We start from the raw sequence: 69,386 nt of genomic DNA, 5'->3' as shown, positions 1-69,386 counted from the left end.
GGGTGGATATTTGCATGCCTATATCTTCCTCCACATTATAAACCCAAAGTTCCAATCCCAAAATCATTTCATCAATTCGAATATTTCTAACAGCAATCTTTCTTAATTACTCATCATCATCACTCTTCAATTCTCGCATTCTCTCAATCCATCACCAATGGAACCACAAACACAGCAACCAACCGAGGATGGAGGAAGCAACAAAGCAGCCGGGAGTAGTGCTAACATGCTTTATAAGCGGAGTAGGTGGACTCCCACTACAGATCAGATAAGAATCCTCAAGGAGCTTTTCTACAATAAGGGAGTTAGGTCCCCAACTGTAGAGCAGGTTGAGAGGATCTATCTCCAGCTGAAATGGTACGGCAAGATCGAGTTCAAGAACGTCTATTTTTGGTTCGTGAACCAAAGGGCTCGGGAGAAGCAGAAGAAGAAGTCCACTTCGGATGTTCATGTGCCCATGCAAAGATCAGGGCTTGTTGGTGATGACAATGTTGCCAATTCATCTGCACCTGCTTCTGCTTCTTCTGCTGGTGTGATGATTGCTGTTAACGGGCAGATGGGGAACTATGGTGGTTATGGATCTATGAACATGGAGATTGAAACCCTTCCTCTGTTCCCCATGCATGGTGAGGACATCTTTGGCAACATGAAGACTACTTCCAATGGAGGTGGCGGTCACGGTGGTGGCTCTCACATTTCCCTTGAGCTCAGCCTTTCCTGCGAGGGCAAAGCTGGAAAAAGTTTCCGGAGCCGCTGACTCGGCTTAGTAGCTTTGTAGGAACACTTAGAATTGTCCCCCTAAGAGTTGTATTTTTTTATTTTTATTATTATTTTTTTTTAATAAGTAGTTGAATTCAATAAGACAAGGTGAATCAATGTTTAGACATGCGGCCCAAGTATAGTCGCCTAGACACAAATTTTCTTTCAAATCCTTTGGGCAACCTTACTGAAATGGCCAGGTGGGGGAGGGCGAACAAGAGAGGCAGAATCCATTTTGGCATGAGCTACTCCCACATAATGGTTTAGGCCCATTTGCATGCACTTCTGGATTCAAGAACCTGTCATGAACGTTGTCCCCTTTCTAGACACCATTTCACATAGGCTATACTTACTAAGATGAGAAATGTCATAAGTGTGAAGACAGTTCAACAAGTGTTAATAAAAGCCGCCCTTAACCTTAAGAGACCTGAACTAGGCATCAATAAGGAGTTTAGGCCAATATTAACAAAAGAGACTTCACCTATTCCGTTATGATTCACAACCCCTTACCAAATTCAACTTTTTTTTTTTTTTTTATTCTTTTTTTTTTTTTATAAATGACGAAAATAAAAGTGAAAACTGAAAATTGACAGGAAATTAAAAACAAAGAAAGAAGTTAGCAGCACTATGTTTAGCTAACCTCCAGAAGGCCACGGGGGAGGCCATCTATGCTTCACTCCAAGCTCAGATGCGTAAAAATTTATAGCATGAAAACCCCCCTTGTGAGAGCTTGTAGGAAAAGAACAAAGATACTTTGCGTCGAAGAATTGGAAGCAATTTGGCTCGTAGGAGGAGTAATCTTGCCCCCCAAGTATCTTTGTTGGCATAGAATTAGCCACAGATTGGCCATTATAGACGACCACTTGTTGGTTTGAATTCTCATGATCAAGAGCCTCAAAAACAACAATTTGGTCGCCTAGATCATATTTAATCACCGCTTGGCTATTAGAATTTTTAAGAAATTCCTTTTGGTGATCAACAGAATGAACATGGGCTCCATCTTGCCCCCCATGCATCTGATCAGTAGCCACATATTTGGCTTGATCATTGGAGAAGTCAAGTACATGTTCAGAGACAACTTTATTGTCAGAAGAACAATCTTGTGGACCATCTTCTCCATAAACAGCCTCAATTTGTTGGTCCCAATCGCGAAACCTCTGCTTTGTTTTTGCGATCAAACTGGCCATGTCCCTGGCTCGCTTTTCTTTATGCCTCTCGATGTTAGCCATGATGATCGCGAGCTGTTCCTCAATGCTTGCCCCCTCTGGGATGGGAATAGGCATAAAGTCATCATTACTGGCAGTATCCCCAGTGGTAATATTGACCATCTATTCACTTTAGGAATTTCTTTTGGTAAAGATTTTCCCCTGGCATCTCAATGATGGTGAACAAATGCAAAAAGACTCTAGTGTTGTCCCACTGGGCGTGCCAAAATGTTTGGCTCCAATTTTGTTGCAGCTGGTCAACAGTCTCTTTTCTGCGCGGGCGTGCCAGCACCGTTCGGGTGCGGTCGTTGGGGGTGTCCCTTAACCTGACTTCTTTTGAGCGATTGTAGACGAGGAGAGCACCAACCTCGTCGTGGGATTCTTTATGCCTCGTGGTGAGGACTTTTGCTGAGCTTCTTCTTGTTAACACAATCGATACTCGATGTTGTAGATCGAGCAGAGCGAGAACCACTGGGAAGTGTTGAGATCTTGCTAAAGCGTGACTTTAGCTTGGCTGGGTTGCTAGGGCGTTACCCTTGCTTGGCTGGTTCCGTAACCGTTGTGGTCGTGGTACTACAATCGGCTCCCGAGGAGACTAGGACCGAAGTACGTTGACAGAGGGTTTGGTGGCACTGAAAGTCGGCTTCTGAGAAGACTAGGACTAGGAGTGTGATCACCGGTAAGAGAAAGAGAAGGAGAGGAGCTGCTCTTAGAGAGGTTTGCTCTAGAGAGACTTAGATCATCTTAGAGATGTATTGTTGTGTGAATTGTGTTCTTGTCTAGAGTGAATTGTAACCTCTATTTATAGGCTACCATGCCAAGGTGTTTAGCATTAAACAAATGATGGTGGAGCATTAATTAGAGATAAGAAATGATGAATTTTGGAGATAAGGAAGCATAATTGAAGATCAAGCATGATGAATTTCGGAGATAAGGAGATAAGAAGGCATAATTTGAGATAAGGAATGATGAATTTCGGAGATAAGGAAGCACTTTCTGCTCCTTTATTCCTTCAATTTTATCTCCATCAAGCACTCAGTTTTTGACCGTGACTTCTTCATAAGAAATGTTCCACTATGAGTGTAGATCACCCTGATAAAATTTCAGAGCTTTTCATATAGTGGTTGGTCAAAAAACGCTGCTGGACCTCTTACAGGTCCAGTTTCCAGGCCTTTCTAGACAAGGAAATTCCTTCAATCTTATCTCCATTAATCACTCATTTTCTGACCGTGACTTCTTCATAAGAAATGTTCCACTATGAGTGTAGATCACCCTGATAAATTTTCAGAGCTTTTCATATAGTGGTTGGGCCGAAAACGCTGCTGGACCTCTTACAGGTCCAGTTTCCAAGCCTTTCTAGACAAGGAAATTGGACTGATTGTTTGAAGGCCTTCCACTCACTTTTAGCTCTGTCACTCTTCATAAGAAATGATCCTTGGGATTTCTAGATTTAATCTGGAAGGTTTCAGCTCATTTCGATTTCATTTGGTTAGTCTGCCGCCCCTCTTTCCTTGTTTAGCTCGGTTTCTCCTAGCCGAAGTAGGAAAATGTGCTAAAGTTGACTTTTCATGTTTCCATGCTTCCATGCTTCCATAGTAGGCTTTATTTAGCCTCTAAATATATATTTCGAACTTGTCGACAATAAATAGCTTGAGCCACTGACATTGGCTCAATTTCTCCAAGACGTGCCTTGTCAGGTCAAAACGCTCATTTTGGGTCCAAACATTGCCCCCCAGACCTCGAAGTAAAAGGTCTTCGTCTTGACTGAAGAGGTCTTGAATCAGCACTACTCTTATAATGTTGTCGCTCCAAAACCACTTGTATTGGCTTGACTGTTTCCATATAGGCCTCTAAATAGGCCATAAAGCTTGAATGCCGTAATCTGAAATGCCTCTGTCATGAACTGACGCTTCCTTTGCCAACTTTATTGCCCCCCATGGATCTAGCGAAACTTGGGCAGGTTGTAGGCAATCAAAACTTTAGCGTGCCCCCCATGCGAAGGAGACTGCTTTTGATCGCGAATGAGGATCCTTCTCTTCCTTGGTGGTAGCTTCGCTATGTGTATAGCAACAAGTATCTGCCTTGTTTGCTGGCTCTCTGTTGATTTTCTCAAATGTAGGTGTTGGAGCCGCTTTCCTGGCTAGATGAAGGCCTATAGTACTTGGCGAAATAAGATGCAAAATAGCAAACTGTTTGCTTTCATTTAATCCTTCGCGAGTCTTATGCCAAAGAGGATGATTGGATCATGGCTATCGTCATCATGACGTGTGACCAAGTGAAACCACCATATTTTGCTGCAACTTTAGCATCTAAACCCGCATCGGTTTTAATCATGTTTTATTTAAAAAACATCAGGCCACTATGCTGGCCCTGCGGTGGTAGGAAAAGGTGGAATATCTTCATTGTCGCCTTAGATGTGATTCTCAAGATGGAATAATGACTCATTAATTATCAACTAGGGCCACTCACTGGCCCAGCTAATAAATTAATCTCCAAACATATTTGAGCTATAAATCAAGGCGTATTGGAGAAGTATCTTCACTGTCGCCTTAGATGCGATTCTCAAGATGGAATAATGACTCATTAATTATCAACTAGGGCCACTTACTGGCCCAGCTAATAAATTAATCTCCAAACATATTTGAGCTATAAATCAAGGCGTATTGGAGAAGTGTTCCTCACAACCCAGAAATGGCATCCAAGAAACCATTTGTTATCGATCAGGCAGATGAAATCACTGAGAAAGTCGCATTCACCTGGCGGACTAACATGAGTGTTCGATGTAGAAGTCAGACCGGAGAGGAGAAAAGTCGACTGATGGGCTTTGGTGGCGGCGATAGTCAAGCGAGTCTGGGTCCCACACCTCGCGATCGTTTGCCAAATGATGCTATGGCTTATTATGCGCTTCCCATCCGCCGTCCCATCCCGGCTCTTCTCCGGTTTCCAGCCGATCTTGGAGGTTGGGGCCAGAAACATCATAGAGTCAAAATTGGTTTCTGGCCCTCAATCCAACCTCCTGATGTAGTCTGGTACAATGAGGTTCGTGCCCGAGATTTGGCTCGCTGGCGCGCAGTAGGCATTGCGGATGCTATTGACTTGTGTCTTCAAATTCCCGGCGGCCTTAATCGCGCTCCTCTCGCCGCGGCATTTTGCTTATGGAACACCGCCAGCAACACTTTTGATTTCCGCTTTGGGCAGATGAGTATTTCCTTATTGGATATTCTCGCTATCACGGGCCTACCCATCCACGCGGCACCGTATGTTCAAGGCCAATTTGATGACGAGAAATTCCCGCTGCAGATGACTCAGACTGGTCGCAGCATTCATAGCAGATCTTTCCCGTCTTGGCGAAATTACTACCGCGGACATCATGACGAAACCGGGGGAATTGCCTTCCTCGAGTGGTGGCTCTGTAAGTTTATTTTCTGTACTTCTGCTGGTAAACCAACTGGCACTTGGTCCTCTTTGGCCACTGCTCTTTATAATGGCACAGTCGTTGGCCTTGGTCAACCGGTTCTGGGTTCGCTTTATCGAGCCCTTTATCAAGTCGCTATGCATCCATTCGAAGTCCAATCCTCAGGCCCCTTCTGGATTCTGGATTTCTGGCTCCAGACTTATTTCCCCTATTTTCGCCGACCAGACGTGACAACAGTGCCTCCAAATGACGTTCTGTTGGGCCGGTGGCTCTGCCGCGAGGGAAGGTATGAATCTCCGGCATTTTCCGAGTGTTTCTCGTTTTTGTATCTTCTGGATGAGATGCCGGATGTGAAGTTGGTGGTAAATAGAAGATTCCCCGCGATATTGGCAAATGGGTTTCTTCCTCGCCCGGGTCATCGCGAAGAAGCTATGATGATGTTTCGCCGCACTATTTCTTGCTCTGACATTCAATTGGCCACGGATGAACTAAGTTACGAACTTTATGCACCCAATCACTTTGCTCGTCAATTTGGGTTGGCCCAGTTGGTACCCTGGCCTCTGGTTGATTCTGCCAATTACTACACCTCTTGGCGGAGATCAGCTCCGCCTGGGTCTGCCCCCTTTCAGAGTCAGTTTACTTTGATAGTGATTCCCCCTTGGGTCAGAGCGCTATACCCCCTCAACGATGTTGATGATGACTATGCTGATTGGTGGAAACAAGTGTCAGTGAACTGTTGGGGCATGAATAACTATGACCTTTTCGCCATCCTTTTCCGCGACTTGGAACATCCCTTTGCCGTAGACAGCGACATCCTTGAACAATATTATGCTGGCGAGGCTCCGCCTCCTGTTCCTGCTCCTCCGCAACATCAACTTGTTCCGCCCCCGCAGCCGCAAAGGCCCTCGCGGCAAGCACAACCGGGAATACAGATTCGTGAACATGGGGCATCAGTAAGTTTCCAACTTTTCTCACCATTTCTTTTCCTTGGCTTGAGTATCAATCCTTATTGCTAAGTACATTTGTTTTATTTTTAGCGTACCACCCGGAGCAGGGCAGCCTCTACTCAGGCCGGGAAACAGAAGGCAGTAGCCGAGGAGCCTCCTGAGGGGGAGTCCTCTGATGATGACGATGTGAGCCTTGCTGAGGTAAACTGCCCCAGACTAATTCTGACTTTGCACCTTTGGCTTTCCAGACCCCTTCTATTTTCTCAGTTGTGATTCCTCTTCTGTGCAGGTAATTGCTGCTCATACTTGCAAACGCGGTCGCGCCCAAATCGCTGAAGAGGACTTTGAAGACGACGAGCCTCTGTCAATGCGGCTGGTAAGCTCTGGCCGTGTTTTATTTTATTTAAATTTTAGAATCTGGGCAGGGTCTTCATTATGTATCTTTTGACAGGTCCGTCAGAGGACCACTGATCCCTCTCGCCTGAGCGAGGCTGGATCCTCAGTCGCTGTAGAAAAGCCAACTCTCTCGCTAGTTCAAGCATCAACTAACCCCGTGGCGCCTCTTCCGTCTCCCACATCTATAGAGCATCTGCAAGGTCCTACCATTCTAATAACGATCTCTGATGACGACTCCTCGGAGCATGAAAGTGTGGAAAGCCACTCTGAGGATTCTGCCGCTTATGAGGAACTGATGACGACAGAGATTCTCGCGGCACTAGAGGTCCAAGAGGTGAATGAGGTGAGGCCTCTTCCTCTTGAAGACCAAGTACCAGATATTGACCCGACAGCTCGAGAGGTAAGCCACTGTTGGCCAATGCTTTCCATTTCCCTTTAGATCCAACCCCGCTCTCTGACATTTCTGAACCTGACCAGGATTCTGTTTGTACCGAGGAGGTGGCTGCAAACGCTGCTGGTCTTATCGGCGGGACAGTCGCCCCAGAGATGGAAAATGATACTGACGGTGGTGGTGCCCCCCAAGTCTCGCGAACAAATGAGACAACCGTCGAAGCTGAGGGCTCTGTGCTTGAATCTGCTCCACTTGCCCATGGTGAGCCGCGAGTTGAGTTTCCAGATTCTCCCGCGGCTGAAGGGACAGACCAACCTATTGAAGATGAAGAAACTGAGGAAGCTGTCCACCCTTTTGCATTGGTGGTTCGTGATTCTGTGGCGCCTCCGCCGCCTCCTCCTCCCACCAGATTCGAGAGACTGATGAGGGTGTTGGAGATAACTCCTCCTTCTGTTGTGGATGAGGCTAAGATGGTGCTTCACAAGCATCTGGGTCCTCAGGTATTGGAGACAGACATCCTCCCGCGAGTCTTGGAAGCCCTAAGGTATCTTTGCCAGGAGAAGGCATTGACCCTACAGCAATTTAGTGCCATTGACGATCTGCTGAATGAACTTGGTGAGGCCCGCCAACGTCAACCGGCCGCGAACGCCCAGGCTCACGACACTCGAGAGGCTTTGAATAGCCTCTCTCGAGAAATGGACATCTCTCGCGGTATTTTAAATGAGCGAACCATCCGCCTGCGGGAACTACAAATCCAAAGGTCCGACTTCAAACTTCGGATCGAGGACCTCCATACCGGTTTAGCCTTTGTTGAAAATGCAATTGCTACAGAAGAAGCCCAACTCGATGAACCTCTGGCTGCTTCTGAAGAAATGGGCCGCAACCTGGCCCGTCTCAGAGAACGGGCCACTCAAGCCGAAGCTAGTGCTATTGTGGCGAACCTCCGCGTGGAGGAACTTTGCTTGAAATTGAGCTTTGCGGGCCAATCTCTGTAGGCCTCCTCGAAAACCGTTCGGTCTCCTCACATGCTGTTAATCCCTTCTTTTCCGAGATTTAAGGCATTAATCACTCGTTGAAAAACAACGGTCGTGAAAAAATAATCTCGTGAAAAGAACAGTTACCTCCTCGAAAACCGTTCGATTTCCCCACATGCTATTAATCCTCTAATAATAGCTAACTCCTCAAAAACCACTCCTCACATGCTGCTTAGTCCCTTTTTTCCCGAGATTTGGAATCACTAATCTCGATTTACTGACATCGGTTTTGAAATTGAGCTTCATCCAAGGGTGGGGATTTGCCTGAAGTCCCTATAAATAGTTGTATTTCAGGAAGGGAATACTCACAACAACTTTTCTGAAATATTCGAGAAATGGCCTTTCAATCCTTGCTTCTTTTTCTCCTTCTTCACAAATCTTCCCCTCATGAAATGACCTTTAGCCTCTAAATTTTTAGGCTTTATGGCGTAATCTTAAGCCTGGGTTAGGCCTTATGGCGTAATCTTAGGCAACCCCTTATTTCTCCTTCTGGAGTTCTGCAACAAAAATGCCAGGCTTCAGATTGGTTTAGAAACGCGAGGGGGCTCCGAGTGTGGGATCCACGATCATGCGAGATCATCTTTGTCATAATCCTACACACGGAGCGAAACGGAGAAAGGGAGGACGGCCACTCTGAGGTTCGTCTTTCCTCCTCTGTTTCCTTCCTTCTGGACCCGGCCCGTGTTGTGCCCTCCAGATGGAAGGGGCTTTGGTTCTCACCTCCTTCTCCCCCTTTCTCTTCTTGATAGAATCTTGGAGGGATGAGAAGGGCTGGATTCTTTGAAGGAATGGGTTCAAGCCACAGAATGGCTGTTCCTATACTTCACGTCCAACTAATGGTGGTTACCAAGGCTAGAGGGGGTGCAGAGACTCAAGCTGATATTCGGTTCCTTCACTCTCTGCCCCTCCAGGAGATAATGGCGCGGCTCAACCCGGCGTTGGATTCCATAGCTGCTTCCAATTGAGGGGGCTTGGAGGCTCCATTTTCTTTCACTGGAGTCTCCCCTTCTCATGGATAATGGCGTTGGCCAAGCCTATGTTGTATTCCTTTGCCGCTTCCATGTAAAGGGGCGCGGCTCAACCCGACGTTGGATTCCATAGCTGCTTCCACTTGAGAAAAGATTCAGAAGATAATCCGAAGATTCCTGTTTTGTATTCTAGCCACTTTTGGCTTTGTAATGAATGTACTGCTTTTGGCCGCAAAGCCACTTTATGAATACAATAATATTTTCTTATCCTGATATCCAAATATTCGTGAGAAGCCAATAATTGTGTCTCGCAAGGCCCCAAATATAGGCCCCTATAGTTGTATATTGAAAATAATATGAACTTTTTAAAATATGCTCCGCGTCAAAAAGAGACTTGCGGCGAGGGTTTTGAGAAAATATGTATCTTTTGGATCCACTTGCTGGCTCCCAACTCAAAACTCTTAGCGCCAATAACTCATTTTCCGAGATTTAAGGCATTAATCACTCATTGAAAAACAACAGTCGTGAAAAATAATCTCGTGAAAAGAACAGTTACCTCCTCGAAAACCGTTCGGTTTCCCCACATGCTATTAATCCTTTAATAATAGCTAACTCCTCAAAAACCACTCCTCACATGCTGCTAGTCCCTTTTTTCCCGAGATTTGGAATCACTAATCTCGATTTACTGACATCGATTTGACTCCTCTTTGATCGTCCATCCAAGGGTGGATATTTGCATGCCTATATCTTCCTCCACATTATAAACCCAAAGTTCCAATCCCAAAATCATTTCATCAATTCGAATATTTCTAACAGCAATCTTTCTTAATTACTCATCATCATCACTCTTCAATTCTCGCATTCTCTCAATCCATCACCAATGGAACCACAAACACAGCAACCAACCGAGGATGGAGGAAGCAACAAAGCAGCCGGGAGTAGTGCTAACATGCTTTATAAGCGGAGTAGGTGGACTCCCACTACAGATCAGATAAGAATCCTCAAGGAGCTTTTCTACAATAAGGGAGTTAGGTCCCCAACTGTAGAGCAGGTTGAGAGGATCTATCTCCAGCTGAAATGGTACGGCAAGATCGAGTTCAAGAACGTCTATTTTTGGTTCGTGAACCAAAGGGCTCGGGAGAAGCAGAAGAAGAAGTCCACTTCGGATGTTCATGTGCCCATGCAAAGATCAGGGCTTGTTGGTGATGACAATGTTGCCAATTCATCTGCACCTGCTTCTGCTTCTTCTGCTGGTGTGATGATTGCTGTTAACGGGCAGATGGGGAACTATGGTGGTTATGGATCTATGAACATGGAGATTGAAACCCTTCCTCTGTTCCCCATGCATGGTGAGGACATCTTTGGCAACATGAAGACTACTTCCAATGGAGGTGGCGGTCACGGTGGTGGCTCTCACATTTCCCTTGAGCTCAGCCTTTCCTGCGAGGGCAAAGCTGGAAAAAGTTTCCGGAGCCGCTGACTCGGCTTAGTAGCTTTGTAGGAACACTTAGAATTGTCCCCCTAAGAGTTGTATTTTTTTATTTTTATTATTATTTTTTTTTAATAAGTAGTTGAATTCAATAAGACAAGGTGAATCAATGTTTAGACATGCGGCCCAAGTATAGTCGCCTAGACACAAATTTTCTTTCAAATCCTTTGGGCAACCTTACTGAAATGGCCAGGTGGGGGAGGGCGAACAAGAGAGGCAGAATCCATTTTGGCATGAGCTACTCCCACATAATGGTTTAGGCCCATTTGCATGCACTTCTGGATTCAAGAACCTGTCATGAACGTTGTCCCCTTTCTAGACACCATTTCACATAGGCTATACTTACTAAGATGAGAAATGTCATAAGTGTGAAGACAGTTCAACAAGTGTTAATAAAAGCCGCCCTTAACCTTAAGAGACCTGAACTAGGCATCAATAAGGAGTTTAGGCCAATATTAACAAAAGAGACTTCACCTATTCCGTTATGATTCACAACCCCTTACCAAATTCAACTTTTTTTTTTTTTTTTATTCTTTTTTTTTTTTTATAAATGACGAAAATAAAAGTGAAAACTGAAAATTGACAGGAAATTAAAAACAAAGAAAGAAGTTAGCAGCACTATGTTTAGCTAACCTCCAGAAGGCCACGGGGGAGGCCATCTATGCTTCACTCCAAGCTCAGATGCGTAAAAATTTATAGCATGAAAACCCCCCTTGTGAGAGCTTGTAGGAAAAGAACAAAGATACTTTGCGTCGAAGAATTGGAAGCAATTTGGCTCGTAGGAGGAGTAATCTTGCCCCCCAAGTATCTTTGTTGGCATAGAATTAGCCACAGATTGGCCATTATAGACGACCACTTGTTGGTTTGAATTCTCATGATCAAGAGCCTCAAAAACAACAATTTGGTCGCCTAGATCATATTTAATCACCGCTTGGCTATTAGAATTTTTAAGAAATTCCTTTTGGTGATCAACAGAATGAACATGGGCTCCATCTTGCCCCCCATGCATCTGATCAGTAGCCACATATTTGGCTTGATCATTGGAGAAGTCAAGTACATGTTCAGAGACAACTTTATTGTCAGAAGAACAATCTTGTGGACCATCTTCTCCATAAACAGCCTCAATTTGTTGGTCCCAATCGCGAAACCTCTGCTTTGTTTTTGCGATCAAACTGGCCATGTCCCTGGCTCGCTTTTCTTTATGCCTCTCGATGTTAGCCATGATGATCGCGAGCTGTTCCTCAATGCTTGCCCCCTCTGGGATGGGAATAGGCATAAAGTCATCATTACTGGCAGTATCCCCAGTGGTAATATTGACCATCTATTCACTTTAGGAATTTCTTTTGGTAAAGATTTTCCCCTGGCATCTCAATGATGGTGAACAAATGCAAAAAGACTCTAGTGTTGTCCCACTGGGCGTGCCAAAATGTTTGGCTCCAATTTTGTTGCAGCTGGTCAACAGTCTCTTTTCTGCGCGGGCGTGCCAGCACCGTTCGGGTGCGGTCGTTGGGGGTGTCCCTTAACCTGACTTCTTTTGAGCGATTGTAGACGAGGAGAGCACCAACCTCGTCGTGGGATTCTTTATGCCTCGTGGTGAGGACTTTTGCTGAGCTTCTTCTTGTTAACACAATCGATACTCGATGTTGTAGATCGAGCAGAGCGAGAACCACTGGGAAGTGTTGAGATCTTGCTAAAGCGTGACTTTAGCTTGGCTGGGTTGCTAGGGCGTTACCCTTGCTTGGCTGGTTCCGTAACCGTTGTGGTCGTGGTACTACAATCGGCTCCCGAGGAGACTAGGACCGAAGTACGTTGACAGAGGGTTTGGTGGCACTGAAAGTCGGCTTCTGAGAAGACTAGGACTAGGAGTGTGATCACCGGTAAGAGAAAGAGAAGGAGAGGAGCTGCTCTTAGAGAGGTTTGCTCTAGAGAGACTTAGATCATCTTAGAGATGTATTGTTGTGTGAATTGTGTTCTTGTCTAGAGTGAATTGTAACCTCTATTTATAGGCTACCATGCCAAGGTGTTTAGCATTAAACAAATGATGGTGGAGCATTAATTAGAGATAAGAAATGATGAATTTTGGAGATAAGGAAGCATAATTGAAGATCAAGCATGATGAATTTCGGAGATAAGGAGATAAGAAGGCATAATTTGAGATAAGGAATGATGAATTTCGGAGATAAGGAAGCACTTTCTGCTCCTTTATTCCTTCAATTTTATCTCCATCAAGCACTCAGTTTTTGACCGTGACTTCTTCATAAGAAATGTTCCACTATGAGTGTAGATCACCCTGATAAAATTTCAGAGCTTTTCATATAGTGGTTGGTCAAAAAACGCTGCTGGACCTCTTACAGGTCCAGTTTCCAGGCCTTTCTAGACAAGGAAATTCCTTCAATCTTATCTCCATTAATCACTCATTTTCTGACCGTGACTTCTTCATAAGAAATGTTCCACTATGAGTGTAGAGCACCCTGATAAATTTTCAGAGCTTTTCATATAGTGGTTGGGCCGAAAACGCTGCTGGACCTCTTACAGGTCCAGTTTCCAAGCCTTTCTAGACAAGGAAATTGGACTGATTGTTTGAAGGCCTTCCACTCACTTTTAGCTCTGTCACTCTTCATAAGAAATGATCCTTGGGCTTTCTAGATTTAATCTGGAAGGTTTCAGCTCATTTCGATTTCATTTGGTTAGTCTGCCGCCCCTCTTTCCTTGTTTAGCTCGGTTTCTCCTAGACGAAGTAGGAAAATGTGCTAAAGTTGACTTTTCATGTTTCCATGCTTCCATGCTTCCATAGTAGGCTTTATTTAGCCTCTAAATATATATTTCGAACTTGTCGACAATATATAGCTTGAGCCACTGACATTGGCTCAATTTCTCCAAGACGTGCATTGTCAGGTCAAAACGCTCATTTTGGGTCCAAACAATTATTATTTTTTTATTATTTTTTTTTTTGTGTGAGAATGACGTCTTAAGTTATTTTCGATATTATTTTGTAATAGTATTTTAGATTTTTAGAATTTTTAGGTAACCATTGTTTTAAGCTAGGTTATTTATAATGCGAGTTGCAAGTTTTCTCGTTGCACATTCTATTTACAAGGGTCACTATTAGAGTTCAGACCTTGCTTTTTTTCTACATGACTAATAGCGTGTTATTCAATGCAATTTTTTTTTCCAAGTCCAGACTCGAATTTTCAACCTGCAATTCTCTTTCCAAGTCTAGTACTTTGGAGTATGCGGAAGACTTAAAACACTTGACTCTGTTCCATTTCTACTTGAACAATGTATGGTTCATCTTTTTTGTTTAATTGAATGCATTTTTTTTTTGGCTGGAAATAAATCGAAATACAGACCCACAAGGTGAACGTTACATCTTATGACACATATATAGCCATCCTTGACATACCGGAGAGTAATTCTTTACATGGTTATTCCAGATCAGTTAAGGCTAAAAAAGCATCCCATTAAGTTACAAAGGTAATAACAATGTAATTATATCAAGTTTCACATCGATACCTTAGTTGAAGATGATGGACAATCCCTACTATCAAATTATCATCTAATTTTGAATTTCATCTCCACAAGTTTCTCAATACAAATTCGGCGTTGTGATGGTGTCGATAATAAACTACTCTTCTCTCAGTTCCATGACTTATCCAATTCCAAAACTTTTGTGAATTGTACGAACCGAGGGTCTATTAATTATTTTGTATCCAAGGTTCTAAACATATGAATTAATTAAGGTTTGAAATGATTAATGTGCACAGTGAGCCCGTATAGTGACCAAAAGCCCAAAACTTTAACCAAAATTGAAATTCAATTATTCAAATTGTAGAGCTCATATCTCCTTTTTCATCATCGATCATTAGAGTCGCCGAAATATGCAGAAAACCCGCCGGAAACACCAAAACTTAATTTTCTATTCTTTGTAATTTTGCTGATGTGGAAGCTTGGTTAGGCAACCAGAGTCCATAGTTAGATTCGAGCTGTCAAGGTGGTTCAGACTCTACCAGCTCGACGCCCCAACGTTGCCGAACGCTGGAGATCACGGTCGGTTCATTATCGCTAGCAAAGAGATCACAGGTCGAGAGCCCCAGACCAAGCTGTGTGGAGTTGACAATTACGACAGTTACAACCCAAGTCAGCCAAAATTAAAAGCACAATTATAAGTTATTTTGCGATATTATTTCGCAATAGTATTTTAGATTTTTAGGTAAAACAACCACTGTTTTTTTTCCCTCTCCTCCCATGGTACCTGTATAACGGCTAGAGTTTCAAATTCGAAATACGCAGCCCACACCAAATTCAATTTCCCCTTTTCCCTTAAAAGCCCTGAGAGCAAAACATGAGTGTGAAAAAGAGCGAAAAGTTTTCCCACTCCCAAACCGACCCGACCTTTCGATTCCAATCCCCAATCCCCAATCACCATTTCTAGGGTTTCAAGTCACTCTCAGACTCGCCCCAATCACCAACCCCCTTGGATCGAAACCTTAGGGTTTCAATTTCTCTCATTCCTTCTTCCAATTCCAATTTCAAGAACCGGCAAGAATGGATCCGCTTCCGCAAGAAGTCGACGATTACATCAGAGAGTCGATTGACCACACCCTCGGCCTCCCCGTGTCCACGCAGACTCTCGAGTTGAAGCTCCGGTGCTCGGAAGCCGCGAGGCGACGGCTGCGCGACCAGTACACGGTTCTACTCGCCAAATTGAAGGAGAAGGATCAGGCTCTGGAGCGATCTAGGGTTCGTGTGTTCGCATTCGTTTTGAATTTTTGGTTTTTTTGGCTTGGATTGGTTGGGGTTTCTTATGTGTTTTTGGTTTCAGGCGGAGGCTTGTATGAACGCTCAGGCTTTGAGGAAGTTTGTGGAGGAGAATCAGAGACTAGCGGCGGAGTGTGCGCATCTGGTGAGTCAGTGCAACAAGTTGGAGAAGGAGTGCTCGCTCTATGATCATGACCGAGAGGCTTTGATGGATTTCGGGAACGAGGCGGACCAGAGGGCCAAGGAGGCTGAGTTTCGGGTCGAAGAGTTGGAGGATGAACTGGGAGAATTGAGGGAAGAACTGAAGTATTACAAGAATGAATACGAGAGGCTTTCGGTAATTCTTTCTAACTATCTTTTATTTGTGTAGTTGTTAGCTTTTCATGGATTGAATGAAATTGGACTTGTTTGATTTGATTCTTTGGTAATTAGCTGTGAGAGTCATTAATTGTGCAAGGTTATTCGAGAACTGAACTGCTGTTGTTATAATTCATTGTTGAATTAGAACAATCTAAATAGTTTGGATAGTTGTGCTTCATAATCTTTTATGTGCGGCAACTCATGTTCCATTGGAAGACAGGAGGAATTGTTTGATTGCTGCTTTTGCTGAACTTGTCTGATATTCCGATTGTAAGGTTAAAGTTATAACTCCACTAAAAACACACCCGGTGCTCTATTCTTGTTTTCTTGGCCAATTTCTTTCAAGCATTTGGAATACTTATTACAATACATTGTATGTAAACTTGGTTTGATCTTGATGAGAATAATAGTGTTTAGGGCAAAGTATGAGCCCAATCAACTGAAGCCATCAAGTCATACCAAAATATTAGTTTTCTTCAATGTAAGGGACGTGTCTAGCCATGAATTAGAAGCTCTCATGTTCTTTTGTTGCTATTGCAAAAGTTCAATGTGCATGTTTTTGTTCAACGTAATCAGTTATTGCCTTATTGGTACCCTCTTTATCTCAATCCTTTGTAAAAACTTAACCTGTTGTCAATTATTCAAGAGAGTAAATGTGAAGCCAGTTTGGGGTATCTGCTGAACACTGTGTATAGGATTCAGAGTTTGACAACTTGCATTATCACTCAAACTTGAGTTTACTCCCTTCCATCTCAGTAGAGTGCTGCTAGATGTGGAATTTGGGAAAGCTTATTAATATAACTGTGTGTATAAGATTGGCACTTTAACTGTATATATTTGGGACCAGGATTCTAATATAACTGTGTATAAGATTAGCACTTTAACTGTATATATTTGGGACCACGATTCTGATATAACTGTGTATAAGATTAGCACTTTAACCTAACTTTAAGCTTTAGTCCCTTCCATTTCAGATTCAGTGCTGGTACTGTATATATTTGGAACCAGGATTCTAGAAAGATATATCATTCTATTATTCTATCTCATTCTGAACAAAATTTTAGCATTTATGGAAAACTTGACCTAGTTTCTCATGAATTTTATTTTCCGATTTTTTAAAACATGAAGTCAGAAGTTGATTTGATTGTCTTAATGCATGTTTTGTTGTTGTTTTTAGGAAAAATTTGAATCTAATGTAAGTCACTGAGTCCATCGTATGCCACTCATTGGTTGTATAATGATTAATGAGAGATTATGTGGAATGTATATGAAGAATATGAATTGTTATCCCACTGAACGTATTAGTGACAGTTAGCAATGTCTGCATATGGGCAGTTGATTATCAGCTACAATTTACGTGACATAATATACCTGCAAATCTGGTTAAGCTATTTAGGTATTGTGTTACTAAGGTCATGTGGAACTTATTATTACTTTATCAATCAAATAAGATTGGATTTTGTAATTGCAAAACAGGCTTAAATATCAGTAAGAATCACTTCTTAGGCAGATGTTGTATTTCGTGTTGATGATGATATAGAAAAATAGGTTTTATGAGTCAGAGTCTCTTTTACTGTGATTTTACGAAGGCTGATGAATATTTCTATGTTGAAGGTTGATTCATCTGCTGAAGGCTCACCTGTTGAAGAGAAACTAATGGAATCTGTTTTAGCAACATTGACCAAAGATGAGACTGGGGCGGCATGTGCATTTTTGGAGGCCAATAGCGGAAATGAGTCATGTCAAAGGTTGCTAAACATGTGGAATGGGTGAGTTTGTTTACCACTGTGCATTGTTCCTCTTTGAGTTGTTTTTTTGGCAGAGTATTGTTTTACTGCTGACATTTTGAATTGCCCAGTCTACTTTCATCTGCTGCTGATATATGGGTGTCAATTTCTATTTTCTGAAGTCAGAGAATGCTTAAAATTACTTTTTGTTTACGTGGCAGCTTGAGGCCGTCATCTCAAAAAGTTCTATCGCTAGTTGCTGAGTTGAAAACACTTCAAAAGAATAATGAAACACTTGAGAAGGATAAAGAACATCTAAGGATCAATCTTCTTTCTGCTGAAGAGGAGGTGAGAAGAGCAGAACGTTTTCTAATATTGATTCTTCCACTTCCATGTCAGACCTGATATAGTGTAATGAACTAATGATATCCCATATATATTATGATGAATGCAGGTCAAATTGCTTTTCGAAGAAAACAAAGTGTTAGATGAAGCTAACAAAAAATTACTAAAGCAGTACCGCAAGGAAAGAAACAGTTCTGATGGAAAGCATACTGATGTATCAACAAAGGTGAGAGAAAGGGAGAAGAATAGCTTTGATTGCATGTTTTACTATGCTCTTATACTTTCCTTGGCATTTCATGCCCATGAAATTGTAGTAGGATCTAATTTTATGCATTCTCACCTTTTGCAGTCAAACAAGCGAAAATCTAGCTCTAAGGTGATGAGCAGCAGCCCGATTCAGGGGAAGATCGATTTCAGTGACCAAGAATCAGCAAGACAACCTCTCTCACCCTTGCGTTGTAACTCCCCTAACTCAAGACTGCATAAAAAGCAATAGGAAAACTTCCGAAATAGTCTGATGTATATCTCACCTCTCATTTGTACCTTTTTATGTACCCATCATATGGGTTGGTTGGCATAAGATTGTAGATTTTCAAATGACTAACAAAATTGTTTGTAACTTGTAAGAATCATTTGCCAATTGTTTTTAGTGAATGGCTGGAATGCATAGATTTACAGTATTATGAACGAGTACATTTTCTGTTGTCACAATAAGAAATGGAAATGTCGTGAATTAACATTTGCATTACATGGTTACAATGCTATATGAAAACAAAGGCTTTAAAAGGTTTTGTATTGACAAAAATTTAAAGGAAAACGATAGGTTTGATGGAGATGATTGAAATTGCTGGTTGATTGAAATTGTGTACAAATATAACTGATAGTTAAGCGTTGAATTTACCTAAACCGGTGCCTGATGTTGGCTTTCTCATTACCATACTCTAGGTTACAGAGGATTCAAGATTCACATAGCTTATATAGTTATATCAGCATTCAGCTTTCATCATCTGTAATATTCTGTATGTATGGATAATAATTGGATATATAGAAATTTCATCTTCTTTTTTTGTCATTTATCATGATCTCCAAGTGTATCCAATATTTCTAAGCATCAGAAAATGGTAGAAACCTCTGTCCTAGAGTTTTACTAGTAGTATACTCATAAATGGCGCAGCATTTGCTTTATTGCAATTCAGTAGTAGCGGATGGTAATATGAAGTTTCTTGGTAGTGGGCACTAGTAGTCATAAAAGTACAATGTTGTTTTCTAATTCATGCCTTATTCGATACCTTGACCACCTGAGACTTTATAGAATTCAGGTATGTGAAGTTAGAACTACTAAAGGAAGGAAACTTGAGCAGAAAACAATAAATCTGGATTACTTTAGTTGCAAGATGTGATCTTGAATTGGCCAGAAGTAGAAATTTCTTTTCAGTTGAGGTTCACTTTGAACATGATTCATAATTTTTTGTGTTACAGTGTAGTGCAGTAACTAGTAATTAATTACTGTGTTCAGAATGAAAAATAAATCTACAAAGATCTCCCTAGCTAAAACTAAAATATACAAGTAGTAGTCCAGCCAATTCATTGAACTTGGCTGCCAAAAGAAGTTGCCTCGAGGGGAGGAAGAAGTTAGAGTTGAGGAATGCCTGTGGTCAATTATCCAAATACTGATGCTGACCTCAGAATACTCACAGTGCTTTAGGCTGATCTTGATCAAATCCATAAAATTCGTCAGACTGCAAGTAGGGAGTATCGAGTGGAATATCATAACCACAAACCATCAGATCAAAACCACCAGAGAGCTGCTGCTCGTGAACAAGAGAGGGAGAAGGCAGCAGTTTCTGCTCATCTTGTTGGTGTTGTTGTTCCTCGCAACTATTGTTAGGTTCTACTTGTTGTTGCGGCACTAGTAGTGAAGAATCCGAAAGTTGTTCCTCATACCATTGATCAAGAGAAGCCATAAACTCATCACTACTGAAAATGTCATGATAATCATCATCAACCAAGCCAGTTGGAGAGAACAATAGGTTCTCATCCATAGAGTAATCATGATCATCACATTGTGGGGGCAGTTGCTGTGTACTACTAAATGAGGCACTTCCCTTTTGTTGCTCACACGTGTTGTTTTGAACTTGAACTCTCTTTGTCTTTCTGTGATTCTCGTCCTCATTAGTCTCATAAGAACTCTTCTTCCTCTTTTTTCTTCCTCCAGCTCCTTTATCATTGACTTTGAGTCGGCACAAAGCCAGATCGGGTGCTTGGTTGATGGTGTACTCATCCATCAACCAAGCAGCATGGTGTTCAAAGCCCTTGTCTTTGTTGTTCTCGTATCTAAACTTCCTTAGTTTCCCATAAGGCTCTTCAATTCCACTGACATAGACAGGTTTAGCAGCTTCTGTCTCGCTCCATGTGCCCCCATGGCAGCCAATTCTGCGAGAACAGCGGGAACCCAACTTCTTGACCCGGGAGAAGAAATAGATATAATCTTGATGTGGAAATTTGGAAGGCTCATAAATTCTCCAAATATCCCATGGTGGTAAACCTGTGGTGCCATATATTTCAATCTCAGGGAATGTTTGTTTTCCTCCAATTGGGGTTGGGGATTTGATTCTGTTGTAGAGATAGGTTCCCACTAAATCAGAATCAGTGGGGTGGAAGGTCTTCACAACACCGACATCAAGGTCTTCTAGGCTCATCATGAAACAAGAAATTGCCATTTTAATTGAATTAATGTAGAGTAGGAAACTTGCTCGAGACGAGAAGGAGAGTCTTTTTTTTTTTGGGAATGAGAAGGAGAGTCTGGGGGACTGATGAATTAATGTAGGGTAGGAAACTCGCTCGAGATGAGAAGGGAAGTCTTTTTTTTTAGGAATGAGGAGGAGTGTCTGGGGGACTGACTATATATAGATAGAGGAGAGGATTCGGCACTCCCTTGCAGATTAGGATTTAGGAATGTTAATTTTCGAAACTGCCCCTGAGGAGAATATTTGCTCTTCTCCGTGTTGGATTAGGATTTAGGAAATTGCCCTTGACCAATTAACGCACAGCCATGGAACCACTCTGGAGAAGCCGCTCTCCACTCACAGAAGCCCCTCCAACTCGCTTCCATCAGTTCTTAACTCTTAAGTCTTATTAAAAGACCAATTTTTATCCTTTCAAAAAAAAAAAAAGACCAATTTTTATTATTTTTTTTTGAAATTATTTCTATTTTTATTTTAAAACCCTAAAATTGTTTCATTCTCTCTCTCTTTTATTTATTTGATTCAAAGTAAAAAAGAGAATGTTCCAGTCTCTCCATACAGCCACCGTCCGCGGTGGCGACGACGAAAACATAGCCACAAAGACGGGGCTTCACGACGACTTGGAGCACTTCCAAACTGACAAGGTATATATGGCCAATATGGGTTACTTAAATTTTGATGGATTCTGGGGTTACTTGTGGAGTTTACGCATCAATTGAGCTTCAATTCTAGGATTTGAATGGTTGGAATTTCTGGTATTGATTGACTTGTACTTCTCATTGAACCATTATATGCATAGCTTAAAGTTTTGATCTTTAGTATAAAGCTTGAGATTGGGAATCAGGAGTCAGTGGGCCTGAATTAAAAGGAAACTATTTTGGCTGAAAACTGAAAAAAATGGAGACCAGTTCATCACATAATGTATCCATAATTATAGTGTTAGCTTTAGGGAAAAGCCAAAAGCTGGAGGTTTTTTATTAGCTTGATATTGCATTATTAGCAAGATTCTGGGTAATTGTTATGTTAAACTTGAACTCTGCTGATTGAGGAATCAAAAGATGAGAGATTGGACCTCATTCTAAGATACTGAGTCGACGTACTCAAGCTTCAACCTTTTTTCAGTAATAATCAAAAGTTAATTTGTAATCAGTTCAGTGAAAAATGATTTTGAGACTTTCGAACTGGGTACTTGGGTTAGGCTCATATTTAGTTCCGGCCGTGTGATTTGTAGATTCTTATACAATAAAGTCATCAGTCAGTGGAAACTAAACTGAACAGACTTAAGTTTTAGCTTTAGGATAGCAGCAAATTCTGTAGTAATGCCTATGTAATGAGTGATTTTGATTAGCTTAATATGCGATTCTGCTCAAGAGGCTGGTTGTTATCCATAACATCAGACTGAATGCTCTTGATTGGGGAATGGAAAATTGATGTTCCCTAGGGGCTCAAAACAAATAGTGATTCCGGCTTTCTACCTATACGAGTGTTGTTGTTTTATGAACAATCAAATTTTGGAATAACTGTGGTGTGTGGACAGTGATTGGTGGCAACCTTAAAAATGAATCATTTGATTGCTATGAATTATGGCAATTGTGATAACTGTGGAGTGTGGACAGTAGATAGCGGCACTGTGTTGCTATAAATATTACTTCTGTTGTGTAGTCTGATTTTGGCGATCAGTCACCTTTACTTTTGGTTACCATTCTGTTTCTAAGAAAGCTTCACAGAATATTAATAGACCTAGTGTAATGAATGAAGCATCGATCACACAAAAGCGCAGGAACTTAAGTTTTTCTGATGTGATGCAACATTTTCTTTTTGGTCTTTTTTGCTGTATTGATTGGTGTTTTTGTGATTGTGTTGGTTAGGCTTGCCATGTATAACAAGACCAGAAACAGGGGATTGGCGTTTGTGACTATGGCTTCACCAGAGGAGGCTCGTGTGGCTCTCAATAGTCTCGAATCGACTGTAAGCATAATGGGTTCTCTTATCTTCTGTGATACTTGTAGAATTCACATTACGTTCGAATCAGTCAGTGAGGAAGAAGACTATGCTAACTGGGAAAGCAATTTAGTTTATAATTTTTTGCCATGTGAGACATGGTGATTATGCTAGAGGAAAGTATACAAGCTACTGAAATGCCAAGTAATCACTGTCATGATAACTTTTTGTGGGTTAATTGTCTCAGTTTTAAGTTTAAGAATCAATGTGAAACAGGGGTAAAAAGTTTCAGGAGGCGTTATCGGAATCACTTGGAGGTTATTTGTGTTGGCTCTTGCGTTTGTGAAATGTGCTAGCTATAGAAAAAAGACGTTTTTCAAGGGAATCCAATTTTTTTTTCCACCATATCTTGCGTAACCAAGTACATAATTTGTTATCTCGCTTCTTTGCCATCTTGTTTAGTAAAATATTCTCCTTTTGTGGAATGTGTTATAGGAATTGGACGGTCGTATAATAAAGATGGCTTATGCCAAGCCAGAAAAGAAGAAGATTCCCCCTCCTATGCCATCCAAACACATAACATTTAATTTGTATGTGGAAAATTTGTCATACGAAGTAGGGGCTAAAGATCTCAGGGAGTTTTTTACTTCAGACGGTACTGGTATTGTTAATGCAGAAGGGGTATTTGAAGGTAATCCTAGAAGGTCCGCTGGATATGCATTTGTGAGCTTCAAGTCCAAGAAAGAGGCTGAGGCTGCCCTTGCTACTTTCCATGGGAAGGTAATTTTTCTGCTAAAAAAATGTGCTGAATCATTTGACTTTCTGTTTTTGATGATCAGGGAATACCTTACAAATTTTTAGAATTATGAATTGCACTGCGTATTGGATCTGTGGATGGCTATTTTGAAGGAAAGAAATCACTCAAAAGTTTTTGTTTTGCAGTTGTTTACCGGAAGAAAAATTCGTGTGGCACGTAGTAAACAATTTGTTAAAGTACCAACAGTTAAAGAACCAGCAGTAGAGAGTTCAGAGTCGGGTGATAATGCTACTGAACTGAGTTCTACTTCAGAGCAAGTGATAGCAGATGACAGTGATAAGAAGTGAGCTTTGGGGGAATGGAGCATCTGCATTTTCTTCACATCGTGTTTTTTAAGGTATTATCCTCTCTTTGAATTGTGTCCCGCTGGTGTGAAAATGATGTAGCTAGTTATGGTTTGTGCCGGTTTTAGCTTTGCAATATACTTTTTTTAATCAATATTCACTAATGCTAGGTCTTTGGTTGAAATGGAGTGTTCCTATTTTTTAATTTTCAATTTTTTTGGTTGCAAGAATACACATTATACTAAAGTTCCTAATTTATGCAGTAACTGCTGAATTACTTAAACTACCTTGGATTTAGATAAGCATTGTAAATTGACTGAAAAATGAATATGTAAACAAGTAGTTCCATAAATGCAGATTGCTGTGCAGACAAGAAATGCATGGTTGACTGATATAGTGATATCCCAAAAAGAAAAAAAACAAAGAACAAAGAACAAAGAACAAAGATTGTATTGTAAACCTTTTCCTTATGGTGACTGGCAGTGATTTCTATTCATAGCCTACCTCTCATTTTTCTCACATTTATGCCAATCCATGCATTATTAAGCCTATCATGTTAGAATCTCTCTCCGCTTTGAGTTCCAAACTATGAACCATTCCAACAGGAAAGCCATGTGATGATGGCCCTGGTTAATGATTTAAAATAGTAGAGTCAAGAACTAGGGGTCTGGAGGAATTTTGCTTTCCTGCATAGTTGAAAATTTTTCTGTCCTGCATTTTCCTCTATTATTCTGCGGTAGATGTCAGAACTCAGAAAAACAAATCCCATACACTAAATCTTTCTTCACCTTTTCAAATATTTTTTCTTACAATGCATTCTGGTAAGTCCTTTCTTGTGTTAACCACTTGGTTTGACATAAGTTTACCAGGTTGTTTTTCTTGTTTAACTAATTGTAAACGAGCCTAAGAAAAGAAGGGTGGACAATAAATTTCAGAACTTTGTAGAAATACCTTATTTGTTTACTTGCAAGGCATGATATATGCAAGCACCTGTTTGCTAAATCAAGCATTTATATAGGTAATTCTTTATGACTTTGTAGAAATACCTTATTTGTTTACTTACAAGGCATGATATATGCAAACACCTGTTGGATTGGTTGGGGTTTCTTATGGTTTTTTGGTTTCAGGCCGAGGCTTGTATGAACGCTCAGGCTTTGAGGAAGTTTGTGGAGGAGAATCAGAGACTCGCGGCGGAGTGTGCGCATCTGGTGAGTCAGTGCAACAAGTTGGAGAAGGAGTGCTCGCTCTATGATCATGACTGAGAGGCTTTGATGGATTTCGGGAACGAGGCGGACCAGAGGACCAAGGAGGCTGAGTTTCGGGTCGTAGAGTTGGAGGATGAACTGGGAGAATTGAGGGAAGAATTGAAGTTTTACAAGAATGAATACGAGAGGCTTTCGGTAATTCTTTCTAACTATCTTTTATTTGTGTAGTTGTTAGCTTTTCATGGATTGAATGAAATTGGACTTGTTTGATTTGATTCTTTGGTAATTAGCTGTGAGAGTCATTAATTGTGCAAGGTTATTCGAGAACTGAACTGCTGTTGTTATAATTCATTGTTGAATTAGAACAATCTAAATAGTTTGGATAGTTGTGCTTCATAATCTTTTATGTGCGGCAACTCATGTTCCATTGGAAGACAGGAGGAATTGTTTGATTGCTGCTTTTGCTGAACTTGTCTGATATTCCGATTGTAAGGTTAAAGTTATAACTCCACTAAAAACACACCCGGTGCTCTATTCTTGTTTTCTTGGCCAATTTCTTTCAAGCATTTGGAATACTTATTACAATACATTGTATGTAAACTTGGTTTGATCTTGATGAGAATAATAGTGTTTAGGGCAAAGTATGAGCCCAATCAACTGAAGCCATCAAGTCATACCAAAATATTAGTTTTCTTCAATGTAAGGGACGTGTCTAGCCATGAATTAGAAGCTCTCATGTTCTTTTGTTGCTATTGCAAAAGTTCAATGTGCATGTTTTTGTTCAACGTAATCAGTTATTGCCTTATTGGTACCCTCTTTATCTCAATCCTTTGTAAAAACTTAACCTGTTGTCAATTATTCAAGAGAGTAAATGTGAAGCCAGTTTGGGGTATCTGCTGAACACTGTGTATAGGATTCAGAGTTTGACAACTTGCATTATCACTCAAACTTGAGTTTACTCCCTTCCATCTCAGTAGAGTGCTGCTAGATGTGGAATTTGGGAAAGCTTATTAATATAACAGTGTGTATAAGATTGGCACTTTAACCTAACTTTAAGCTTTAGTCCCTTCCATTTCAGATTCAGTGCTGCTACTGTATATATTCGGGACCAGGATTCTAATATAACTGTGTATAAGATTAGCACTTTAACCTAACTTTAAGCTTTAGTCCCTTCCATTTCAGATTCAGTGCTGATACTGTATATATCATTCTATTATTCTATCTCATTCTGAACAAAATTTTTGCATTTATGGAAAACTTGACCTAGTTTCTCATGAATTTTATTTTCCGATTCAGGGGAAGGTCGATTTCAGTGACCAAGAATCAGCAAGACAACCTCTCTCACCCTTGCGTTGTAACTCCCCTAACTCAAGACTGCATAAAAAGCAATAGGAAAACTTCCGAAATAGTCTGATGTATATGTCACCTCTCATTTGTACCTTTTTATGTACCCATCATATGGGTTGGTTGGCATAAGATTGCAGATTTTCAAATGACTAACAAAATTGTTTGTAACTTGTAAGAATCATTTGCCAATTGTTTTTAGTGAATGGCTGGAATGCATAGATTTACAGTATTATGAACGAGTACATTTTCTGTTGTCACACTAAGAAATGGGAATGTCGTGAATTAACATTTGCATTACATGGTTACAATGGTATATGAAAACAAAGGCTTTAAAAGGTTTTGTATTGACAAAAATTTAAAGGAAAACGATAGGTTTGATGGAGATGATTGAAATTGCTGGTTGATAATATGAAAACAATAGGTTTGATGATGCTGACGATACATTTTGACCAATTTAATACAGAAATGGTTGCGAAGGTGTTCATATGTTTTTTCAACCGATTGTTATTGTTCATTTCAAAACTCTACGAGAACAAGCCTCGCAGGTGGACAGTAATCTTGAGCCTCCGATGATCTATGTTTCAAGTCCTTGAACTCTAGAAACGCATTTTTATGTCTCTGGACCAGTGTTGAGAGTAGTTCAGAATTCAGTTCACCCCCATAAATGTAGTTGTGAAAGAAATTCACTTTTAGTTCACCAGACTTGCCACCGCACCATATATAACAGGAAATAATTGAGGGGAATTATATATGAACGGATGAATGACCACATATAAAATTATGAACAGATTATATGCTATTGGTAACGTTCGAGATTATATTGCTGTCTGCTTCAATTCCCTAATTATCAAATTAGCTGAATACAATTGTACTCTGGTGTGTGACTATGATGATACAAACAGCTTATTTCTGTTCTCCAACAAGGAACAGATACACTTCATACGTTGGCTTTCTCATTATCACACTCTAGGTTACAGAGGATTCAAGATTCACATGGTTTTTGTCCTGGTTATCTTATATAGTTATATCAGCATTCAGCTTTCATCATCTGTAATATTCTGTATTTATGGATAATAATTGGATATATAGCAATTTCATCTTCTTTTGTCTTTTATCATGATCTCTAAGTGTATTCAATATTTCTAAGCATCAGAATATGGTAGAAACCTCTGTCCTAGAGTTTTACTTGTAGTATACTCATAAATGGCCCAGCATTTGTTTTATTGCAATTCAGTCGTAGCAGATAGTAATATGAAGTTTATTGGTAGTAGGCACTAGTAGTTGTAAGAGGACAACGTTGCTTTCTAATTCATGCCTTATTCGATACCTCGACCACCTGAGACTATAGAATTCAGGTATATAAAGTTGAAACTACTACTGGAAGAAAATATAAGCAGAAAACAATAATCTGGATTACTTTAGTTGCAAGATGTGATCTTGAATTGGCCAGAAGTAGATCTTTCGTTTCAGTTGAGATTCACTTTGAACATGATTCATAATTTTTTGTGTTACTGAAAATGCTGCAGTACATGTACACACTACATTACAAAGATCAAATGTAACAGCCAACTAAAGAGTGAAAAGCAAATGCAAAGTATTTGACTTCCTTGAAGAGAAATTAGATTAGAGTGTAGTATAGTAACTAGTAATTAATTACTGTGTTCAGAATGAAAAATAAATCTACAAAGATCTCCCTAGCTAAAACTAAAATATACAAGTAGTAGTCCAGCCAATTCATTGAACTTGGCTGCCAAAAGAATTTGCCTCGAGGGGAGGAAGAAGTTAGAGTTGAGGAATGCATGTGGTCAATTATCCAAATACTGATGCTGACCTCAGAATACTCACAGTGCTTTAGGCTGATCTTGATCAAATCCATAAAATTCGTCAGACTGCAAGTAGGGAGTATCGAGTGAAATATCATAACCACAAACCATCAGATGAAAACCACCAGAGAGCTGCTGCTCGTGAACAAGAGAGGGAGAAGGCAACAGTTTCTGCTCATCTTGTTGGTGTTGTTGTTCCTCGCAACTGTTGTTAGGTTCTACTTGTTGTTGCGGTAGTACTAGTAGTGAAGAATCCGAAAGTTGTTCCTCATACCATTGATCAAGAGAAGCCAAAAACTCATCACTATTGAAAATGTCATGATAATCATCAACCAAGCCAGTTGGAGAGAACAGTAGGTTCTCATCCATACAGTAATCATGATCATCACATTGTGGGGGCCGTTGCTGTGTACTACTAAATGAGGCAATTCCCATTTGTTGCTCACACGTGTTGTTTTGAACTTGAACTCTCTTTGTCTTTCTGTGATTCTCGTCCTCATTAGTCTCATCAGAACTCTTCTTCCTCTTTTTTCTTCCTCCAGCTCCTTTATCATTGACTTTGAGTCGGCACAAAGCCAGATCGGGTGCTTGGTTGATGGTGTACTCATCCATCAACCAAGCAGCATGGTGTTCAAAGCCCTTGTCTTTGTTGTTCTCGTATCTAAACTTCCTTAGTTTCCCATAAGGCTCTTCAATTCCACTGACATAGACAGGTTTAGCAGCTTCCGTCTCGCTCCATGTGCCCCCATGGCAGCCAATTCTGCGAGAACAGCGGGAACCCAACTTCTTGACCCGGGAGAAGAAATAGATATAATCTTGATGTGGAAATTTGGAAGGCTCATAAATTCTCCAAATATCCCATGGTGGTAAACCTGTGGTGCCATATATTTCAATCTCCGGGAATGTTTGTTTTCCTCCAATTGGGGTTGGGGATTTGATTCTGTTGTAGAGATAGGTTCCCACTAAATCAGAATCAGTGGGGTGGAAGGTCTTCACAACATGATATGCTTATATTTTCCAATATTTTTGTGCTTCTTAATCTTGGTTTTTATGTTTAGTTCTCCTTATTTATGGTTCATTTACTTAGTTTAGTGTGTTTATAGGTATGAAGAGCAAGGATGAGAAAAAGAAGGAAAACGAGAGGAAAAGGATTGAAGGTGCTTTGCAATCCTAAAAACTGAAGCAGCCTCTGCAGAATGGCTAACTTTGAGGATTAAACTGTACTGATCCAGAGACAACCAGAAGACGAGCCTTATATGCACGGAAAGCCCTGAATGTCTAGTTTCTGGAGAATTTTACGGTTCGTGATTTCGATATTCCTAGAGAGAGATATGGCCGTTTAAGTACAAGCAGTTCAGTCGATACGCGGATCTGCGACGTGTTTCCAAGAGCTCGAGTTTTCAAGGCCTGAATGACTTAGCAAAATTCTGAGAAGATTGATCTAGCATTATGGACCGTTTGAGAGCCCACACATATGTTTCCTTGGAATTTTAGGGTGCCACATCACCTTTCTTTTGTGCTAAGTTATTAAGGAGTTCCAGAGGCCTAAAGCAAGAAGGAAAAGTTGCACCTTATAAAAGGAGAATGTGTCAAGATAAAGGAACCACCATTCAATATCAGATTTTCATCAAAGAAAGCTGCTGCCATCACGTGTTCACCTTCCATCTCCATTCAACAAGTTCTTTTATGTTTTTAAGATTTTCTATTATGTTTTCTTTGAACATGAATAGCTAAACTCCTTTTCTAGGGCTAGGATGAGGCCCTAGCATGATTGTTTACATGTTTTGATATTCAATTGATGGATTAATAGTTTCTTTTTGATAAATTATTAATCTCTGCTTGAATTGTGCTTATGTTAAAGTTCTATTGATTCGCGACCTTTAGGGCTTTGCATCTAGTTATCAGAAGATGAATTTGAGGCGTACCTGCAATATAATTCAAATTAGCTTCATGAGATAAAGAATTGTGAATTACATTATTGTCGTACCTGAAGTAATGGTTTGCATGATTCCCTCGTTTTCTAGAACGTAATGAGTCCTATATGTTAAATTTATGCCGTACCTGGATAGACTGCATGCTAGGACATACGACCTCTGCCGTACCTGGAGAGAATCATACACTTAAGGAAAACTATGGTCTAAGTGTCGTACCTGAACTTAGATACGGGAATTGTTATCTAAAAGAAACGAAAGAATCCATTGGTTGGTTCAAAACGTAGATAAGATTGCTTGTGGTTGATTCCGACACCCTAGGCTCATCATCATCATATTCTTACTTTCAATCATTATAGACTCTTTTCAATTTCAGTTTATTTAGATTCACTTTTTAAGTTTTTATTTTCAAGTTATTTTCCCATTATCATAAACTCTTTCAAAACCGTGAAAATCATAAGTTTGAGTCATTGTGTGTGTCTTAGTTGATTTGTGCTTATTGTTTTGTGTGTTTTTCGTTTAATTAACGTAGGTTTTTCATATTGTGAAGTGAACTAATATCCTCGTGGGAACGACAACCCCTTTTCTTCCATTACTATACTACATCCACCCTGTATACTTGCAGGAATTCCATCACAACACCGACATCAAGGTCTTCTAGGCTCATGAAACAAGAATTTGCCATTTTAATTGAATTAATGTAGAGTAGGAAACTTGCTCGAGATGAGAAGGAGAGTCTTTTTTTTTTGGGAATGAGAAGGAGAGTTTTTTTTTTTGGGAATGAGAAGGAGAGTCTGGGGGACTGATGAATTAATGTAGGGTAGGAAAGAGAAGGGGAGTCTTGTTTTTTTAGGAATGAGGAGGAGAGTCTGGGGGACTGACTATATATAGATAGAGGATTCGGCACTCCCTTGCAGATTAGGATTTAGGAATGTTAATTTTCGAAACTGCCCCTGAGGAGAATATTTGCTCTTCTCCGTGTTGGATTAGGATTTAGGAAATTGGCCCTCTCTTTCTTGACCAATTAACGCACAGCCATGGAGCCACTCTGGAGAAGCCGCTCTCCACTCACAGAAGCCCCTCCAAGTTCCAACTCGCTTCCATCTCTCTTTGTTCTTAACTCTTAAGTCTTATTAAAAGACCAATTTTTATCCTTTCAAAAAAAAAAAAAAAAAACCAATTTTTATTATTTTTTTTTGAAATTATTTCTATTTTTATTTTAAAACCCTAAAATTGTTTGCTTGCATAGACTGTTGAAAGTTTGAAACTTTCGAAATGTGAGATCATGGTTAGCAGAAAGTGTATCTCTTACTTGAAGCAGGGTCGAACCACCTCTGTTCTTAGTGTCTTATGATCTTTGCTCTGAGAAAGTTTAGGCTAAATGAAGAAACTTGGATACTAATTTGTCAAATATATACAGGTCTTTGTATTAGTTGAATTGTCGAGTGGCCTAACTTTTGTATATGGTGTGTGGTGAGGCAAGGTGTGCCATGAGAGTGCATTGAAGGGTATCAGTTGTGAATGTATTGAAGACGTAATCCTGAAATGTTGTTGCTTTGTTTCAGGGGGGTGAACTCGACTTATGAAATTCAGTCTGATGATGATTACCAAGTGGGTCAGGGAAGGGCATTTGCAAGTGGTCGAAGAAAAACTAAGATTCTCTGTACAATTGGTCCTTCCACAAGCTCACGTGAAATGATATGGAAACTTGCAGAAACTGGGATGAATGTAGTGCGTTTGAAAATGTCTCATGGGGACCATACGTCGCACCAGAAAACTATTGATCTTGTCAAAGAATACAACTCTCTATTCAAAGACAAGGTTATAGCCATAATACTGGAAACCAAGGTACATTCACATTACATTTTTCTCTCGTTCTTTACCTGCTCATATCGTAATGAGCTTGTAGTTAGGAGCTCGGGGTCTTTAGTATATCATCTTTATTCTTCTACCTCTATTTTGGTTCTTATACAAATTTTGAGGTTATAGTTGTTATATGATTTTTTGTTCTTCATGTAGGGTCCTGAGGTTAGGAGTGGAGATGTACCACAACCAATTCTGCTTACAGAGGGACAAGAGCTTAACTTTACAATTAGAAGAGGAGTTAGCACCAAAGATACCGTTAGTGTAAACTATGATGACTTTGTGAATGATGTGGAGGTTTGAGACATAGTTCTGGTTGATGGTAAGTAGTATCTTGTGGGTGCTAAATTGGTAGATGAGTTAATTTGGTTTGCATGTCATCCAAGTTGATATGGTCTTGTTGTAAGCATGTAGCTGACGTTTTAGAAATATGGAAAGTTAAATGTTGACTCTTTTGAGTAATTTCGTACAAGAGATTGAATGCCCTTGTTTTGTGCATGCGGTTTGGTGGATTCTAGAACTCTGTCATTGGGATGAGATTGAAGAATGTATTGATTTATTTCTGTGATCAACTTTGATGGTTAAGAATAAGCCAGACTATAGAGTTAGACTAGTTCTTTTAGTGTGCTGGTGTTTGTTAACCTAAAGTAGCTGGGACATTGTTTAGGCAAATAAGTACCTGATCTATTCCAGATTGTGAGTCTGACATCATAGCATGCCGTTATCTAACAAGAGAATAAATCTGTACTTACGTGTATATATATATGTCTTATACTTGATGTACTGAGTTCGTTATTTTACCAGAAAATTACCCAAAACCAACTCTGATTTTTTCTATATGTTAAGAACCATTTTATCCAATTTTGATGAAGTGCTTTTTCCCACAAACCAATTTGCTCCTCCACCTCCTGCTTATGAGCAACAACGTCCAATTTCACTGGCACCTGACCGAGTACATGAAAATCAAATGGACCCGAGGATTTTGGAGATGCAGGATTCTTTTGAGGCCATCCGCGCAAGGCAATCCTCATTCAGGGCTTTTAAGATCCGGTTACTGAATCGGCCTCGAGTCCATTGAAGTTTGGGTCATTACCTGCAGGATCCGTCACTCTTACAGTAGCTAATGGTTCGTCATCAACGTTGTCGGCGTCATCGAGAGGTATACCGATTTCTGAAAAACCCAACTTAAAACTTAGTCCTCATGAAGTTACTTTGGGCTTGAATAAGAATTTTACGACTGCTTTTGTTAATGGAAATCATAGTGAGCACACTACTACAGCGGTGATGACCGAAGAACTTGTGTTAAATGTTGATAAAAATATTGCTAGAGGTTTTACTGGAGTGAAATTTTCTGATAGTTACGGTAGTGATGTTGCCACCAGTATAATGTGGAGGAATGATGCTCAAACACATTGCTTTCAACATACTAGCTTTAGAGATGGTTCTTCTGCAGGGTATGGGGAACTGGTATCCCATAATCATAATTCAGTTGGAAATATAAGAGTCGATTTCCATGAGAGAGAGGAAAAAGAACTTGAAGATGCCTATGGTGAAGATGATAATGAGGATGAAGGGGAAAATGACAGTACAGAGAGTTATGTTGACGGTGAAAGTTATAGTGATGATTTTCAGAGCGTTGATGGGCAAATTGTGACAGATTCAGATGAAGAAGTGATTACTGATGATGAAGGAAGCAGACTATGCATTAAAAAAGAGGCATTGCTGGAAACTATGTACCAGTCCAAGGACCCCAAGAGCTTTGACGAGGCGGAGATGTTGGAGAATCTGTTCAATTGTTTGTGTGGTTTGTTGATGCCATTGGAGAACAGGGACATTAATGCTGGAATCAAGGAAGAAACAAGTAGAAGAGATGTTGGTGATAGTTCCCTCGGTGCTGTTTCTTTGGAACCATTGAAACTCACTAAGTTTGCAAAACAAGTCGCTGAGCAGCTATTTGGCAGAGCTGATATACTGGAACTAATTGCAGTGTATGAAATTTGTATCAGTGCATCTGTCCTAGTTGAAACTCATGATCAATTATTCTCATATTACAAATCAAGCCTCATGAAGCATCTTAGGGAATTGGCTCACATCTTTGACATTAAGGGTCAAATGGAGATGACAAATAAACTTTGTGAGAAATTGCTAAAGCAGAAGGATCAGCATCGTGACATTGCCAGCATAGCTATGAAGGCTATGGTTGCTGAAGTTTCTACTAAATCACTTGCACAGTCTATTCTTGGGTCTATTTTACCGCAGTTGATAAAAGGAAGTACTGCCCGGGGAATGAACACAGAGATAAAATGTGAATGTCCTGATATCTTATGTTATGCCCTTCATAAGTTTGGCAATATTATGGCAACCGACCATGAGCTGTTGTTGGGTGCTCTCTTGTCTCAGTTGAGCTCCAATCAGAAAAACGTGGGGAAGAAAAGTGTGTCATGCATCGCATCACTTGCTTCAAGCTTGTAATATGATTTGTTGGCAAAAGCTACTGTTAGAGTTGTTCAGCACTTGAGCAATAAAGGCACAAAATATAAAATGACTCAAACCTCTTTGTCTCAGGTATTCACTACTTTGAATTTCAATTATCAAGATGTTAGAAGAGCTTTTGAGAGTTTCTTGTCTGCTATGATTAAGATCTATAACCATAGTCTCTTGAACTCTAAAGTTGAAGAAGAAAATTGGCCTCGTGATGATAGGATTGAGAAAATGAATGGGGATGTCGATAAATTGTTTGAGAACTGGTCAACTGGAGAAACTACTCTTGATAGTTTTCTAGTTGCTGCTGGGTTGGCTTATGATACTGATTTAATTGATATGGCACCGCTTGGTAGTTCTGAAATGGTTAATAGGGGGTTAAATAATAGACAGATTTTTACTTCCTTGTCATTGATGGAAATATTACTGTCCCGGGTGTTTAGAGTGGAAACTGATGAGAAAAATCAAGTATCTGTACGTCGATGGCTTATTTGTTGCTTATTACTCTGTGATTGCAAAAAGAAAGTTCCTACACTGGCTGGTAATCTGTACAGCTGGTTGAATGGTGATATTCTTTGTTTACTTCTTGAGAACAAATCGGAGAAAATGAGTTTGTTGTTTGCTGAAAAGTTTGAGAAGATGGAAGGTAATGCTAGAATGATGTTCGATGACATTTGGGGAAGATGGAAATCTATAGTAATTGCTGCAATTAAGTACTGTACCGAAGATGATTCTATGTTCAAGGACAACCAAGGAACACCGGAGCTGCCTGATGGCCTTGTTTATTTTACAACGACTCTTGTTGAGCTGTTAGTGGATAATTGTCAGCTTTTAAGATCTACTACATTTGTGCAGAAGTGTTTCTCTCGTGGTTGGGCCTCTGCAATTGCACCAATATCTTGGAAGGATGTGGAAATCAAGTTATTTGCTCTTAATGTGGTCGTGGAGGTAATCCTACAGAAAAGCCAAATCTTTGATTTCTTGGTCATTATCCTGTTGATGGTTTGGTCCATTAGGCCTTTGGATGAACTTAAGGGTAGTATGTGCACTCTACATAGATCTCTTGCAGACGTTGTTGACTCCTATTCTATGTGGATCTCTGTTTTTCAAACAATTGCTAGACCCTTGTTGTTATTTCTTGCTGCCGGAATATCAGAAACCTTATCCTCGAGTTCTTATGCATCTGCATGGCGTAAAATTTTTGAAGATGCCTCTGCAGTGATGTATGAACCTTCAAATTTGGAGATATTGATGGGGATAGGAGAGGGTCTCGAGAACATTCATTTACCTTTGGAAGATGAGGAAGAAGTTGTTAGTGCAGTTAGTCTGATCTGTGGTTCTATTTATAACAAAGAATTAATGAGAAACCTATTGGCTAGATTGCTTTCTTCTAGCTTTGAAGCTATTGGGAAATTTGTTGATAACAATCATTGCCTCTGACAAAAACCTGCCACCTGTACACAAATTTTGAATGCTGGTGCTGGAGTGATTTACAGGATGGGAACTGTATTCAACCATCTTGTAACATCAGGGCAGAGTGCATATTCTGGAGATAGTTGTATGCTTGTGCTATTGCATGTGTTTTGGCCAATGCTAGATAAACTTTTCAGGTCTGAGCACATGGAAAATGATGGGAAGAAAAAAATATTTGTGCAAGAGATCTACGGAAAATGTGCTGCACTTGTAATTATTCCAATAGATTCAGAAGAAGATGAACAACCATTGTTTCTCAATTTCGTTTTGCAGGTCCTTGATTTCTCTACTTATTTAGATGATAATCTTGACACCTTAGCCCATGATCTTGGTGACAATAGCCTTGCTGCTCTTCATTGCATTGACACCACTGTTGTTGAGATGTTGAACACAAGTGTTGTTGGTTGGCTTCATCTTATTCTCTGCTTATTAACTCATGGTGAGCCAGCATTCTTGTGTTTTTCCTTGGTCACGTGTAATTCATTGTCAGAGCAACTAAATTACTATCATAAGACTCTTGGAGAATTGGCAGGATTGAATGATTGGAAAAGGAGTCGTGGATATCATGTTGTTCTCAGTCTTCAACACTTGAAGATTCACCTCTTTGTGTTTACTGCTTGGCCTAGAGCTATTATTGTTGCTGTGCTTGCAATTCTCATATTTGAGATTGAGGTCAAGCTTCAAGTGAAGAGGGGTGGAGTTGTTAGGACCCCAATTCCTATTGGGCTTACTATGACTACCCAGCCCATCCTTATGACCCGTTACTGATTTATGCAAGCTGACGGTGTCATTTTGGTCTAGTGATGAGTTGATTGTAAGGGACTATATAGCTCAGTTTCTCATCTGTATTCGGTAGGCTTGAAATGAATGAAGTTTAGTTTTACTTTTCTCTACAATTTCCATTTCTTATTAGTTTAGGGTCCTATTATCTGATTTGTGGTTTTCTTCTCTATTGGTTTTCAATGAAGTAGATGATAGTAAGGTTTCCTTGATGGATTGTAGTTTTCATGTCAGAGTGTTGTAGTTATGGATGAATTTTTGTTATTTGGTGAATTGATTTGATTTGTATGGTTTTGGCTTTAGATTAGATTAGTTGTGAATGATCTGTATGGTTTTGTGTTTTGATAACTATCAATTAGTTTTTCAATGATTCAGATTGATATATTGTGTTGACCCATTCATCTGTTGTTTGATAATGATTTGCATGTGTTTGCAAAATTGTTGGTTTATTTTTTTTATTTTCTTTGATGGTTGTATACTTTGGGTGTTCAATGTCCTTAGTCAGATAAGAGAGTTGTAATTAATCAAAACACATATTACTACACCAGGAAGCAACGTCCTTAGTCGTGCTAATTCCTTGATTTCATTCCATCTATATAAGGCTGGAATTAATTGGTATTAGTCTTCCTGTTGTTTTTGCATTTAAGTCTTCAACTTTATAATTCTATGTCCAGTTCTATATTAATTTGATAGAAATGATGATATTTGTAAGAGTACTATCATCTTCAATATCCATGGTATCCTTGATATTTCTCAACGTGTGCCTGCAATAGGTGTAATTCTTTTCTGATATTTCATGTAGTATTTTTATGTAAGTTTCCTTATAATTTCTCTAATGTCACAATGATATAGCTGTATTTTCAGACTCTTGATATCTCAGTTACCATTAATATTCAAAAAACCTTCTTGTTACATTAATAACTGAAGGTTGACCATGAATTATAAATGTAACATAAGATATGATGGATATATATATATATATATTACATTTGATTGGCTGTTATATCTATTGAAGGGTCTTGAAGAGAAGACACATAGCAGCCTGAAGAAGTTGTATGTTATGTGATTTGTTTAAGTATGCAACCTATGAAAATTGAATAATCAAAGATCAGATTGAACTGTATACAGCATATATTACACAGACTATACGTTTGTCTGTAAATGCATGCATCAAACATGTGAATGCAGACGTACGTGTATATTAGTCATGGTAATCTTTGAATAAAGTGCAGTTAGTTGTTTATCATTTATTGTTAGTATAATTGTTTAAATCAGTGAAATTCTTTTCACCAGGTACTGTATTTATGCCCCCAAAGTGGTCCTTGGGTTATCAACAATGTCGCTGGAGCTATGACTCTGATAAGAGAGTTCAAGAGGTATGTAGTTGGTATTTATCTCAAGTTAGGTTCTCTCTATTACTGTATTTATGCCCCCACCCCCAAAAAAAAAAAAAAAAATCTTCATTTGCTCCTGCACATTATATATTTGAACGTAAGAATCTGTCACCTTACAAATTTATCAGCATTTTTTGATTTATTTGTATGGTTATCTTGTCTTGATAGGAGACAAAATTTAATTTAAATAGATATAGTACAAAACGATGGACAAGATGTCCACTGGGACAGAGAACTAATATCACCTAAATCACGAATTACGAGCGCCAACAACAACACCAACCTTAAGTGCATCAGTAAATCGATTTTCATGATCATTGACCAACTTACATTTGCAGGTTACAAGAACTTTTCGGGAGAAAAAGATTCCTTGTGATGTCATATGGATGGATATTGATTATATGGATGGTTTATGTTGTTTCACTTTTGACAAGGTACGTTTTCCTTTAAAGTTTCTTGATGTACGGCAATTGATTGATTTCATCCTATGTACATTTCCGGAATGTCATCATTAATCTTCTGTTCAGGTGATAATCTTGTAAAAGTTTCTGAGGCTTTTAATGCATTTAGGATTGGAAATTAATATCCAGAACTTCAATTTGAGAATAACTGTCAAGAGAGCAAAAGGTGTTGTGGGGCTGTGATGCCCATAAATTCCACATCAGTAAAGCTTTGGGGGAATATAGTGTACATAACCACAACTAGGAGTTGACTGCATATGGTATCTTAATGCAACTCAGCCTATTAGTGAGGAAAAGCAGCACGGGCCCCTTGTGTACAGGGTATGCAACTAAATAGCAATGTAGCTTGCGCGCGTCCCAAATTTGAAAAGCCTACTGTCAGAAGATGCATGATTTCCTCTTGGCAGGGATGCCAAAGGTCTAAAAAAGGGGATATTTGTGCCCCTTAAGCACGGCCTAAGGCTCGAAAAATCAACTTCAGCTAGCAATTTGAGATGAGGCCTTGGTTTCTGTCACTGGTTGCTCATTAGAGTGCTCAAGTTGGGTATAATGGCTGGGAATTAGAAGTTGCAAATATATTATCGGTTAGCCAATTTCCATTGCTAGTAATGTAGTTGTCCACTCTCTAATTGGACTAAGCACATTGAAGTGGAATCTCATTATATATATGTTTTCTTTATGTCAAAGCAAATCATCATCCCTAATGTGAAGCTTTCTTATTGGCTCATCAGCTTGGTTCATGTATTGACGAAGCTGCTCTCTGGTTTCATTTGTCGGGTTGAGTTCTACCTTATTAGACATTGCTCAATCCTAGGCATACATTCATATTCCATTGGGGAGGTTGTGTGGATTTCTTTTGGGTCATGTTTAGATTGCGGGTCATGGGATTTGGGATTTAATAGGAACCAGCTGTTTCTTCATCTTTTGTTTTTGATGGCTTATATCTCATTCAATGCTGTTGATTTGTTAAGTGGTTTCTAGGTGGACTGCTGGTCAGTGGTCACTGTATTTGTATTGCTGTTCCACTTCTTTTTTTTTTTTCCTTTTTAATAAAGTTGGTTCTTTTTCTATACATTGAGTGAATATTGGATATTATTCCTTTCAAAGAAATGTCATTATGCTAATACCTTTCAGGACTGTTTTCAAGATCCAAAATCCTTGGTGAAGGATCTCCACCAAAATGGTTTCAAGGCAATATGGATGCTTGACCCAGGGATAAAAGTGGAAGATGGTTATTTTGTGTATGATAGTGGTTCTAAAACTGATGTCTGGATTTCGAAAGCAGATGGAAAACCTTTTGTTGGTAACTTTTCTCTTTGTATTGGGTTTGAAATTTTAACCCAGTATTTTACCGTCTTACAATTTCCTTTCCATCTGCAGGGGAGGTGTGGCCTGGGCCTTGTGTTTTCCCAGACTTTACACAGGCAAAAGTTCGATCGTGGTGGTCCAATTTAGTCAAAGATTTCATTTGTAATGGTGTTGATAGTATATGGAATGACATGAATGAACCAGCTGTTTTTAAGGTAGTTCTATAATTGCTTGATGGTGCTTTCAATTTGTTCAGTTGGTGTTGATTTTTTTTTTCTTCAGGTTGTCACAAAAACAATGCCTGAGAGCAATATCCATAAGGGGGATGATGAACTGGGAGGCTGCCAGAATCACTCACACTACCACAATGTATCATTTATTCAACCCCAGTCTTGTGCTTTTGCTTTTTAAGTTTATTTTTTGGTTCAATGTTGTTGAACAGTTTGCTCCACTGTGCCACCCTGGCTAGAAACTTGATTTCCTCCAGTTTCTGGGTGTCTTCATGTTATTTTATCAGTTTGCACTACTTTGCAGTGTGCTGCACTCATCAATGATAAATTTCTGAACTTCAAAAGTTGTTGATTTTGCTGCTGATTAGGTCTATGGGTTACTGATGGCAAGATCAACTTATGAAGGGATGAAATTGGGTAATGCAAAGAAACGTCCTTTTGTCCTCACAAGAGCTGGATTTATTGGTAGCCAGCGGTATGCTGCAACATGGACCGAAGACAATCTTTCAACTTGGGAACACCTTCATATGAGTATTCCCATGGTACTTCAATTGGTAGGTAATTCTTTTAGTCTGGTTTCCAAAAGTGCAGAAAAATTGTAGACCTGAATTTGATTTCCTTGCCTCTTCTCTTGTTAGCTTCTCGTACAAAAAATGATCTGTGGTCTTACAAGATTAGTATTATTTACATCCAGAAATGTACTCCAGGTCACCCACCCTTTAAGGTTGAGATTAAATGAATGTAATTTTAGTGGCTTAATCTCAACCCTTGATTATCAGAGCCCACTGTAGTTGACCATATACCATCAATTATCATTCCTAATACTTTTTCATTCTCTTCCCCCTAAACATATCCATGTTAATATTTTCTTAAAAGGCTGTATTCTCATATTTTCTGATATTATCAATTTCAAGATCTTTCCTCTAAATCTTGAAAGGGTTGGTTTGGTTTTTAAAATAGATGAAGAAAAGTTCTTTCTTTCAACCAGTTACTCAAGAAAAACTACAGAATTGTTTATCAACTAGTTTGCTGCTTATCTTTATTCAACTCCTATAAGATACTTATTAGTTTGTTTTCAGGGACTTAGTGGTCAGCCATTGTCGGGGCCTGATATTGGTGGCTTTGCTGGAAATGCAACACCTGAGCTTTTTGGAAGATGGGTGGGTATAGGTTCTCTGTTTCCCTTTTGCCATGGGCACTCTGAAAAGGACACCGCTGACCATGAGCCGTGGTCTTTTGGGGAAGAGGTTGGTCATGCTCGAGGATTATGAATTCTTTTTTGTGGTTGTTTCTTAATTATCTTGATCAAATAATGATTGGATAAAACAAATCTTTAATAACTACTGTGCACGCTTATCATTAGTCTTCATTAAAATCTCTAAAGAGCTAAATGAAGGTGTGGATAAAGGAGAGGATTGTAGTAGCTTGAAAGCCTGAAGAGGGATGACTAAGAATGAAGATTTCATGGGAGGGTAGAGGGTAGCACCAATTTAAGAGAAGTTGAGGTAGATTCATTTGAGATGGTTTTGTCATGTATAGGGATGCATTGGAGTGTAATATTGAGTTGGTTATAGTTTGGATAAAAAAGTTGCAATAGTAATCAGAACTTTTTCTTAAGGATAGTTATTAGAGATGTAGTAGAAAGTATGGCATTGGATAAGTTTAACTGTGTAAGTGGAGGAGGCTACACGTCCTAGGACAATAGTTTGGACGAGATCTTATGTTTCCAATCCTAGGCATCAAGTAGTGAATGACTTACAATGATGACATGCATCCACTTCTATACTTCTGGAATCTACTATTTCTTCCTAGGTTTGTTATTGTTTTTTCAGATCTAGATCTACTCTGCATGCTATTGCTCATAACTAACTTGGCTTTTCAATATTAGTGTGAAGAAGTATGCCGCTTGGCATTGAGGAGGCGCTACTGCCTTATATCTCATTTATACACTCTCTTCTATATGGCTCATACGACTGGTACTCCAGTGGCAAGTCCTACATTTTTTGCTGGTGGGATTCCATGCTGTTGAATGTTGTGACTTATTTTGGAGAAGGTGAATCTGTGCTTTGTTAAGCCACTAATTACAGGCATCCGATTCTTGTGCAGATCCCAAAGATACCAGCTTAAGTAAATTGGAGACTTCTTTTTTGTTGGGTCCAGTTCTTGTGTATGCAAGGTTCTCACCACTTTCTTATGTGTTACAGTATGAAAGTCGTTGTAGATTGTGCATTCCTATAGTCTGGCTTCTATCTTTTATGGTATCTGTACCTTGTGTTTATGCCTTAAGCAAACTGAGACTGAATTTGACATCACTTATCAAGAGAAAGGCTGGTCAATCTCCTGTGTTATTTTTCTAATCTGTAAATCCTTTCTATAGAAAAACATACTGACAATAAAAGATACCTCATCCAACAGGTCATATGGTTCTTTTCAAACAATTCATTTTTTGTTGCATAAGTGAAGATCAGAGTTTATCAAATATTATGGGTAGATATTAAGTGTTACTTCCACCTTTTATTCCCTTTGCATATTGGGAAATTAGGGAAGTGTAAATTTAAAAACGCACCCTGTGGATACATTTCAGCATGTAGATAGTTTAATTTTTTCTAGTTTCATTAACAGATTAACTCACTGATAATGTTGAGGGTCAGTTGGAAATCCTTATTTGGTCTTGGATCCTGGAATTTTGCTTTGACATCCTATTTATCATGATCAGCACTGCAGTTGGTCGGGGGGTGGATGCTTTGCAGTGCACATTGCCCAAAGGAATCTGGATGAGTTTCGATTTTGATGATTCACATCCAGTATGTATTTCTGTACATATTGATAGGCTTTGTTATTTTGTCTGTTTATTGTTAATCTCTTGTTTGCCCCTCATTTCTTTCCTTTTAATTTTTTTCTGTTTATTGTAGGATTTACCAGCATTATATTTGCAAGGTGGAGCAATTATTCCTGTGGGTCCTCCTCATCAGCATGTTGGTGAATCTAATATATTAGATGACTTGACACTCCTTGTGGCTTTAAATGAACATGGTAACAATTGAGTTGTGTTATTTTGTTTATATTGTTTGCTTCCCTGATCAATTTCTTACAGTAACATTTAGTTTGCTGGCTGTTTGAATATTTTTAAATTAAAATACTATCTACCTTTCCTAACTTTTTGTAGGCTAAAAATTTGTAGTTGGCAGCTTAATGAATTCTCTCTTCATATACAGGGAAAGCTGAAGGTGTTATATATGAAGATGATGGTGATGGATATGAATTCCTGGAAGGAGGATTCTTGTTGACACACTATGTTGCTGAACTTCAATCATCAACACTTACTCTCAAAATTTCAAAAACTGAAGGATCTTGGAAGAGGCCAAACCGTCGCTTGCATGTGCAATTATTGCTTGGTGGAGGTGCCATGGTATGCCTGTTTCTTGAGAGACAAGAATAATGCCTGAGACTAGCATACATTAATAAAATCCCATATTAATCCTGACTTCCTCAAATAGGTTGATATATGGGGTGAGGATGGAGAGATTCTTCAACTTTCAATGCCTTCAGAACAGGAGGTCTCACAGCTGGTTTCTACCAGTGAGAAACAGTACAGAACTCGTTTGGGTAAATTCTTTGATGCTCATACTTAGTCATTTATCCTGAACATAAAATATTGCTAAATGCTACTTCTTTGTCAGATGACAGTAACCTTGACTGAATTGTCTTAATGGATTGCCCAATTCAACTAAGCTTCAATAAACTATCCTTATTTATTTTTTTCTCTTTTCTTTTTATTCTTTTTATTTTTGATACGAAACTAGATTTTTCTTTTTCTTTTGACTACCACAATTAAAAATTTCCTTTTTTTTTTTCTTTTAAAGAAAGATTAGAGATCTATTTATGTTTTTGTGATCAGCATGCATTTTACTGTATATCCAAATTGCAACATCATGAGCAAATTTAACTTGAAGGATCCACTTCTTAAGTAGTATTTTGATAATTTTTCTTGTTAGTTGAATTTTTGGGGGTTGTTCCAAACTTCATAAACTTAATTCCTTTATTTGATTATCAGTCTTCTTCAGCTTCTGCTTATTGTGGTTATTATAACCATTTGTGAACAGATTTTGCTTTCAGCTTTCGAGTGTGCGCAGTCGCAGTGCAATGAGAGGTAAAACTATATGCTTACAAATTTGTTAGTTTCTTTGATTGGTTTAGTTTTGTGCAGTGGAGATTTTAGTTTTTTTTTTTTTTTATTGATATAGGAACAATGAGTTCAGTTTGCTGGTGAGCTTCAACCCAAGGGTTGTAACTACCACTTGAAGGTTCCTTCCGGGGATCCCAAGGTTAGTCCCTTTAGAGCTATGAACTGATATTATCCTCTTATGTCGCAAAATAAAAATTATTTGGAACTGAAATGTAGGTACGGCATTACTAATAAGTCGTAAAGAACTTGCCTTCAGTGATTTTTTTCCACTGTAGTTGGAGTTTAATGATATCTGCACCACATGATGCATAATGTAGTTTCTTATGCATGTTGTTTACCCAAAGTTGTTGAGCAGTCCCCTTGATGAGTTTTTTATTTTTTTTATTTTTTTTTTATGCAGATGCTTAATAGACAAGTGGTGAAATCTGAGTTTCCTACTATTAAGGTGCTTGGAATGGATCTTGAATTAGTGATGGCAATTCTTTATACATATTTGCTCTTCCATCTTGCGTTTTGCCAAGTGACAGTTTTCTGTTAAATTGAGATTGGCAAAATGAAAAGAAACTGCTTTTCTGTGTATTCATGTCCGAATGTAACTTGGAAGCTCTTTTATTTGAGAAAGCTAATTAACTGTTAAAAGTGGAGACAATAATAGTTCTTTCTTGCATCTTTGGTTCTCGGATTTTGCCTGTGAATTTCATCAAGTGCAAGACGCCCTTAAGTACAAGGTAGCATCAAAACCCTTTGAACTTTACACATTCAGTATTTAATGAGATAGAATTTGGATCTGCTGTTTTATGGTTTTTCCTTTTCATTTTCTGGGCACATGTACCAATCTTTGTTTGCTGATTATACAAATGAGTACTGTAGGATTAAGCAATTATCTGAGCTTTCAACTTCCAAATGTTGCATATATGTTGGTTTGATTAATCATGCAGGCGCAGTTCTTATAATTTTCTGATATATGATCACACTGAGAATTTTCGGGTCATTGGTTGGGCATTGTTTGAATATCTAGCCAATCTTTTTTCTCAGGTGAGGCTGCAGTTTGTTCTTGGCTGAAGAGAACTAAGAAGGTTCCGAAGAGGAGTGCAAAATCAAATCAGAAACTGGCAAAGAAATATGAGAATAACAAAGACGACGAAGAGGATCAAGAAGAAGCTGATGAAGATGAGAAGGAAGAGAATGATGCCCAGGACTAATATGGTACATACTAAACATCCCTGGATAATGTCTGCCTTCAGTTAAGATAGGAGGCTGTAAACCTCAGTCAAGATAGGAGATTACTTCTCACTTTTTATATATATTTATGTTCCTTTTTAACAATTTTTGTTATGTGTGTTTTTCAGTTTTGTAGTGGTTATAATCGGTGTTTGCTTCATTTTTGTTTTATATCCAGTGATTTGCATTTTGATTGGGTCCAGTTTGTGACGAGAAGATTGGGTTGAAAACAAGTGGAACAGGTATGGTATTTGGTGGTATTTTTCTTTCTTTAAGTGATTAGTTGAAAATTGTGTGTGTTCTGATGGGGCTTTAGCTTCAGAGCACAAATACTCTGAACTTTGTTCTGGGTCTGTTTAATTTGATCGGTTTCTTTCATTTCTGAGTTGAATTGATAGAGAGTGGGGGCTGATTGGTTTGATTAGGTTTTCGCTGCCCACTATTTGATTCGAAAGTCTGGTTCTTTAGAGGAATTTGTATTTGATTGATTGCAGATAGAGGTTCTGGGCGGTTGGTTGGGCTGATTGGGGAAAACGGTGGAGCTGCAGACGCCAAAAATCTACGGGTGAAGGTAATTTCTAGGCGCAATTGATGAAATTGATGCTATTGTTTCAAAGGTTATAAACTTATTAATTTTGTTCTTCTTGCTAATATATATAAAGTTACTGTGGGTGTGGAAAAGTGCAAACTTGAAGATTATAGGATGACATTTTATCTTTCTTGGTAAGGCTTGAGTGTTCTTCGGTTATGTCAGATTATGGTTTTAAGTTTTAGTCTTGACATAGAGTGTGACAGATTTCATGTTGCTTGAGTTCTTGGGTTTCCTGTGGTTCCTGTGTTTGCATGGTTTTTGTGATTATTGATTATGATCATAATCTCTGTATTCAAGGTGTGGGAAGCGGTGGGAATAGAGAATTGCGGACTAAATCTCCTCCAAAAGATAGTCTGTGACTGTCAGCGGGCTGTTTTGGTCCTCCTTGGCTCCTTGGCCGAGCCTAGGTCCAGTCCTTCCACTTCTATGTACCCGACTCTTGATGTGGGTGATCGTGTTTTAGCTGAGAAGGTCAGTAATGTTCAAATCAGTTCATCATTAATCTCGAATTTGCGGAATGGTTCTTAATTCATATGTATTGGTGTGAACTTTAAGTGAATAATAATTATTGGTAGTTGATTCATAGAGCATATTGTTAGTGGAGATATTGCTTACTGTTTGAAATTCGATTTTATACGCTCAACCAGATTATATGTTTTGTATATTATCTGAGAAATCCCTGCTTCTGTTTTGGTGTCAGGTTTCATATCTCTTTAGAAAGCCTGAGGTTTCATATATAGTGATTTTCAAGGCACCTCCAATCTTGCAGGTAATGTGTATAACATTTTATATATTAATAGTGAATTGCTGTTTGTTGTTTTTAAGAACTTTGTGATATGTGTTGTTGACACTTGCTCCTTGGGTATTCTGTGCAATATGCAGGAAATTGGCTTTAGCTCGGGCAATGTATTTATAAAAAGAATTGTGGCCAGGGGTGGAGATTATGTTGAGGTAAGATTTTGATTTTCTTGGTTATTGCGTGCATTAACTGGATTCATGTGAAAGAAGTAGAATTTATATTATATTTTCTAATGTTCATGTGGTTCTGTGCAATAGGTACATGATGGGAAATTGTTGGTGAATGGTGAAATTGAAAATGAAAATTACATATTGGAGCCTCTTGCCTATAAAATGGAACCAATTGTAAGTTCCTGTTCTTGCTTCTCTTTTTATTTAGTTGGTTACATATTATAACAGGTTTTGTAAGTTCCTGTTCTTGCTTCTCTTTTTATTCAGTTGGTTCCATATAATAACAGGTTTTGTAGGTTCCTGTTCTTGCTTCTCTTTTTATTCAGTTGGTTGCATATAATAACAGGTTCAATTACTTACGAGGACTATGTTGCCTGTTTTGCTTGATTCACGCTGCTCATTTCAGAAGCGTATGTCTTTGTGATGGGGGACAACCGCAACAACAGTTGACTCTCATAACTGGTAATTTCAACTCTCAGTATTATTTTTGATTATCCCCACTAAACATTTTTGCTTCTGGGTCAGAGGTATTTCCTTTGTATTTTACTACCAGTCTCTGTGCATTGAATTGATCTGTTTACTGTGTTTTGTTTGGTAGTGTTGTAGTTTGTTCTAGAGTGAAAGGTGCTAATTAGAGGTTTAGACTGATCTGTATGTACCCAGCTTGAATTCCATGTGGCATCTTCTGCAACATAAGTTACTTCAACTTTGAAAAGCTGTCGAATTTACTGAGCCATATGTGAAAATTGGTTTTCCAAGCTCTTAAAAGCGATTAAACTTTGTTCTGTTGGATTTGTTTGCTTATAGGATCATCATACAATTACTGCATTTGGCTGAATAGTCTTTGAGTTGATCTTTGGCAAATAAATGCCCAAAGTTGAATAACTCTAACCACTAATATGAGTGATTCATATCAATGTGCTCAGTTACTTTACTAATAAGTAAAAGCATGAAACTTATGTGAATTAACTTTTCTACAATTCTTTAAATAAATATTACAAGCAGCTTCTCTGCCTCTCTTGAACCTTTATAGGATAGCAGAGGTCTAGGAATAGTTCCAAATCTATTTTGAAGTATGAAAATATGAATCCAGTATTCCCCTTCATCATTGCTGATATCCCTCCTAAATTTTTAATTCTTAATCATATAGTTCAAAGATTTAAAATGTTTAAAAAATGAGATTGGAAAGACACATTCTGAGTTTTACATATCTTATGCTTTGCTCATGGAATCCAAGAACAAGGCGAAAGCTGCCAATGAATTTCAAATCTTGGGATATCAAGGTCTCCATATGTTCATTTTAAACTTGAATATCGCATTTCGTCTGTTTCTTACTCATTGTAGACATGCATTAAGCGATTATTATTTTGTTCAGAGTTCAGCCCACAGAAATATTTAATGATGCATTTAGGAAATTTCTTGCACACAATAAGAAGACCGCCAAAAGCTCCTGAGGTATGCAACCCTTATACTCTTTGTGCTGGATTTATTTTAGTATTGGTTGTGTACAAGTCACTTGCAGTTTAATCTTTTTGAACTGTCAGGAGGATTCAGCAGAGGAACGCTTACCCGCCCGAAGCGTTGGAACTGTCCTTGCCAAGACAAGAAAAGGATAGCTTTGCATCTGCATTTGTTTCAACATTATTATTCCCAGACACTGCTCACTAGGTTTGTCAAGTAATTGAATCTCTGTTTTTATTGAATTTGTGGTCTTTCTTCTGAATTCAAAGTGATTTTTTTTTTCTCTGTGGTATTCAGTGACTTTCAGAGACAGATTTTTCTTTTCTTTGTTAGAGTAGACAAAATTTTAAATTTCAATGTTTATATTAGACATCTTGAAACCTCATCCTTCAGTCAACTTAATTTCATATTGACATGATTATTTCTGACTTCCAGTGACAACATCTCAAATCAGATTCCAAAGGAGCTGGTAACTACTCCAACTGATGAAACTGACATGATACACAATTCACACCGAAGGAGCTGGTGTTCTAATTGCAAATATAGACAATTTTTGCTTAGCCTGTGTTTGGCAAATGCACCCGCAAAGTAGAGATATAATGTGTTTAATGTCTGTAAATGTAGTATTAATCATATTGATAATACACCCGCAGAGTAACCACATTGAAATAGAACTCTGAAGAAAATCGACATATGGTTATCATGATTGCTGACGGAGTAAGACAAGCTCTTCTTTTAGAGAAATTGCATTCGAAGAACCAGCAAGCAACAGCAACACCAAATGAATATTCTATTGTATCTCTCTTCACAATACCCTTTCAAATCAAATATATCTTACCTAAATTTTTGCACCGCCATCAAACAATTTAAAGCAAACCAAATGTACAAACCAACAATACAAAATCAATGATATTCTTTTTTATACAATCATTTACTTTTCTAAGCAATTCACTAGCAACAATTGTACTGTGGTGTGTGACTAATTGACTATGATGATACACACAGCTGATTTCTGTTCTCGAACTAGGAAGAGATACACTTCATTCAGTGTCTGTTCTCCAACACTACACCAAAGATGCAGTCAGAGTGTTGAAGAGTTTGCAGTAACATGAATTTTATTTTGTGGGCTAGTGGCACTACTATTTTTTTAAGAATAAAATGCTGCTAATATTATGATCTGACCAATTCATGCCTTAACCTGAGACTTCTTCCAGCATTGCAGCTAATTTGTGATGATGTATACTGTGAAGTTGAAAGTTGAAAGTTGAAACTATTAATGGAAGAACAATTGAGCGGACAACAAGCACGGGCATGTTTTGTGGTCACTCATGTGAATCTGGAAGGTGTACCAAATGTCAATACCCAAGGAGTATGGTAAAGGTAATGGAGGTTAAAACGATTAATCAAACTCAGATACTGTAATTCTTGTAATCCTCCTACTTTCCCATCTCCCAATATTGCTAGGAGCCTTGGCTCATACTAGTCCTGGATAAATCTTTCTGATGGATGGACATGATTGTTGATATTGCCATAAGAGTCTTCATAATTAATAAAATACAATTGCAGATATTCTACTTTTATGCGCATACTCAGTTGGCTACCTCAGATAGTGCTAATTCATATCCTGTACTCATGACCAAAAAGTTAGGTTATATTATGAAACATGTAACTGTAGTGTTGAATCATTGGAAAAGCTATGAACCATGAAGCCATGATGGCATATGCAGCATGGCTTGAATTATATATATCACTGCAGTATTCCTTTTGATTCTGCCTGTACAGAATTTGCAATGTATTATATGTATTATGGAGGGTGTCCAACTGTCCATTGTGCCCTTCAAACAAAGGTATTGAGGAGGGTTTCTGAATCATTATAGACATGATGATTTGTTTTCCTTTATGGTACTAGACAAATCTGGATTTCATTAGTTGCAAATTATGATCTTGAATTGGCCAGAAGTGAACTGATATTTCTTTCAGCTTAGAGTCAAAGAGTTTGATTTAGTGTTCATGTTTTTGCCAAGGCTTTAACCCCCGTAAGAGAATCTGCGACACATAATTGTACCTCTTAACTGCCTCACATATGATTTGATCAACATAAAAAATTTGGCGTTCATGCTTCCCCTTGTTTATCTTCAATCATGAGCTACTCGAAACCAATACCTCTTCCTTTTCTTGATCATTACATCCCAACAGAAAATTGCTCTCTTTCAGTTTGGACAGATTCCAAAGAAATTGAAAGACAACAAAGCCACAGAGCATCTACATCTCTTTCTACTTAATTTTCAGTCATCGAAGAATGATGCAGTTCCCATTTCCAATGCGGCTGAGCATGGAAAACAAGGTGGAAAGACCCAAGATCCGAGAAATAAGATGTTTTACATAGGGAAAAAGGTGAAAATTGATTTTCATAATAGTGCAGACAACATTGTTTCTGATCGAGAAACTTCACTTGAGAACCTTATGATAAAAATTCTTTTAGAACGTCACACTTATTCATCATTAAATGTCGAAATTTCTGTGTTATTCAGTAGAAGCAAACAGTAACAAATAAATTATAACAATGTAGAGGTAAGAGATGGTTTGTTACTTTGTTTGTACTCCTGAGAGTTTTTCCTACCCATATATAAACAGAGAGGATTGCACATTGCTACAGAAATGTAGCAAAATTACCCATCTCTCAACACAGGGACCAAATCCACAATATGGTCAAATCAGAGGGACCAAAGAAATTTAAAACTTGTTTTACCACCGTTTGAAACCTCAAACGACACCGTTTCCTTTCTCTGCCTTATCCAAACTCCTCACTATCCCAAAAGAGCACACACTTCTCTTCAAGCTTTGAAGACACTCACGCAGACACAGAGCCAGAGCTATGGCTTTGCTTCATCAACCTCTAGCACCTCTACCTTGTCTGCAAAACCCACACCACCTCCCCAAACACAAACCCACAACTCTCTCTGTTTCCGGGCCTCTTTTCTCACTCTCTCTTTCCTTATCTCACACCCACCACGCTCCCACCTCTTCAATCAGGACCAAAAAGCTTGAATCTTTCGTGCTCCAATTCTCCTCCACAGCCCAGGAAGAAGCCATTGGAGAAAACCCACTTCTTGTGGAGCCAGAAACTGAAGTGTTCTCTGACACAAGATTGCTTGCCCAGAATGTGCCTTGGACTTGTACCCCTGAAGACATTAGGACCATGTTCGAGAAGTACGGCACCGTCGTCGACGTTGAGGTTTTTACAGTCTCTAAGCTATTGAATATGAGTGTTTGGTGGTTTTTCTGTGATGGGTTTTGGTCAAGTTTTGGTCTTTTTTTGCTTTACTGATTGGTGTTTTTGTGATTGTGTTGGTTAAGCTTGCTATGTATAACAAGACCAGAAACAGGGGATTGGCGTTTGTGACTATGGCTTCACCAGAGGAGGCTCGTGTGGCTCTCAATGGTCTCGAATCGACTGTAAGCATAATGGGTTCTCTTATCTTCTATGATACTTGTAGAATTTGCATTACCTTCGAATTAGTCAGTGAGGAAGAAGACTACGCTAACTGGGAAAGCAATTTAGTTTATAATTTTTTGCTAGAGGAAAGTATACAAGTTACTGAAATGCCAACTAATCACTGTAGTGATAACTTTTTGTGGGTTAAGTGTCTCAGTTTTAAGTTTAAGAATCAATGTGAAACATGGGTAAAAGTTTCAGGAGGTGTTATCGGAATCTCTTAGAGGTTATTTGTGTTGGCTCTTGTGTATATGAAATATGCTAGCTAAAGAAAAAGACGTTTTACAAGGGAATCTAATATTTTTCCACCATATCTTGAGTAACCAAGTATATGATTTGTTATCTTGCTTCTTTGCCATATTGTTTAGTAAAAGATTCTCCTTTTTGTGGAATGTGTTATAGGAAATGGACGGTCGTATAATAAGGATGGCTTATGCCAAGCCAAAAAAGAAGAAGATTCCCCCTCCTATGCCATCTAAGGACATAACATTTAATTTGTATGTGGAAAATTTGTCATACGAAGTAAGGGCTAAAGATCTCAGGGAGTTTTTTACTTCAGAGGGTACTGATATTGTTAACGCAGAGGTGGTATTCGAAGGTAATCCTAGAAGGTCCGCTGGATATGCATTTGTGAGCTTCAAGTCCAAGAAAGAGGCTGAGGCTGCCCTTGCTACTTTCCACGGGAAGGTAATTTTTCTGCTCAAAAAATGTGCTGAATCATTTGAATTTCTGTTTTTTTAATCAGGGAATACCTTATAAATTTTTAGAATTCTCAATTGCACTGCCTTTTGGATCTGTGGATGGCTATTGTGAAGGAAAGAAATCACTCAAAAGTTTTTGTTTTGCAGTTGTTTATGGGAAGAAAAATTCGTGTGGCACGTAGTAAACAATTTGTTAAAGTACCAACAGTTAAAGAACCAGCAGTAGAGAGTTCAGAGTCAGGTGATAATGCTACTGAACTGAGTTCTACTTCGGAGCAAGTGATAGCAGATGACAGTGATAAGAAGTGAACTTTGGGGGAATGGAGCATCTGCATTTTCTTCACATCGTGTTTTTTAAGGTATTATCCTCTCTTTGAATTGTGTCCTGCTGGTGTGAAAATGATGTAGCTAGTTATGGTTTGTGCCAGTTTTAGCTTTGCAATATACTTTTTTTAATCAATATTCACTAATGCTAGTTCTTTGGTTGAAATGGAGTGTTCCTATTTTTTTAATTTTCAATTTTTTCGGTTGCAAGAATACACATTGTACTAAAGTTCCTAATTTATGCAGTAACTGCTGGATTACTTAAACTACCTTGGATTTAGATATGCATTGTCAATTGACTGAAAAATGAATATGTAAACCAGTAGTTCCATAAATGCAGATTGCTGTGCAGATAGAACAAGAAATGGTTGACTGATATAGTGATATCCCAAAAGAAAAAGAAAAAGAAAAAGAACAAAGAACAAAGATTGTATTGAAAACCTTTCCTAATGGTGACTGGCAGTGATTTCTATTCATAGCCTACCTCTCATTTTTCTCTCATTTATGCCAATCCATGCATTATTAAGCCTATCATGTTAGAATCTTTCTCCGCTTTGAGTTCCAAACTATAAACCATTCCAACAGGAAAGCCATGTGATGATGGCCCTGGTTAATGGTTTAAAATAGTACAGTCAAGAACTAGGGGTCTGGAGGAATTTTGGGTTTAGGGGTCTGGAGGAATTTTGCTTGCTAGCATAGTTGAAAGTTTTCTGTCCTGCATTTTCCTCTATTATTCTGCAGTAGATGTCAGAACTCAGAAAAACAAATCTCATACACTAAATCTTTCTTCACCTTTTCAAATATTTTTTCTTACAATGCATTCTGGTAAGTCCTTTCTTGTGTTAGCCACTTGGTTTGACATGGGTTTACCAGGTTGTTTTTCTTGTTTAACTAATTATAAACGAGCCTGAGAAAAGAAGGGTGAACAATAAATTTCAGAACTTTGTAGAAATACCTTATTTGTCTTACAAGGCATGATATATGCAAGCACCTGTTTGCTAAATCAAGCATTTATATAGGTAATTCTTTATAACTTGTAGAAATACCTTATTTGTTTACTTACAAGGCATGATATATGCAAGCACCTGTTTGCTAAATCAAGCATTTATATAGGTAATTCTTTATGCTCGGAAAGACCATACTGAACATTTGTGTATGCTCACTTGGACCTTTTGATGCCTAGTTAAGTGTAATACTCACTTCTTGTTCTCTAATGCAAATTTCAGGGGGCTTCCATTACTTTGGTGCTTATGCAAGGTTGCTTGTGAACCAGGGTGATATTGCTTGTCATGTAGGAATGATGACCTTTAAGTGGTAACCACAATTTTGATAAATTGAGCTGCATATACTGGAAAGGCAGAATAGCACTTTGAGGGATGAAGAAAAGAGAAAACAAAGTTACCAGAGGATATTTGTAATATAAGTATCAAACATTATTTCAAACGAAATGATGATATCTCATGTCATCATATGTATCTTTTCAGTTTCCACCTAACGATTCGAGTGTTAGCTAGAAGTTTATTTCTTATGTATTCAATGTACCAGAGTCAAGTTTCTGCATCTTTTAGATTGTGTGGATTACCAACATTCAACAACTCAACAACCCAAAATAAATAAATCCTCTGCTCTATGAGAAAGAACAATGTAATTTTGGTCTACATTAATTGAGAATGACCTTAAAGTGCCCTGTATCTGAAAACCCAGAAAGATTTACTGGAGCATAAGTCAGCACAACTAAAATGCTTTTGATGTTGACATGTGACCTAAGACTCTAAGAGGTAGGTTTGCATTATGGCTATGGAGATATTCAGGAATCGTTTTGGTTTTGATTCTGTCCTATAAATTATGTGGTGTGCATAGGAAATTGGCTTCACAAAGTACGTGTCCAACCATTTTCCAGAACAGAGAGGTTTGAAGTTTTTGGGGTTCTGAAAGTTACTTTTTGCTTACAAGGTCTTAGGGTTAACTTTGTGTGTGTGCGATTATCGGAAAATGACATGTATGAAAAGGTTCCTAGAATGGCTGCAACCGTGAAAAATCGAATCTGAAACATTATTTTGAAAGTTCTCAATGTCACTAATTTTAGGTAAGCATTTTGGGAGTTCAGGGTTCAAGTCCTTGATCAATTATAAATTGGAAAACTTTTGGTTGAATAATGGAGATTACCAGATCAAAAGGTCTGCCTTTCAAGGGTGAGCTGACCCCAACAGCCCTTTACCAAACACAAAGTCATCAAACCTTTGAAAAGGTTCGGCAGGCGTTGAGACTTGAGACCCACATGACATGTTTTTTAAAATACAAACAGAAACTCATGGCCATGACGACTTGGATTCCCTTGTTTGGTGAACAGTTTTACTCACTGAATGTGACTTCCCATCTCCAATTCCACTTTTAACCAATCAAGACAAATAAACGTACCATAATACATAGGTATACACAGTCATTTCTAGTAACATCTCCAATGATCTCTCTCTATTTCTTTCGCCCTACCAATTTAGAGAGTTTGAATAGAAAACACATCTCGAATAGCCATGTTATCCGCCTTTCTACATATTATTTTTTTACTTTTTGGCTATCTAAGGTTCGGTATGGAGAAAAATTTTCTTCAAGTGATAATTCTTTACCTGCTTCTGATGTGATTCTCCTCCAATTTGTATAGATTTTGTTTCCAACATTGTGGATCTAAATATGATGATGATCTTTACTTAGGATTCCCTTTGGCATTAATCTAAGAAAAAGTTTCAACATAGTTGAGACTTAACTTACAACAATAATTACATGTAACAAGAGCATGCTAACTGAAAAGTAATTAGTTTATGATCTGGACCCAAACTCTCTTATGAGCATTTTTTTTTTCTTTTCTTCATTCCCAATTCATCATTAGAAAGATTAAAGGTCTATTATTTTTTTGAATGATTAATTAAAGGTCTACTATTGAAACCACATATTTAAGCATTCTTTAATTTGACGGTCTCTTTCTAAACACCTGTCTATAGTATGGTCCACTTAAACTAATGAATTGGTTTGAAAGAGAGCAAACTACTTTCATTATATTTATCAAATTTCTTATTTGTGAAGCTAAGTAGTAGTTAAATAATTAACAAGGAAATGAAAAAAAGGAGACATTATCAGAAGCATTAGGTATGAAGTCTAACCCAAGCCATCTGCATGCAATGAGTTGCTTACAGAATTTTTGCATTGAAATGGAACAAAGTGGACCAAACCTTACTTACTCCAACCGCTTTACACCATTATATAAGGGATATTCCTCTCCTCTAGAATTATTATCACAAAAAGGGCTTCTAGTTCTTCACTATTTTACTCTCTCTAAAGTCTCTCATAGCTAGAAGCTCAAAATGGCATGCATAGGAGCCAGAATTGTGGGTTTAGTCCTTGTTTTTGGCATGGTCATGATGCCAAGCTTGGCCAAAGACTACACTGTTGGAGACACCTCTGGCTGGGCTACTGGTGTTGATTACACCACTTGGACTAGTGACAAGACCTTCGCAGTCGGCGATAACCTAGGTAAACTGAGTCCTTTCTATCTAATTGTTATGATCTTGCTCTATTACTTTAGATTCAATGCTAGTTTGGAGATGTTCTCTTGTCATCTGACATGTTATATAGTTCATCTATTGAAATAAGCCACTAATATAAGTAGCAGAACCGGAATTCAATATATTATTGTTAGCTTAATTATAAAAGGTTTTTATGAGACATTTCATCAAACATGTGTTATAGACCGCTAATGAGTAACTACGTACTTTGATTAAAATCAAATTTATGTTAGTGTCCCCCTAATTGAGTTTCTACATGGCAGCGTTCAACTATGGAAGTGGGCACACAGTGGATGAAGTGAGTGGTAGTGACTACAAGTCTTGCACAACAGGCAACTCAATCACTAGTGACAGCAGCGGTGCCACCACCATTCCTCTCAAGACTGCTGGAACTCATTACTTCATTTGTGGCGTTGTTGGGCATTGTGGGATGGGCATGAAGCTCTCTGTGACCGTTGGATCAGGATCACCCACCGATGCGCCAGCTGGCAATGGTGCATCAACGCCGCCTTCCACAGACGGTAGCAACACCACGGTTGACACTCCGGCAGTGACCACACCCACAGCCACATCCACTGGTCTAGGAACTAGTCTCTCTAGCTCTCCTATTATGGCTTTGATGACTATTGCTGGGGTTGTTTTGAGTGTGTTGGTGCTTTCATAAGTTTGGTAGTGGAGGCTTAGTAGTCTTTGCCAGGACAGAGGCAGTGCTTTGTAATTTCTTCTTTGTTTAATTTGCATTACTTTCTGAGTTTGTTTAAATTCCATTGAATCAGATGTATGAGTAGGTTTCAGATGTAACAATGTTGGACCTAATATTTATGGGACATGATCGAGATTCATATCTTCTTGGCGTTTGAAAGGTTCTAAATTTATCCCCGTAAGCTAACTCTTCCAATTTGCATCCCCCTCCTAGGCACCCAGTGAACTTGGGTTCAATCGTAGCTTTTCCCCCAACTGGTAAGGTCAAGTCTCACGGCCAACTCACTAGATCGTGTTTCAACTAAGCTATAAATTAACTATATACAACTTATACAAGACTATTTTTTACTCTGAATTAAGAGAAATTCTACAATGCTCTAAAGTATACCCCTAACTCGGTTTTTTAAAGGCAATAATAAGTCGGCTTCAATTGGTTTGGAAATCAGATTTTATCAAAAAATGACATTTATGCAAAGCCTAGTAAGACCTCAGAGCATGGAGTAAATAGTCCAGAAAAGCAAGACTAGAAAAGCAGAAGAAGGAAAGTCTGGAAAGACCAACTAGCTGGGAAGAAGTTCTTTCAATAGAAAACCGAAACAAGCAAACAAAAAAAACTAAAAAGGCCCAGCAACCCAAAACCTAGCTAGATCACGAAAACGAAGAAGCCCCTACAGTATCCAAGGGTATGATTATGAGCTGATCCCACATAAAAATGAACAACGACCATTACAAGTCAGGTCTTTACCCAAGAGACTCATCTATGAGGATGATTGCAAAAGGGTGCAACAAATGCTTCCATATTAGGCACCCGCGGAATCAGCTTAGGCGAAAACGGAGGGGTGGCAAAGGTGCATTCCATTTTATATATACTTTTATGGTAGTCTTTTGTAGACGAGATAAAGGAGCAGTGGTGCGGAACTCTGAAGGCAGTCTGAAATGTGCATTGGTGCTACCTCTTGCGGGGACACCTTCGGTTTTTGCTATAGAAGCTCTAGCAATCCTTCATGGGCTCAGATTGCGCAAACAGGAAGGTTTTCAAAGGGTTGTGGTTGAAACTTGAAAGTGACCCAATCAATGTGATTCATGCTTTGAATGAGGGTGCAGATTTTAGTATGGAAGGTCAGATCTTTGAGGAAGCCAGGAAGCTGAGAACTGAGATTGAGGTAGTCCCATGAGACTAAGGTACATCGCAGTTGTAATAAAGTGGCCCATGCTTTATCTAGATAGGTTATTTCTAGGGCTGGGCTCGGTTCAGATCGGGACGGTTTGGGCCTGAAACCGCAACCCACTCCTTTTTTTTCAGTTGGGTCTTTTTCCCAACCGCAACCGCTTTCTAAAGCTTTTGGGCCGCATTTTCAATGCAACCGTTTTTCTAGTTCGGTGTCGGTCTGCACCAAATTGTAAAAATGGGTGGAAAAAAAAAAACTAAGTATGTATGACTTTGAACCTGTATGACTGAAATCCATTAATCCAAGTACCAAATTGAAATGCCAAAATGCAATCCAAAAAGGCAAACTCACAAATGTTCAAAATGCCAAAATGCAATCTGCCAAATTTGGTTGAACTTCAAAAGTCAAATGATCAAATGCAATATGCCAAAGTATCAAATTGAAATGACTGAAATCCAAGGTCTGAAATATATTACAATACCATTCCCAAAGTCTCAAATGAAACCAAATTAAACACAAGAAGATGATCGAGTTCAATAGACCAACAAATCTATAAAAAAAAAAACACAAGGAACAAGCAAGCTGCACTGCTGCGGTAGGTCCAAACAACAGCAGCCCGAGTCCATCTACTTCACCCTTTGAGCTTTCATTCCTCCGAGTCACTAACATTAGCCCCTCCATCTAGTCACCAAAGTCCCAAAACAGATTAAGATATTTAAGTGATCAAACATATTCAAAAGCTTAAAGCCTAAAGCTTTACAAACAGATTCAAAACAGTCCCATAAAATGAACCCTAGAGCACACATAAAACAGATTCAAAGTCATTAAACTGATTCAAAACGCTAAAGTCTAAAACAGTAAAGTTATGTACAAGTTGAAAATAGAAAAGTCCATTACCAAGTTCAAGTTTTTCCAACTCCTCATACAGCTGCAGCTCATCTTTAGTTGGTTCTTTGTATGCATTGAATCTAGATCCTATCAGCCAATCACTCAAGCAAACCAATGCCTCAACAATCTTAGGGGTGAGTAAAGCTCAAAAAGGGTCCACCACTCTCTTTCCTAGGCTAAATGCAGCTTCAGAAGCCATCTTTAGGCACTGCAAAGACATCTTTGGCAATCTTCGAAAGAATAGGAAACCTTGCAGCATTCTCATTCCACCAATTCAAGAGATCAAATTTTTCGTTGGAAAGGTCTTCGGCAGCCTCTAGAATATATTTGTCAATCTCATTCTTGATCACGACTACATCATTCTCCTGCCTCAACAACTTGAACTGATGAAGGTTTACAACATGGCTATCCTCATCAACTTGCACGAATGCAGACTCAATCCATGGCAAAGTGACACTTCTTGAAGCTACTGAAGTCTCTGGATCAGAATCTGCACAGCATACAAAAATAGTGGAATTAGTGTACCAGCAATTCAAAAAACAATTTTAAATGAACTGAAAAAAAAAAAAAAAAAAAAAAAAAAAAAAAAAAAAAGAACAACAAAGTTAAGTTGTTACCTGCATATTCATCAAAGAGCTTGCTCAATGTATTCTTCACTTCCTGAATCATCAATGTAACTAATCCTTCATTGGATTGCAGCTTTGGGAAGAAGAACTCAAGATACAACAATTTGTATCTTGGATCAAGAACTACGGCAATTAGCAGAATCTTGTTTAAACCTTCAAGCTGCAGCCAATACTTGTCGAACTTCCTTTTCATCGAAGTGCGAATGCTAACAAGAAGAGGATCATCGCTACAAATGCATTTCTCTAGCTCACCAATAATAGTGCACATCCAAAGGAGAGGTTCATTGGCGGTTACATGCTTAGTGTCACTAAATTTCAAGGTGGCTTCATAAAAAAAATTCAGAAACTTAACAAACCTTGCTGCCTTATCCCAATCGACAGCTCTAGGAGGCCGTTCCCTCTTGTTTCCACCCACTATCTCCTGGAAATACCACTCAAACTGGTAATCTTCATCCTTAAGCCTAGCAAATGCCTTCTTGTACTTCACAGCAATATCCAACATAAAGTATGTTGAATTCCATCTTGTGCACACACCCAAAGGAAAAATTCCTCCCTTGTACTCAATCTTTTCTTGAGCTGCACACTTCCAAAACTTCTCAAGCCTTGTTGGCGAAGACTAATATACTTCACACAATTTCGTATGCCATCAATCGAGGGGTCTAGCTCCTCCATTCCATCCCTCGCAATGAGGTTCAGAATATGGTAGCAGCAACGCAAATGCAGAAACGATCCTCCCAACACCAATTGATCCCAATTTCCTATCTTCTCCTTCATGTAATCTAACGCCACTTGATTTGGACTTGCATTATCGACAACTATCGTAAAAACCTTATCAATCCCCCACTTAATCAAACAAGATTCAACCAGCTTGCCTATTGTTTTACCCTTGTGATTTAGAATCACACAAAAGTTTAAAATCCTTTTATGCAGCTTCCAACTAGAATCTACGAAATGAGCAGTCAACACCATGTAATTAATGTTTTAGATACTTGTCCAAGTATCCATTGTGAGTGAAACCTTTTGCTGATTAACAGCTAAAAACCCCCTAATCTTCTCCCTCTCAGCCTCATAAAGCTTCCAAATATCTCTAGCTATTGTTCTCTTAGAAGGTGGCTTAAATTGAGGCTGAGTCACCTTCATGAAATCTTTAAACCCTTCATTCTCAGCAAAAGAAAATGGCAGTTCATCACGAACCACCATTTTCGCACAAGCTAGCCTAGAAGTCATCTTATCATAAGCAACAGCGATTAGTTTACCTCCACTTTCAGCCGAATCAAAGGTCAAGTACTTCTGCTTCTTATTCGAGGCATAAATTGGTGATTTCCTGCACTGGTAAAGCACGTGTGACCTCATTGCTGTTGTGCCATTACTTTTGGAGTTGCTTGCGTAGGTTTGACGGCAGAACTTGCACCTTGAACGCGTTGGCTTCATGTAACTCCCATCCGGATTCTTCAACTTCTCGAAATGCTGCTACACAATTGAGCTGTTCTTCCTCTTGCTTGATCTGTCTTGATCTTCAGGAGGTGGTGGAAGTGGTGGTACAACTGCTTGAACATGAGCCAAGGAGGCCCAGCCTAAAAGTTGTACAACTGCTTGTCAAATCATCAAATAGTTGTACAACTGCTTGAGCAGGAGCCAAGGAGGCCCAGCGTAAGAGTTGTACAATTGCTTGAATAGGAGCCAAGGAGGCCCAACCTAAGAGTTGTACAACTGCTTGTCAAATCATCTAGAATAAGAGTTGGAGCCAAGGAAGCCCAGCCTCTCTCCAGAACTTAATACTATCAACTAAAATAGCTAGCGTTGGGCATCTAGGACCGGAAATCCGGTTACCGACCAGACTGAACCGCAAATTCCAGTGCAGTAACCGCACCGCAACTAAAACGGCGTCGTTCTGAGCACACTCCGAACCGAACTGTTGCACTTCGGGTCGGAATAGGGTCCAAGTGTCGAATCGACCGGATTAAAACCGACCGACCCGAATTTAATTTAATTATATTTCTTTTTAATTTTAATACTTGTCAATTTCTGATTGGCCCTAAACCAAGCTTACCTAGGTTTGGCCGCACTCGATCTGGCAGAAACCCTAAGAGACTAACCTCTCTTCGACTTGGCCGCATTCAATCTATTTTGCATTTTCTCTCCTCTCCTTCGACTATCCATAAACGGCGCCAACTCCGCCGAGTCCAAAACCCCAAACGGCATCTCCTCTCACTTAGCATCTTCTCTTCCACTGGTATATCAGTATATAATTGTTGTTCTTCGTTTTTTTTTTCATTTTTTGAATTGAATCAAGATGTTTATAACTGCTTGGTGGGTTTTGCTAATTCTTGATTTGTTGATGTTTATGCCGATATCATTTTGGTTATGATTTGTCATTTGTTGATGTAAATTGATGTTTTGCAAAATGGGTACCATATGTTGATTTGTTCGACTATTTGCGTGTGATATATTCCACTATTTTCTTGAAATTGGAACTCTGACTTGTGTTTCATTCTTTTTCATGGCTATTAATTTGCAGGTTATGGAGGGGATTTCCTCAACTCCGACTTCTACACCAGCTGGAACTGCACACTCTAGCATTGGGATGACCCCCACACCGAATCCTACAATTGCAGTTGTTCAAGCAATTGTACGACCACTTCCACCACCTCCTGAAGATCAAGATGGATCAAGCAAGAGGAAGAACAGCTCAATTGTGTGGCAGCATTTCAAATGTAATTATGATGATATCATGAGTATTATTAAAAATAAAAAATTTAGAATTTAATCATATTATTTTCGAGGAAGCTAATTGAACCGAGCTCACCTCTGTTCTACAAATGAAAGAAAACAAATTCGAAACTCGAGCGTATCCAAACTTGTAATAACAATTGTAATTTTTCTTTTCATACTCCATCAGCTTTTATAATACATATTTTATTAAATAATTATAATTGAGTCTGACTAATACAAGTATTCTCCACTTCTCATTTCTTCTCAAACAAAACAAACAAACAAAACAAACAGGTACTTGATCTAAAGCTAAAGCGAGAGCACACAGCACCCCCGGCATTGGGTCTGCCCAGACTATGCTCTCATTTGCATCCCTGAAACGTCAAGGTCCATTCTAGCTCAGAATAGTACATTGGGTACACTATACGTGTCGATTTAAAGCAGAATTACGTGTCCTCGACCTGGTCCCCAAACCTAATTAAGAAAGCTTGTATTGTCAGCTCAATGTCCTCGACCTCTCTCTCTTTCCCATCTTGTGTCTATGTTCTTGTCCATTTGTGAAGCTTCACGTGCTTTGTTCTTTTACCTCGGTTTTTACCCATCAAACAAATTTTGAGGATTTTGCTTCCTTCAAACCCACTCCACTCAGACCAAAAAAAAACCCCACTACACAATTTGGTGAAAAATTTTCAGCCAAAGAATTTGGTCAAAAACTTACCAAAAGGTTATATAGGGAGTAAAGAAATTTTAATTTCCAAATTTGTAACGACCATTCCTAACCACTGAAACTATAATAACCCAGTCAGAGAAATAATTGAGTACGAACTTTGAACCACTCAAATTACGAGGCTTTGAGGAGGGATTGAATTGAAGCAAAAATCATGTTGAAGGTTCACGAATTTATTTTGAAGAAAAACACTAAGTAATTTTATTTTTCCAATTTTAACATTTTAAATCAATTAAACTATAACAAACTTTTAACCATTCAAGTTACAAGTTCCGATTTAAAATGAAGCAAAATCATGATAACATATTCACCTAAGACAAAAGTCAGGAAACCTATCAAGCGATTCGTGCAACGCTTACACTTTCTAACCCTCTCTTACCCCTTGAACTGAAATTTTATCAAGACTCACAGGTAAGAGTGTCAGACACAGACAATGCAAATGGTACTTTGCCAATTTCAATATATATATTCAGTGCTTTTCTTTCTAAAAAAAAAGAAAAAAGATGATAAAAGGAGCTGAACCTAGTCTTTCACTTTCTACTTTTTGAAAAGCTGTCCGTTACAGCTTGAAGAAGCACATGGGTCGCTCTCTCTTTTTTTTTTTTTTGACGAAAGGTCGCTCTCTCTTTAAACGACTCTCTTTATCCTCACCACACGACAAAGAAACCAACCTGAATCCTCAAACCCAATAAAATAATCATTAAAAACCCATCACTCTCCCAGCTCCACTGTCGGTATCAAATCCAAACCAACAAAAACCCACCTCAACCTTAATATAATCATCATCATTACCTTTCAAAAAAAAAAAAAATAATAATCATCATCATTAAAATTAAACAAATCAATTCAATGCATAAAATCCGCAGTAATATTAATAATTAATAACAGAGCCACTAATAATAGTAATCAAATAATGTCATCATCATCATCATCATTCACCGTAGAAACCACCGTACAACCAAATCAACACCGTCCATCAATCTCTAATCACCGAATCATAAATCCTCTAAAATCCGCTAAAATAAATTCCGTTCGAATATAATAGCAATAATAATAATAATAATAAATTATTTTCCTAACCCTAACAATACGAGGAGATCCGCAACCTTCTCTGCTGATGTGAGCCAAAAACCAAGCCGTGACGTCATCCGGAAGTGAGCAGATCTAGTGCAACAGCCATGCCGCGACGGCGACGGCTGCCACGGATCCGGCGGCGTAGACTCTGGTTGCGGCGGAGGCGGGTGCAGCAGCGGTGCCGGTCGGGGAGGCGGATGGGGCGGCGGCGTCGGTTGATGATGGGGTTGCGGCTGGTGGAGCCGGTGGGGAGGAGCTGGTTGGGGACGAAGTGGGAGAGTCGGATGAAGATGAGGAGGGGGAGGAGGCCGAGGGTGTTGGGGCTGAGGAAGGAGTAGTCTTGGAGGAGGTTGGAGCCTGACCTTGGTTTTGGTTGGTCGGAGCCTGACCCTGGGTGGTCGGAGGCTGGGTCTGCTGGGTAGTCGGAGGCTGGGCCTGCTGGGGAGGCTGAGCTTGCTGGGGAGGCTGAGTCTGTTGTTGGGTCGGAGGCTGAGTCTGTTGTTGGGTCGGAGGCTGAGTGGTCTGGGTGGTCGGAGGCTGAGTCTGCTGGGCGGTGGGAGCCTCACCTTTAGGAGTGGCGGAAGGAGCCTGAGCGAAAGCCGAGGCGGCGACGAGGGCGAACATGGTGATCAAAACAAAAGCGGAACGAGCCATTGTGATTTGCGAAATAACCAACAGAAGAGGAAGATGGAAGAAATGAAAATGTGATGTTTTGAGGGTCTCTGTTTCTCTCTCAAACAGAAACAAGACAAGAGATTTGAGATTTGATTTTGGAAGAGAGAGACAGGAGGAAGAGGATTATATATAGGACAAATTTGGGGTCTTAGCTTGGTTGACGGTGTAAACGTGTGGGCAGGGATAGGGTACAACCGCGTTTACCGAGATTAGCGTGAGTCGTTTTTGGGACAGCACAGCAGGAAACGTGGTCTGCGCGTCGCACTGAATGAAAGTCTGGGCTGTCACCGTCTGTAATTACCGTTTTAACACACGGCTGTGATTAGATAACGCGCTTGTTTGGGTTAAACAGTGTAAGGAATCATTGGCGGACAGTAATTTTGGGGTTTCCAAAATCTCTTGGCATTTGCCTATTATTAGCAACGAAATTTCTTTTAGAGTGTGTTTGGATGAGGGAAAAAAATGATGGAATTTAATTAAAAGTGAGGATTTTATAATTCCTACAAGCTAATTCTCTCGTTTGACATTATCAGATTGAAAATTTTAAATTTCTCTGTTGAAAAAAAACGAAGGAATTCATTATTTAAATTCTCCACTTCAATTTCCACCAAAATAGGTGTCATTTACGAATTTATTTGCAGTATTCAATTTTCATTTCCAAAACAAGGCTTTTTTCTATTTTATTTTTTTATTTGTTTTAAACTTTCTTAATTTATTACACATTTCAAATCTTAAATAGATACAACTAAACAACAGAAATTGCAATTAATGGAATTTTAGATTAATAAAGTTAAAGATTCCATCATTTATAAATTCTTATGGATTTCATAATTTTCTCATCCAAACGCACCGTTACAGTTGTGATCGACACGTTCTGGCTCTTAATTTTTATTGTTATTTTTTAGATAATTTCTTTTAATTTCATCGAAAAATAAAAATTTACTTACATATTAAGATAGGAATCATGGAAAAATGTTGGTATTTTAGTGTTGAGGAATAATAGGAAATGTTGCTGTTTTAGTGTCGTGTGAGAGCAGTGAAGTGCGGAGATTATATCGAGCAGCGCAAATAGTGTTTGTAATTCAACATTAGTAGACATTGTTTTTCAAGTTAAAGAAAAATCATGAAATTGTAAATTAGATCGAGCCATGAATTTTGTGAGTGTTTCCAACTATTCATTTCTCCGGTTCATTAACTTAATCTACGTACAATGAACCACGTATGACATCCTGTGATTGCTGTGCTTCCTTGAATTTTCTCCCTTGCATGTAATTATTTAAGATTTATATGTAAATAACTTTTTGAATTTTTAATATTATGACCGAAAACAACGAATGTGATTTAAATGATTGAGTCGATTGACATCTATACATGCATGTTATGAGAGAAAAACGACATATAATGGAGCATTTAAATTGAATAATCTTTCAAGTTTCAATTATCTTATTGATCATTTAACACCGTCTGTAATTACCGTTTCGGTTAACACGGCTGTGATTAGATAACGCGCTTGTTTGGGTTTAACGGTGTAAGGAATCATTAGCAACGACATTTCCTTTACAGTTGTGATCGACACGTTTTCGGCTCTTATTTTTCAGTATTATTTTTTATATATTTTCTTTTAATTTCATCGAAAAATAAAAATTTACTTACATAATTAATAAGAGAGAAATCATAGAAAATGTTGCTATTTTAGTGTCGAGGAATAATAGGAAATGTTGCTGTTTTAGTGTCATGTGAGAGCAGTGAAGTGCGGAGATTATATTGAGGAGCGCAAATAGTGTTTGTAATTCATCATTAGTGGACATTGTTTTTCAAGTTAAAGAAAAATCATAAATTGTAAATTGGATCGAGCCATGAATTTTGTGAGTGTTTCCAAATATTCATTTCTCCGGTTCATTAACTTAATCTACGTACAATGAACCACGTATCACATCCTGTGATTGTTGTGCTTCTTTAAACTTTTTCCCTTGTAAATGTACATAACTTTTTAAATTTTTAATATTAATTATGACCGAAAACAACGAATGTGATTCAAATGATTGAGTCGATTGACATATGAGAGAAAAACGACATATGATGGAGCATTTAAATTGAATAATTTTTCAAGTTTCAATTATCTTATTGATCATTTAACATTTATTATGTGTGTTATGTATCCATAGATTATCTTCAAGAGAAATAATAGAAGGGACATTATCAGAAAAATGAGAAAGAAAGAAAAGGAACAATAACATTGAAATCATTTATTTATGATTCTCTACGAATCATGTCTCACATCCTTTTAATCTTTACTCTTTACTTTTTCATACCTTAGCTTGGCTTAGTTTTGATCATGAAAAAGCATGAAAACTTGAACGGGTTAGCTTGGCTTAGCTTTACTTTACTCTTGGTACCACCAAATTGGCATCTTTGACAATATGTTGTGATTTCCGCTACCCATATATCCCCAAACACGCCATGTTGCGGGTTGTGGCCACCATGCTCATATGCAATGCTCCAGTTAGATTATCATCCACAAAAATTTTATGCAATTCAAAGTAATTACACGTTTTCGGGTGAGACTCTAATGATGACTAGTTTTTTTGTTTTTTTTTAGAAACTAATGATGATTAGTTGAAAATTTTCTAATCAACGATTGTGGGACTCACTTTTCGATCACGGTAAATCAACTGTTAGATGCTTAGATATTCATGAGTAGATAATTTCTACTAATTTTTGACCAAATTGAAAATCGTTAAGGCATTCATAATCGTGATTTATCATTTATAAACGTGAACAGTTCAGGTTTGACAAATTGTGTTCGTCCACTGATTTGATCTAATTAATTCGGTACCTTAACGATTAGCAATTTGAAAAAAAAAAAAAATCAGAAATGATCTACTCATGCATACCTAAACATCTAACGGTTGATTTGCCGAAATGTAATCGAAAAGTAGGTCTCACAATCTGTTGATTAGAAAGTTTTCAATTAGTCTTGATTTTAAAGATCCTCATTAGAGCTTCTCCCACATGTTTTCAGCCACGTATATAATTGTCTTGTGTCATTGAGATTAGGGTTCATGGCCACCATGCTCACATGCAATGGTCCTATTAGATCATCATCCACAAAATTTTATGGAATTGAAAGTAATTACACGTTTTCAACTACATATATAATTGTCATGTCATTGAGATTAGGGTTCACAAGTCATTCAATATTCGCTTATGACTTTCAAACCACAAGAGAAGCAGTCCACCTTAACTAGGTTGTGTCCATTGGTGCCTGACCTTACTTAGGTGGACTGCGTCTATATGGCGGGTTTATGCCATGGTTAATGTCATAATGTGGACCAGCTCTTTTCTTAGGCATGCTATTGTTGTATGTATTCCTATTAATGTTGTCTTGCTTCTGGTGTTGATGATTAAGGCGGGTTTCTTCCTTGGATTGTGCCAGCTTATGCTTTTTGGCATAACTGGTCTCAGTGAGATACTTTGGCCACTGGTTCTATGTCATAGGAAGAAGATGTTGTGCACCCTATGAGCCATGGCTAGGATTAAATTGTAGGCTACTGTCCCTTTTCTTGATAGGTGAAACAACATAGGAAGCTCTAAATCCAGACCTTAGGTTTTTTTTTTTTTTTTTTTTTTATTTGTCAGTTCCAGAGTCTGTCATTTCCATATAAAGGCGATATAAAGAAAATGCGATAACATGTTTAATCTTCAGTCTTAATAAATTGTTGTCTTAAAAAAAAAACATAATTTTTTTTTTCTATTGAGATCACACGGTATCCTCAAAGGCTTCGTAGGCCCAAAGTCTAATCCGTTCATGTCAAAACGGTTTCTCCCCCCTAACCATCAAGAATAGATTGAGATTTAAACTCCAATCAGCATCGATGAAATTCGAACCAGCATGTAGGCCTCATCAACGGGCCGAGCCGGGCCTTACTCCATTTTTAAATAGTAGCGGGCCGGGCTTTATTGTAAATTGAATGATCCAAGCCCATCCATTTAATGCGGGCCTTGCGGGCTTTTTCAGGCCGGGCCGGGCTAAGCCTTGCGGGCTTTTTTGAGGCGGGCCTTGCGGGCTTTATTTACAAATAAATCTTTAAAGATAATATTTTTTATAAACTTATATTTATATATCATACACTCCAAAAATAAACCTCTATCAATTTAAATAAAATGGGAAAACCGATCGTTGGATGAGATTATTATAATAAATTATGATTGTAAAAAATTCAGCTAATTTGATTCTCGTTTCGAATTCGATCAACTAGGTCAAATTTAGTTACTCTTATAAACCTATATTTATATATCATACACTCCAAAGAGCAACCTCTATAAATTCAAATAAAATGAAAAAACCGACCAATGGATGTGATTATTACAATAAATTATGAGTGTGGTAAAAAATTTAGCCAATTTCACCATATTTTCGAATCCGATCG

At 38.7% G+C, this 69,386-nt stretch overlaps 8 protein-coding genes and 1 long non-coding RNA gene across 11 annotated transcripts; 7 read left to right on the top strand and 2 right to left on the bottom strand.

Annotated features, from left to right (window-relative positions):
• Positions 1–14,871: 14,871 nt before the first annotated feature.
• Positions 14,872–18,477, top strand: LOC133707335 (uncharacterized). Its single transcript, XM_062132888.1, has 6 exons — positions 14,872–15,344; positions 15,427–15,699; positions 17,337–17,491; positions 17,671–17,797; positions 17,904–18,020; positions 18,144–18,477. The coding sequence occupies exons 1-6, from the start codon at positions 15,150–15,152 to the stop codon at positions 18,288–18,290; spliced, it is 1,014 nt and encodes a 337-aa protein (XP_061988872.1). The 5' UTR covers positions 14,872–15,149; the 3' UTR covers positions 18,291–18,477.
• Positions 18,478–19,485: 1,008 nt separating this feature from the next.
• Positions 19,486–20,514, bottom strand: LOC133744233 (uncharacterized). The gene has a single exon (XM_062172373.1). The coding sequence runs from the start codon at positions 20,512–20,514 to the stop codon at positions 19,486–19,488; it is 1,029 nt and encodes a 342-aa protein (XP_062028357.1).
• A 533-nt stretch (positions 20,515–21,047) lies between these two features.
• Positions 21,048–26,386, top strand: LOC133707336 (RNA-binding protein CP33, chloroplastic-like). The gene is made up of 6 exons (XM_062132889.1): positions 21,048–21,182; positions 22,407–22,506; positions 22,975–23,259; positions 23,422–23,633; positions 24,708–24,980; positions 26,082–26,386. The coding sequence occupies exons 2-4, from the start codon at positions 22,414–22,416 to the stop codon at positions 23,581–23,583; spliced, it is 540 nt and encodes a 179-aa protein (XP_061988873.1). The 5' UTR covers positions 21,048–21,182; positions 22,407–22,413; the 3' UTR covers positions 23,584–23,633; positions 24,708–24,980; positions 26,082–26,386.
• A 5,056-nt stretch (positions 26,387–31,442) lies between these two features.
• LOC133742273 (uncharacterized) lies at positions 31,443–46,311 on the top strand. Of its 3 annotated transcripts, XM_062169946.1 has the most exons (25): positions 31,443–31,734; positions 31,906–32,071; positions 32,554–36,142; positions 36,236–37,693; positions 37,777–37,859; positions 38,216–38,311; positions 39,473–39,641; positions 39,719–39,861; positions 39,929–40,015; positions 40,245–40,430; positions 40,956–41,123; positions 41,765–41,885; positions 41,983–42,052; positions 42,593–42,680; positions 42,789–42,909; positions 43,092–43,285; positions 43,374–43,482; positions 43,980–44,026; positions 44,121–44,201; positions 44,463–44,790; positions 45,098–45,268; positions 45,462–45,525; positions 45,778–45,854; positions 45,946–46,006; positions 46,173–46,311. In XM_062169946.1, exons 4-18 carry the CDS (start codon positions 37,666–37,668, stop codon positions 44,021–44,023), a joined length of 1,707 nt encoding a protein of 568 aa, XP_062025930.1. In that variant the 5' UTR covers positions 31,443–31,734; positions 31,906–32,071; positions 32,554–36,142; positions 36,236–37,665; the 3' UTR covers positions 44,024–44,026; positions 44,121–44,201; positions 44,463–44,790; positions 45,098–45,268; positions 45,462–45,525; positions 45,778–45,854; positions 45,946–46,006; positions 46,173–46,311. The 3 variants fall into 3 exon arrangements, with proteins under 3 accessions (XP_062025930.1, XP_062025931.1, XP_062025932.1); XM_062169947.1 differs by lacking the exons at positions 32,554–36,142; positions 36,236–37,693; XM_062169948.1 differs by lacking the exons at positions 31,443–31,734; positions 31,906–32,071; positions 32,554–36,142; positions 36,236–37,693; positions 37,777–37,859 and having other exon boundaries at positions 38,227–38,311; positions 39,486–39,641.
• Positions 45,528–47,268, top strand: LOC133744232 (probable thylakoidal processing peptidase 2, chloroplastic). The gene is made up of 7 exons (XM_062172372.1): positions 45,528–45,540; positions 45,778–45,854; positions 46,173–46,346; positions 46,576–46,644; positions 46,758–46,826; positions 46,932–47,018; positions 47,191–47,268. The coding sequence occupies exons 1-7, from the start codon at positions 45,528–45,530 to the stop codon at positions 47,266–47,268; spliced, it is 567 nt and encodes a 188-aa protein (XP_062028356.1).
• A 1,038-nt stretch (positions 47,269–48,306) lies between these two features.
• LOC133742274 (uncharacterized) lies at positions 48,307–49,235 on the top strand. Its single transcript, XR_009862464.1, has 2 exons — positions 48,307–48,512; positions 48,741–49,235. It is a non-coding gene; the product is annotated as an uncharacterized LOC133742274 (long non-coding RNA).
• Positions 49,236–51,100: 1,865 nt separating this feature from the next.
• Positions 51,101–54,386, top strand: LOC133707037 (28 kDa ribonucleoprotein, chloroplastic). Its single transcript, XM_062132580.1, has 5 exons — positions 51,101–51,540; positions 51,663–51,761; positions 52,204–52,488; positions 52,650–52,861; positions 54,053–54,386. The coding sequence occupies exons 1-4, from the start codon at positions 51,181–51,183 to the stop codon at positions 52,809–52,811; spliced, it is 906 nt and encodes a 301-aa protein (XP_061988564.1). The 5' UTR covers positions 51,101–51,180; the 3' UTR covers positions 52,812–52,861; positions 54,053–54,386.
• Positions 54,387–56,105: 1,719 nt separating this feature from the next.
• LOC133744029 (blue copper protein-like) lies at positions 56,106–57,229 on the top strand. Its single transcript, XM_062172140.1, has 2 exons — positions 56,106–56,351; positions 56,647–57,229. The coding sequence occupies exons 1-2, from the start codon at positions 56,183–56,185 to the stop codon at positions 57,045–57,047; spliced, it is 570 nt and encodes a 189-aa protein (XP_062028124.1). The 5' UTR covers positions 56,106–56,182; the 3' UTR covers positions 57,048–57,229.
• A 7,142-nt stretch (positions 57,230–64,371) lies between these two features.
• On the bottom strand, positions 64,372–64,935 carry LOC133744231 (glutenin, low molecular weight subunit-like). The gene has a single exon (XM_062172371.1). The coding sequence runs from the start codon at positions 64,933–64,935 to the stop codon at positions 64,372–64,374; it is 564 nt and encodes a 187-aa protein (XP_062028355.1).
• Between the last annotated feature and the right edge of the window lie 4,451 nt (positions 64,936–69,386).

The sequence above is a fragment of the Rosa rugosa genome, chromosome 4, assembly GCF_958449725.1.
Source record: "Rosa rugosa chromosome 4, drRosRugo1.1, whole genome shotgun sequence".
In the NCBI taxonomy this organism is placed as follows: domain Eukaryota; kingdom Viridiplantae; phylum Streptophyta; class Magnoliopsida; order Rosales; family Rosaceae; genus Rosa; species Rosa rugosa.
Note: the sequence above shows the minus strand (reverse complement) of the source record. Positions and strands in the feature narration are given on the sequence as shown.

Coding starts and splice junctions, on each gene's coding strand:
- LOC133707335 (XM_062132888.1), top strand. CDS start 15,150: ATGGATCCGCTTCCGCAAGAAGTCGACGATTACATCAGAGAGTCGATT. Junction 15,345..15,426: donor AGGCTCTGGAGCGATCTAGG/GTTCGTGTGTTC, acceptor TTTTGGTTTCAG/GCGGAGGCTTGTATGAACGC. Junction 18,021..18,143: donor ATACTGATGTATCAACAAAG/GTGAGAGAAAGG, acceptor CACCTTTTGCAG/TCAAACAAGCGAAAATCTAG.
- LOC133744233 (XM_062172373.1), bottom strand. CDS start 20,514: ATGGCAATTTCTTGTTTCATGATGAGCCTAGAAGACCTTGATGTCGGT.
- LOC133707336 (XM_062132889.1), top strand. CDS start 22,414: ATGTATAACAAGACCAGAAACAGGGGATTGGCGTTTGTGACTATGGCT. Junction 22,507..22,974: donor TCAATAGTCTCGAATCGACT/GTAAGCATAATG, acceptor AATGTGTTATAG/GAATTGGACGGTCGTATAAT. Junction 23,260..23,421: donor TTGCTACTTTCCATGGGAAG/GTAATTTTTCTG, acceptor TTTGTTTTGCAG/TTGTTTACCGGAAGAAAAAT.
- LOC133742273 (XM_062169946.1), top strand. CDS start 37,666: ATGCAGACGTACGTGTATATTAGTCATG. Junction 41,124..41,764: donor CGTGGTCTTTTGGGGAAGAG/GTTGGTCATGCT, acceptor TTTCAATATTAG/TGTGAAGAAGTATGCCGCTT. Junction 42,910..43,091: donor TGTGGCTTTAAATGAACATG/GTAACAATTGAG, acceptor CTTCATATACAG/GGAAAGCTGAAGGTGTTATA.
- LOC133744232 (XM_062172372.1), top strand. Junction 46,347..46,575: donor ATCGTGTTTTAGCTGAGAAG/GTCAGTAATGTT, acceptor TTTTGGTGTCAG/GTTTCATATCTCTTTAGAAA. Junction 46,827..46,931: donor GGGGTGGAGATTATGTTGAG/GTAAGATTTTGA, acceptor TCTGTGCAATAG/GTACATGATGGGAAATTGTT.
- LOC133707037 (XM_062132580.1), top strand. CDS start 51,181: ATGGCTTTGCTTCATCAACCTCTAGCACCTCTACCTTGTCTGCAAAAC. Junction 51,541..51,662: donor GCACCGTCGTCGACGTTGAG/GTTTTTACAGTC, acceptor GTGTTGGTTAAG/CTTGCTATGTATAACAAGAC. Junction 51,762..52,203: donor TCAATGGTCTCGAATCGACT/GTAAGCATAATG, acceptor AATGTGTTATAG/GAAATGGACGGTCGTATAAT.
- LOC133744029 (XM_062172140.1), top strand. CDS start 56,183: ATGGCATGCATAGGAGCCAGAATTGTGGGTTTAGTCCTTGTTTTTGGC. Junction 56,352..56,646: donor CGCAGTCGGCGATAACCTAG/GTAAACTGAGTC, acceptor TCTACATGGCAG/CGTTCAACTATGGAAGTGGG.
- LOC133744231 (XM_062172371.1), bottom strand. CDS start 64,935: ATGGCTCGTTCCGCTTTTGTTTTGATCACCATGTTCGCCCTCGTCGCC.